The sequence below is a fragment of the Gracilinanus agilis genome, chromosome 5 (genome assembly GCF_016433145.1).
Source record: "Gracilinanus agilis isolate LMUSP501 chromosome 5, AgileGrace, whole genome shotgun sequence".
NCBI classification, from domain to species: domain Eukaryota; kingdom Metazoa; phylum Chordata; class Mammalia; order Didelphimorphia; family Didelphidae; genus Gracilinanus; species Gracilinanus agilis.
The window spans coordinates 109,458,497-109,530,585 of NC_058134.1; the positions used below are offsets into that span (position 1 = coordinate 109,458,497).

The window sequence follows — 72,089 nt, forward strand, 5'->3', positions numbered from 1 at the left end:
GCAGGGACCATTCCTTTAGTATCCATTGTGTAAGCAGTCCCTTTCCCTTACACCCTAGCCTCTAGCTATGATCCCTTTCTCTAGCTTGATTGTATCCCCTCAGTATAATGTCAATCATCTCTACTAGCCTGGATCTTCCCAAATGGTATATAAGTTCCCCAATTTCCTTTGTCCCTAGGAGTGGTCATCTAGCTCAGTGTCACTCCCAGGGGGATCTGGGAGCAGAGCGAAGCAGTGTTCATTTCTTAGACTCTGCACAAGGCGCAGCTCTGCATAAGAGGCCAAGTAGCCCTCATGCCCCTTTCCCTTGATTAAAGAGTGGTTTTATGACTATTTAATAGTCCCGCGTTTTTTCTAAGTTAACAACCGTATTCAAAAAGTGTATGTTAGGGAGGTAAGTGGCACAGTGGATAGAGAGCAAAGCCTAGAGTTGAGAAGTCCTGGGTTCAGATGTGACCTCTGACACTTCCTAGCTTTGTGACTCTGAGCAAGTTACTTAACCTCAATTGCCTAGTCCTTATAGTTCTTCTGTTTTAGAATTCTAAGATAAGGGTTTTTAAAAAAGGGTATGTCTCATTCTGTGCTCTGAGTCCATTATCACCACTCTGTCAGAAGGTTGGTAGTGTTCTCCATCAGTGGTCCAGTTTTTCAGTTCAGGTCTCTAGAGTCAGTGTTTACTAGAGCAAACTGCTGCCCCCAGTCATAAGGTCAAAAAAATTCTACTAAGCAGAGCCAGGATTAGAAGGGTTAATAAGCTTAGCTCTTGGAGGCCTTCAGTTGGTCCTAGCAGCCAGGAAAGGTTACTCTAAGGGTAGTAATTGCTGAAACAGCTGCAAGGAAGGCTCTGCTGCCTTTTAAGCTAAAGTAGCTCAAACCTACCTTCACAACACTGCTCTAAGCCCAGCCAGTCGTTCTGGATTTAAAGGATCCTTTTTAGTCTCTTACTAAACTCACAGCATTATTCTATTCCAATGAAATTCTCCTGGCTATTTCTACCCTGCATTCCTACTACGGAGTCACACTAAGATAGTCCCTGTTTATTATTAACAGCTTAAGCACCTGTTACTCTCTCTGGGGTAGAGGTGAGAGCTGGAGAGCTGGTGTAAAGAGCATATGTTTCTCTTTAGCTCAAGGGTCAATACTTTCTTAATCCAAGTCCTACTAAAGGAGCTGTCGACATGGAATCTAGAGTTCCCAAACTTGTAGCTTAGTGAGGTATGATGAACCCCAAGTTTAGAAATAGTTTGTAGGTTGGAGACCCCCAAAGCTTGTGCTTGTTCCCTGTTCCCGTGAGAATCCACCCTGAAGGGAATCTCAGGCTAGCAGTTGCAGACTGAATAATGGACCCCAGGGTAAATGCTAAATACCCTTTTGTCCTAGGTAGTCTTCCCCATTGTATCAAAGACCCTTCCCAGGAAGACTACCTGGGCAGGGACCATTCCTTTAGTATCCATTGTGTAAGCAGTCCCTTTCCCTTACACCCTAGCCTCTAGCTATGATCCCTTTCTCTAGCTTGATTGTATCCCCTCAGTATAATGTCAATCATCTCTCCTAGCCCCTGGATCTTCCCAAATGGTATATAAGTTCCCCAATTTCCTTTGTTCCTAGGAGTGGTCATCTAGCTCAGTGTCACTCCCAGGGGGATCAGGGAGCAGAGCGAAGCAGTGTTCATTTCTTAGACTCTGCACAAGGCGCAGCTCTGCATAAGAGGCCAAGTAGCCCTCATGCCCCTTTCCCTTGATTAAAGAGTGGTTTTATGACTATTTAATAGTCCCGCGTTTTTTCTAAGTTAACAGAGCTAACCCACGAAATTCCCTTCCCAAGGACAATCCTTTTAGCAGAGGAAGTCTCTGTCCTCAGAAGTGAAACAATTTTTTTTGGATGATAACCAACAAATATAGCACCCACTGTGTGCCAGGCACTATGCTAAAAGCCAAGGATACAAAGACAAAAATGAATCAGTCTTTGCACTCAGAAAGCTTCTATTCTATGGAAGACAAGATAAGACAACCATTCTATGGAGACAATATATACATGAATAAGGGCATATACAAAATAAATGCAAGATAATTTTGAGAGGAGGAAGGGAAGGGAGCCACTAGAAACTGGGAGGGGGGAAATGGAGGAAAGCAGGGGAAGGAAATGTTTCATGTAGTGGGTATTGGATGACCAATTTTGAAGAAAAAAGTAGGAGTGCATTCCAGGCATGGGAGGCAGTCAGTGCAAAGGTGAGGAGATAGGAGATGGAGCCTCCTTAATAGCAGAAGGCCTGTTTGGCCAGAGGGTAGAGTGAGGAAAAGAAAGGTAAGAAATAGAGGTTGAGGACAGAGATGTTTATAAGTGGTCCTAGAGGCAAAACCAAGTCACTTAAAGGGCAGCTGTGTGGTACTGTGGACCAGCAGGGACCTGGAGTTAGAAATTCAAATCGAGTCTCAGATGCTTCCCAGCCAAGAAAGTTTATTAACCTCTCTCAGCCTCAGCTTCCTCTGGAAAATGGAGATAATAACATGATGTTATAGATAATAGTAATCTATAAAATGAGGAAAATATTAGCACCTACCTCCCATGGTTGTTGTAAGGATAAAATGAGATAATATTTGTAAAACCTTAAAATACTATATAAATGCTCTCTATTATTATTATGAGTCAGAAGTGACACTGGTCAAATCTGCCAATTACGATAGCTTAAAACTGCACTAAGGCTTTTGGGATACACTGTGGTATATAGATGTGTGTGCAAATCTACATATATGTATATGTGAGTGTATGTATATAAATATATATATATTAGAGATTGATAATGAGTTGAAGAGGGAGAGAAGATTTTTGTCTTGTTTGTTTGCAAGGTCAATAATTTTACTTTATGATTTCTCTTCATCATAAATTAGTCTCAACCCTCAATTCGAAAATCTTCAACGGAAAAACAAAACCACAAATTTTCAATGGCTTCCTGTTCTCTCTAGGATTCAAAATCTTCAGTCTGGTATTTAAAATCCTCTATAGCTTAGCTCCCACATGCCTGTTCAGGCCTCTCTCCTATCACCTTTTTAAATTTTTACTTTAAAAAATGTTTTATTCCAAATTTTACAAAACCAAATGAAACAAGCATTTCCATATACAAAGAAAAAGATGTTACACAAATGGAATCACAAATCCCCTATATGTTTAGTTTCTTTCCTTCATATCTATATGACAAATCCTATCCACTAGTATCCTAGTCCCTCCCCTCTTCCTGGTATCACGAAAGATATTCTCAAAGTGGTCAAGATGTACATAATTTAGTCTTTCATAAATCACCTTTCTGTTCACTTTCTGGAGTTAACATTCAGTTTATTCTTCTAGGATTGATCCTGAGGCTGTATATTATGTCCTCATGGCTCTACTCATTTCATTGTTCATTATCGTGTGTAATTCTATCTGATTAAAAAAAACAGTCTGGCTATAAATATTTTTGTACAAGTATTTTTCCTTATTATCTCTTTGGGGTACAAACCCAGCAGTGGTATTGCTGGATCAAAAGGCAGACAGTCTTTTAAAGTCCTTTGGGCATAATTCCAAATTGCCCTCCAGAATGGTTTGATTAATTCACAACTCCACTAGCAGTGTATTAGTGTCCCAATTTTGCCGTATCCCCTCCAACATTTGTCACTTTGCCTTTTGTCTCCTTTTACTGTTCTTCCTGAAATTTCTTTTTCCAGTCAAACTAGTTCCCTAGACCACATTCCAACTCCTGTCTCTTGTGAAAGTGGGTCTAGACCAGTGATGGTGAACCTTTTAGAACTTTTTAGGGACTCCATGCCTGTGTCCCACCCTCCCAGACTGCATGCATTGCCTGCCCTGCTGTGTTGGAGGTGGGGGAAGCCAGGGTCCCAGCTGGCTTATGCTGAGGGGAAGCTGCCTCATGCAGCCATGGAGACCCAAGCCCCTATACCCAGGCACCCCTGAGGGGCAGGCAGAGCAAGGGAGCTCCTGCCCAAGTCTGGTGGGGAAGGTGGGAGAAGCCTTGGCGGGGAGGTGGCTCAGAGACCCAATGCCCCTCCCCCTACATTCAGGGGACAGGGACAGGACCAGGGTCAGGCATGGGTGCCCACAGAGAGGTCTCTGCATGCTGTCTTTGGCATATGTGCCATAGGTTCATCATCATGAGTCCAGACTATGTCTAAAACACATTCTTCTTCCCCTCCCCATCTCTGACCTCTCTGAGTACAATTCAGGTAAACTTCCTCTTAGATGCTTTTACTGATTTCCCCAATGAACACTCACTCTCTTGAAACTTCTTTAAAATTTATTATTCTTTTTATTTCAGAAGCATTTATGTTCTCTCTGCCTTCTCTCCTGTCCTCCTATGAGAAAGGAAACAAAAAACAACTAGTAACTAGTTGTAACTAGTACTGTATTACAAATCAAACAAAACAAATTCCCACATTGGTTGCATCCAAAAATGTCTAATTTTTCATCTGGAATCCTTCATCACCTTTCAGTCAGAAAGTGTCCTCCTCTTGAAATTATCTGGTATGTACTTTGCATTTATTTTCTTAAGGACATGATGTTACCCTCCAACAAAGCATAAGCTTCTTTAGGGCATGGCTTGTTAATTTTTTTAATTTGAACCTCCCAGCTCCTAATACATGAATGCTTTGCACATAAATACTTGTTAAATTAAATCCAATCTTTCCCAGTTGTAAGATTTAACCAAAGAAAGAAGCCAACAAACTGTTTAGAAATCTTATTTTTTAATTTAACCTGAGAATTCTTAGAATCCCTGGCTTCCTATAAATCAAGCTCCTTTTTATTTTCTACTTGAAGCCTTTCCTGGTCCTTCCCAACTTCCTTCTCCCTCAACACACACAAAAATTATCTGGTAACTATTTGGGATAGAGTGATAAATGTGCAAGTTATTTCCTTAATAGATTATAAGCTCTTCAAGGACAAGAAGTTTTTTTACTCTTGTCTTTGGCTAGCTCCCAACACAGTTCCTGGTATGTCAATACTTGTAGATGGATTGATGAATTGATGTTTTCTCAGCATGTTTTTTTTTTTTTAATAGGGAGTTTAGCAGTTTCCCAGTTTAGCTGGGCAAGCTTCACAAAAGGGACCCTTAAATCAACTTCTGAGACAAAATTTGTTGCTTTGAGAGTAAGGTTGAAGGTGATTGAGCCAGAGACTCCAATCACTATGCAGTGCAGCTAGCCACATAAGGAAAAGTCCTATTTTAAGCAGTTATTCTTGCCACCTTGGTGCTAAAGGAATGAAAGTGCCATTAGCAAATCTAGATTCCATTGCCCCAGATAAAGGTTCTGATTTTCTGTAGTGTCTTTTGCAGCTTTTAATACATACAATCTGACTATAATGACTATATGACTATATATTTCCTTTGAAAAGCATATTGGCTGAAGTGGGAGAGAATTGGTCCACAAATGATGGTGACTGTTAACCCTCCACCGCTTTTGTTAACCTTACTTTTGTAGCATTAGAATTCTACTATTCCCCTAAAGTAGCTCTAATTACATAGGAGTGGGTCCTGTTCCCACTTCTATAATGGACATAGTTCCATTCTCCATATGTTTTAACTGTAGATAGACAATTAAGAGACAGAATGTGAGTGATTGATATCTCATTAGTTCTCTCAGTTCACTTCAGTAACACTGTATTAAGCACCTACAATGCAGAAGGATTTGTGGAGGTATTCAGAACCTCCTCCCTCCCCCACAAAAAAGAGTTCCCAAATAGTAAGAAGTTTATATTTTATTAGATGTGTCATATGTCTACATCTATCTACATGGATATGAAATGGTAACCTAAATGTGGATGTGATAAATATGCATGTGGGTATAAATATATTGTCTCAATGGGTTTGATTGTAAGTATTTCTCCTTTAATTTTCACTTTTCTGCTAATTTCAAGATTATTTGTTGGGTGTCTAACATTTAAAAATGTATATTCAGTTCATTATTTTCCTAATTTTCCATTTGGCTAATGCATGATTTTAGGGAATCATTTTTCCTTTGAGGTTGTGTTATTTGAATTCCAGAAATTTTGATATTCTGTTTCATTATTATTAACTTTCATGTTTGTTTTTATGATTTGTTCTTTGATCCACTCATTATTTAGGTTTTCATTTTTGTCAGCATTTAGGTCTGTTTTTTGTTTAAGCTCTTTGATTTGATTACTATTTTAATTGAAATATGGTCTATAAACCAAATATATTTAGTATTTCTCCCATTTTATATTTACTTGCACTTTCTTTGTGCCCAATACATGGTTAACATTTGGTAAAGTGCCTTAGAGTTCTGTAATATATGTATATTCTTTAGTGGTCCCACTTAAAAAGTACTATTAGCCTTTTAAGTCATGTTATTTTTAGATCCTGATCATCTCATTCTCCAGAAGATGGAAATGAGAATGTTGAATTAGCATCTCATTATCCACAAGGAGAAGTGAGAAGTTTCAACTTAATTTTAAAATAAAAACTTTAATATTTAAAAATGTTTAAAAATTTAAAATTTAAAAATAAAAAAAATCCCTAATTTAAAAATTATAGACTCATTTTTTTCTTATACTCCTGCAGTGCTAAGGAAGGTGACTTTGATCTAATTAGAAGATCCCCTTTGGCTTCTCCCCTCATTCTTGATGAGCACAGATAGGTATCACCCAACTTGCTCCTGAAAAGCATCTATTTTATATCCCAGATATCTGATTATCCTCTGTAAGGGGTAAAATATTAAAGGATGGGCTAAATTTATGAGGAATGTGGTCACCGTAATTATTACTCAAGTCAGAATGACTTTTTAGCAATTTATTTATAAAATAGAGGGAAAGAATGAAAGTAGAGAAATGAGAAAGAGGGCAGAGTAAGAAATTTAGCTTAATGAGCTAGCTAGACTATTTTCTCAGGCCATGGCTTTACCCTAGCAGGGCTTAAAAAACCCCAGCAGGAGGGTCTAGGGGTCAGTTAAATAAGGGTTTTAGCCATGAGGCCTCCTCTAAAACAAGGGGCCTCTCCAGAGGCTAGTACCTCTCAGAAAAACAAGGAAAGGGAGTAAGTCTTTTTCACTCACCCATGTGGTAATTCTAAGGGAAAAATCCCAGAGCAGTCTGAGGTCCCAAGCCAGAGCTCCTTCAAATTCAAGTTGAAGGTGAAAAGACCTGGTCACAGGAAGTTCTTGTCACTTTTAAAGAGCCTTCCTTTTGTCACTTCCTATGCCTTTCTTCCACTCTACGTGGACCAATTATAGCTTTTGGCTTTGCTTAGGACTGTCCAGGGGGCAGTCAGTCGATTCTGATTCATCACCCACTATCTGATACCTGGGTCACAGATCTCCCAATACTTAAGGATAAGTGGGGTATATAAGCTTCTGGTGATTAAATCTAAAAATGGGCAGGGGAAAATTAATCCCATCTTCATACCTCTAAACTGAACAGTTCACCCCCTTTTGATTTTGAGGCATAGATATAATCATGACCCAGATTGGAATTTTGAGGCATAGGATATAAATGTTAACTTTGAAAAAACACAGAACTATTAAATAGTCATAAAGCCACTCTTTAATCAAGGGAAAGGGGGAACAGGGCTGATTAGGCCTCTTAGGCAGAGCTTTGCCTTATGCAGAGTGAACTCTGCTTTGTTCCCTGACCCCCTGGGAGTGACATGGAGGTAGATGACAACTCCAAGGAACAAAGGAAATTGGGGAACTTATATACCATTTGGGAAGATCCAGGGGCTAGGAAAGATGATTGACATTATACTGGTAAGGATGGGATTTACAATCCAGCTTGGGAAAAGAATCATAGCCAGAGGCTAGAGTGTAAGGGAGGGGGCTACTTACAATGGATACTAAAGGATAGTCCCTGCCCAGGTGTGCCTTCCTGAGGAAGGGTCTGATATGATGGGGAAGACTATCAAAGACAGAAGGGTATTTGGCATTTACCTGGGGTCCATTATTCAGTCTGCAACTGCTAGCCTGAGATTCCCTTCAGGGTGGATTGGTGGATTCTCATGGGAACAAGGAAGCACAAGCTTTGGGGATCTCCAGTCCTACAAGCTATTTCTAAAACTTGGGGTTTATCAGACCTCACTAAGCCACAAGTTTGGGGTCTCTAGAATCCACATTGACATAAACATGACCCAGCTTGGGTTCCAGAGATCCAGTAGCATGTCATCATCCCTATCTCTAGTTTTATAGGCCCTGTCATCAAAAGGGTATATAAAGGCCAGAACACATCTCTTCTAGGAGACAGCATTCCACCCACTCTGTGTAGCAATCCAGGTATACATTAATTGTGATATTATTTTAAGAATGCTCAAAAAACTGACTCTTGTATTGCTTATGATTGATTTCTGTAAGCAGTTGTTTTTCTTCTGTGTTTCTCCTCCCACAGTTCTTCCTCTGAATGTGGCTAGTTTTCTTTCTTATAAGTCCCTCAGCCTTGCTCTGGAATTGATCCTCTTATTTAAAAAGGTTCCTAGGATTGTTCACCCTTTTGGTGAAGTTAGGTAAGGGTTCAGATGGTAGGTTCCCATTTCTCAGGCTTAGTCCCAAAAAATTACTGTTATGTACCTCTGGAAAAGTGGAGGTTTGTGTAAATCCAACCAATTATTATAATTAGTATCCCTTTCACTTTCTTAAAGGAAAATACTCAAATATAATGACACGAATGTTACTTGGATCACAAGTTTGTCAACTGGGTTTTTGGGAACCCCACATTTGCCCCTGTCCCCTGAGAACTCACCCCAAGGGAAGTCCCAGACTCATCCATTTCAGACTGAACAATAGACCTTAAAATACTTAATGATCCCAGCTTAGGTGGGACTAGTAGATATAATCAAATGTTAAATACCTTTTTAGTCTTAGAAGTTTTCCCCATTGTATCAGAGATCTGGGCCCAAGAAGACCAACACCTGTGCAGGAACCATCCTTTTAGTATCTATTTTGTATTAGACAACTCCCTGATACCCCAGCCTCTGGCTGCAGCCTCTTTCCCAAGCCTGCTTACAACCTGTCATTGTATGTTTGATGTGCATAATTTCCCAAAGAGTATATAAGATTCCTGTGTGCTATTATTCTTTGGAGAATCATCTCTCAAGGTGATCCTTTCAGAGATACTGTTCCCAGAGTCCCAGAGCCCTAGGCTCTGTGTGGTTTTTAGGCATTTGATTGTGTGGCAGTCAAATATTGAGTACTATCTCTTTCTTGTTAAAAGACTCAGTTTTACTGACTACTTTAGTGGTTCTGTATTTCTTCTGGTTGACAAGTTCTATATTCTCAGCTTTTGGGGAATCAACAGTGAGTATCATTTCAAACATTAGTGGCTAACATTTAAACTGCAAGCACTTAACATCATGATAGAGAAATCTTCATCTAAGAAATACATTAGAAATAGGATGAAGACAAAACTCAAAACTTAAGTTTTAAGCTTTTATAAGAAGCTTTAAAAAAATTTATAACCATTATCACAAAAACAGTTCAGTTATAGCATTTCATACCATAAGGAACTTTCCTCCATTTAATTGGTCCAAAGCAGTTACCCAAACTTAGATTAAACATGTTGGGGTTTAATAACCTAGAATATAATACTGCAGGCTCAACAGATGCCAGTTTGGCAAAAAAGTGTTTAGGGTAAAATTAGGTAACTTTTGCCAGTTAATTATCTCAACACCTACAGGTGGTCTGGTTCATAACATATATCCAACAGCAGTGCCTTCCTCAGGACTAGCTGGGACAAACACATCTCTGTGATCCCATTGTTGAACAAACTCCTATTTAAAGGTAGTTCAGTTTCTCAAATACATGAATTTGTTGTTGAGAGTTTCACTCACCTAGCCAACTTGCCAAATTGAGACCAGACTGGAACTCAATAGATTCTTATGGCTATCACACATCTAGGATCACTTTAGCAGGTGGCTCAGACAGCAACAATTTGTAATCTCAGTGGGACTTCCAAACATGTCAATCTAGAAAAACACAAAACCACCAAAGCAGTTACGAAAGAACAGGTCTTTAATTTGGACAAAAGAGACAATGCTCTTATGGCAACCACATAGGCATACACACAAGCAAAACTACTGAGAGCTAATCTCCAAGACTTTGGGAAGGGTCCTTAATGGGTGCTTGATGGCCTATTGTTTAGTCTGAAAGGCAAGGGATTTTATAAACAAAGTTGTCAGTCTCTAAGAGTATATTTGAAAATCAAGGTAAACTGAGAAACAATAGCATGAGCAATTTATTAGTTAGGCTACCAGTACCAATAAATTGAGTCAGTGGCCTCTCTCAGTGATCAAAGACCCTGAGTGAGAGCTGACAAAATCTTCTAAATCTAAGTGTGTCTTCCTTCTAATTGGCCTGACATAAGAAAAGGTAAGATTGCCTGTAGACATTTTAATAATAAGTGAGTTAAGAGGCATCTCAGTCCCCATTACTTCCTAGTTGGGAAAGAGGAGTAAACCTCAGCTTATAGGTTTAGTCTTCAGACGTGGGTGTAGTCTGTAATGGTTTTAATTGAATCAATTTGAGATGATAATACCTAGGTGGAGATGCCAACTAAAATAACTGGAATTGAGGCTCAAATGAGAATTTATTTTGAATTAAGGGTGGAGGTAATTAGAAGACAAAAGCTTGACCTTTAGGCAAGTTTCTTTTGAGTGTAGATGAATGGTAAAATGACAAGGTAAGTAGTTTAAATTAACCCAGTATTGAAAGAAATGCCAGCATGACTAAGTCTTAAAATGGAATTAAACTCAATTTTCAATTTTACATTAGAAATTTGTTATGTTCTAGGGTGCAAACGGTGAACCCCTGGGTTTGGGAAGGAAACCATTCTCAAGAATGAGAGGACTCCATACTTAGCTTAAAAGTAAAAAAGAAAGATTTATTAGTAAGATAGGATTAATGGCCAGCAAGACAGCATGAGTGGAACAGCCATGGGAGGCTGCCCCTGAATCCCTCAGTCCTGAGGATTATATACAATTGTGGGGACGTGATGCTGTCTCATGATGAGGATGTGATTCTAGAGTGGTAAACACTCAGGTATTCAGTGGGGGGGGGGAGGGTTGGTATGGATGTTTGAGATATATTATGGAGGAGGTGTATTTCTTTATCTTAACTTAAAGGAATTCCAAGGACAATGGTCTTTGCCTAGGGAGTCACTAGGGCAGGAAGGGGGAAGGGAATTTCCCTGTTCATAGCCTGAGTTAAGGGGTACAGGGTCCCTGCCATCTCTGCACAATGCCCATGTCAGTTCTACCAATATTTTCCCTTTTGTTTCTGTTTCTGTTAGATTTGTTCAGCTCTGAGAAAGAAATACTAAAGTTCCCTACCATTATTGTATTACTATATGTCTTTCTGTAATTTAGTTAATTTTTCCTTTATGAATTTAGATGTTCTGCCATTTGGAGCATAAAAATTTTATATTATATTGGCTTGTTGCCTGTGGTCTCTTTAGATCTATATAATTTCCTTGTCAATCTATGTATGAATTTTTGTCTTGCTTTTTTCGTATAGCATAATGGAAACTTCTGCTCTTTTAGATATACTTGATACATAACAAATTTTGTTGTAACATTTAATTTTTATTCTGTGTATATCTAGGTTTCTAGATGTGTTCCTAGTAAATAATAGACATGGGGGCAGCTGGGTAGCTCAGTGGATTGAGAGTCAGGCCTAGAGATGGGAGGTCCTAGGTTCAAATCTGGCCTCAGATACTTCCCAGCTATGTGACCCTGGGCAAGTCACTTGACCCCCATTGCCTACCCTTACCACTCTTCTGCCTTGGAGCCAATACACAGTATTGACTCCAAGACGGAAGGTAAGGGTTTAAAAAATAATAATAATAAAAAAATAATAGACAGGTCTCTAGAATTGTGTTTTCTTCCCTAGATTAAGGTTTTTGTTTGTTTGTTTGTTTGTTTTTGTTCCTTTCAGTGGGTTCAATATTAGAGGTCTGCATCCTCTTAACTTCTGTTATTCCCAGTTACTTTGAAGCTCCATGGCATTATCAGAGAAGATATTTTAATTCTATTTCTTTTCCTGTTCTGTCTGCATTGACTTCCTTACCCATAACTAGTTATTCCCCACTTTGCTCTCTATATCTGGTCAAGTCTGGCTTCTTCCCAAAATTTCAGGTATTGGTTTGAAAACAATCTTTTAATGAAATCTAAGCTTAGAAAAGGTTCTGATGTCAATGATAATATTTGGGAAGGGTCTGCTGATGAGGCTATAGTTGGAAGAACATCCAGAGAGGGTGAAGAGTATAATTTCCCCACAAAGAGAAAAGAATAGACAAAGATAACTGGTTTTCCTGCCACTGGACCTTCTGTCCTTGCCCTAGTTCCTGAGAGATAAAGTACAAGGCTTAGCTTCAGTCTGTTCCATCAACTCTATTCCTAAACTTGGCATTTCTCCTGGGTCCTCCTTTCTCCAACAGAGCTAAAGAATTGATTGCCAACCTTCTTCAAACACGACCCTAAAAAATTAATTCAAATTCATGAAGGGATTGCTTTTCAGGTCAGAGTTAATGATAGTATATTCACTAGTCACTGATGGAATAAGAAAAGGTGCTATTTTTTAAAATTAAATTTTATTTTTTAAGTATGAAGCAATTATTTTCTTAATTATTTCTCAATTCTCGAGCAATTTTTTGCTCAAATAAGATATTTGTATAGGACTTAGCACAGTGCCTGGCACATAATAGGCATTATATAAATGCTAGCTATCAGTATTATAATCATTATTATTATAGTCCTTCTACCTCTCTCTTACTGAAATAAAAAAAAAGAAAAAAAAACCCACATATTTTGTAATAAATATACATGGACAAGCAAAACGAATTCCCACATTGGTTCTTTCTAAAAATGTATTTCTCTTTCTGCATATTAAGTCCATTACCTCTCTACTAGAATATGGGTAATATTCTTCATTCCTAGTATTCTGAAATCATGGTTGATTATTGTCCTGATCACATATCTTTTTGTGATCATCTTTTTGTCATTTGTTATGGCATAATAATATTCCATTACAGCCAGTCATATCATAATTGCTACCCTTGCTTTTTTTAACTTTGACCAAAGTATAATATTCTATTCTAGCCCTTTACCTTTACTCCTTGTGGTGTGTGTCTCCCTGCTTTAAATATATTTCTTGTAGACGAAATATTGTAAGATTCTGGCTTTTAATCTTCTCTACTTTCCTCTTTTGTTTTATGGGTGAACTCACCCTGTTCACTTTTACAGTTATGATTCCTCAGTGTTTCCCTCCATCTTATTTTCCCCTGTTTGTCCTTTTATTCCTCTCATTTCAGCCTTTTCCTGTAGATACTTAAGAAGTTTATTACTATTAGGGCAATGAATAGGAGCATATATAGACACAGAATAGGAAGTAAGTTAAATATGATGGGACGATATCCAAAAAAACTCCCCTAAAACAAAGCAAAATAAAATCAAGGAATGAGAAAGAGGAATGCATTGGAAAAAAGAGAAAAGGAGAGAAAAATGGGGGCAAATTATGTTACGTGAGGAGGCATGTAAAAATCAGTACAATAGAGGGGAAGATTGGGGGGTAGCAGGCAATGCTTGAACCTTACTCTCATTGTAGTTGGCACAAAGTAGGAATAACATCCTCATGCAGTTACCTCTAGAAACCCATCTTATTAGAGGGAAATAAGAAGGGGAGGGGAAATAAGAAGGGGAGGGGAAAAATAAAAGGGGAGGCAGACAAAAGGGAGGGTGAACTTGGGGAGGTGGTAGTCATCTTGAATCTTTCAAAGCTTTTCAACTTTACAACATTGTGGTTATTATATAAATAGTCCCTTTTTGTTCTTCTCCCTTAAGATGACAGCAATTCATACTATTCGTTGTTTCTTATGACTCCGTTATTCATTAAGTTCAAATACCATCATTTGTTGAACTATTCCCCAATTGATGGGCAAACTTGAATTTCTAATTCTTTGCTACCACAGAGAGATATACTTAAATGAATATGCACATATGGGACTTCTTGACAAGGTTTGTGCCTTGCTAAGAGGAAAGATATGACCCATATGTGCAGATTATGAAGGACTTTAGACAACAGGACTTTGTATTTTATCCTTGATGTAATAGGCATCCAATGGAGTGAGTGATACAGTCAGGTCTCACTTTGGCAACTGCGTGGAGGATATCCTGGAAAGAGTAGAGAAGGTATGCAGGGATAACAATCCAAGGGAGAAGAACCTTGTGAATGGATAAAAGGAGATGATTATGAGAACTGCTATGGAGATAGAAGAAGACCAGGAGGAGGAGGAGGAGGAGCTTTGGGGTATATCCATAGTTAGGGGGTAGATGTTGATCCACAGGGATGATTGTCAAGCAAAAGAAATTGAGAAGATGCCAAAAAGGTAGAAGGAAAAACAAGAAAGAGTAATAGTCACTTGAATTCAGAGAAGACATTATTTAGGAAGGGAGCATGGTTAATAATATCAAATGCTATAGAAAGGTCAAAAAAGATGAGAACTAAGACAAAGACATTGATTGATGGACAATGTACCAAAATTTCTGAAACATGGTTAAAATAGCCTTCAGAGGAATAATTATATTCCTAAAAACATTCATTTACAAAGTAGAAAATGAGTATTAATGAATTGAACATAGCAATTAGAAAAATAGAAAGTCAACAAATAAACAAACTCCAAATAAATTCAAAAGAGGAAGCCTTGAAAATTGGAGATATAATAGAAACCAAGAAATATTTACAATTAATAAGTAAAACTAAAAAGTAGCTCCTTTTAAAATGACTAATAAGATCAATAAACTTTAGGCCAATCTGATTAAAAAGAGGGAGAAAAATCTAACAAAATAAAAAATAAGATGAAATCACAACTCAGAAGAAATAAAGCAATGAACATAACTTAATACACAGTCATATGCCCAATAAAACTAAGAATTCAAAAGAGAGCATTAGTAATGAAATGATAAAACACTCAATTTAACAAATGTTGAGTTCTTAAATAATTCCAATATTAGAAAAAGTAATTGAATTAGTTGTAAACAGATAATCAAAATAGGAAAATTCTATAAAACTTTAAAAAAAACAGTTAAAATCTATCCTATTCCAGGGGCAGCTGGGTAGCTCAGTGGATTGAGAGCCAGGCCTAGAGACGGGAAGTCCTAGGTTCAAATCTGGCCTCAGACACTTCCCAGCTGTGTGATCCTGGGCAAGTCACTTGACCCCCATTGCTTACCCTTACCACTCTTCCACCTATAAGTCAATACACAGAAGTTAAGGGTTTAAAATAAAAAAAAAAATTAAAATTAAAAAAAAAATCTATCCTATACCAATCATTTTCCAAAAATAAGAAAGGGACCACTCTACTAAACTCTTTCTATGAGACATAATTTTAATGCCTAAACTGGGAATAGATGATGAATATCAATGCAAAAAGTTTAAATAAAATCCAGGCAGAATTATATTCATTTATTTTTTAAATCATCATAAGAATTTGTTTTGTATGACTATTTGTAATGGTTTTTATTTTTCTTAACTCCTCAGAGGGTGGGGATAAGGGTGAGGGAAAAAATTTGAAATTTAAAATAAAATGGAATTAAAAAAATAAACTCAAAAATTAATTTTTAAAAATGTATCATGATCAGGTTGGACTTATAAGAAGGATAAGGATGCTTCAATATTAGAAAAACAACACAATCATTAAAAACAAAAATATTCTGGAAACACATGATTATCTCAAAAGATAGAGGAAAAAGTCTTTGACCAAGTACAATTATTTATGCTTGATAGAAAAAAAAATTTAAGCCCTATAAAGGTACAGAAAAAAATTTAAATATAATGAAAACATCTAAAATCACAAACTAGCATTATATGCAACAGGGAAATAGTAAAAATGTTCACAATAAATATAGGTCCAAAACAAGAATGTTCCCTTACCTTCTTGTTACTGGGCATAGTTCTAGAAATGCCACTGTAAAAGATGAAAGTTCCAAGAGAGGGTAGATTTGAATTTAATTTATCATTTCTTTAAGATTCCTATAAATGTTACCTAAAATTATCTTAGGGAAGATATTCATAGCAAAGCTTATGGGAGAGTATGCCAGTTTGAACATATTTTTCTCTTTCTAAGCTAGAAATTGCTTGGATAAATAATGTTATATATTAAATAAAGCTGTTTTTGACAGACTGGTACTTAAATGTGGAATACAGTATTAGTACTAATTTTTTTTCTTCAATAAGCCTATCATCTCTCTTTCACGAGGTGGTAGCACCTATAATATGGATTCTCTGGAATAGTTTTGGGTCATTGTAATGATCAGCGTTATTAAGTCTTTCAAATATTTTCTTTACACCCATGATTTTATTGTATCAATTGCCCTCTTGCTCCTGCTTGCTTTTTCCTACATCCTTTTATACACATCTTTCTAGGTTTCTCTAAAATGGTTTTGCTGTTTCTTACCCATGCCTTTCCACATGCCTATCCTTGAAATGTTCTCCCATCCTTAATAAAATCCTACCCTTCCTACCCAATAGAGGAGATAGGATGGTATGGGAAAAGAATCCTAGCTCTGGTACTTAAACATTTGTATGATCTTAATCAAGTTACTTGGTCAAGGTCACTTAACCTTCCTGGGGCCCAGTTTCCTTGTCTCTAAAAGGAAGTGTTTGGAAGGATAGACTCTAAAGTCTTCCATTTCTGAATCTATGACCTTCTGACCCACCTTTCAACTATATTCAAATGTCAACACTGCTCTGCTTGTTTGTGTACTCTTTGATTTTCTTCTGTTCTCAATGATCTCTTAAATATTAGATCTGATGCTTTTTGAATTTATTATACTTCTTGACTTCTCTGCACTATGGACTATTTTCTCTTCTTAGTTGCTCTCTCCAATCTGGGGTTTTTAAGACTTTTGGTTCTCCTATCTATTCAACCACTCCTCAATTTATTTTGCTGGATGACTCTGGTCTTTGAAGTCTTCTTTTCTTCTCTCTTTATACTTCCAAATACCTCATCAACTCTTATGATAAATTCCTATGTCCATGTTGATAATTCTTGGGCCTCAATGGCTATCTTTAAGGTCCCTCCTGAGATCTGTTGTGAACTGTTTGGGGCATTTATAACTGGTTGTCCCATAAGCATATCAAAAGCAACATTTATAAAACAGATTCATTATCTTTCCCTAAGTCACTTCCCTTCCAAGCTTCCTTATTTCTGTAGAGGGCACCACTATACTTTTAGTTATTCAGGTTTAAAACATCTGTATTATCCTATACTTCTCACTTTCCCTTATTCCATATGTCCACTTTTTAAATCTTGTTTATTACCTCACAACATCTCTTGCATCCCTCCCTTTCCCTCTTTTTACATAGTTAGTCTAGCTTAGGTCCTCTTGCTTGGACTATTGCAATTGTTTTCCATTTCTTCTCTTTGCCTCCAGTCTCTCCCTTCAAGGTGTGGGCCTGACTCTGGTAGCACTGTTAAAGGTGTTAAACTGGAAAAAACACAGAACTATTAAATAGTCAGAAAAACCACTCTTTAATTAAGAAAAGAATTTCAGTGCTTTTCTCAAGGCCTCCACACAGCTGCCTGCTACAAACCCACACCATCCCAAGGCTTTGATTGCTCTGGCCACAGAGCCCAGGATGAGGGACAAAAAGGGCACTTAACACCTGAAATAAGATTACAACGATGCCTTCAGAACTCATTAAATGTTTAACAAAAGAAGGTTCACTTAACCCTAACATAGTAAGGATATTCAGGGACCCCATAGTGGATAGAACACACTGCCTGGAGGCCTGTTCAAAAATGGCTTCGGGGGCAGATGGGTGGCTAGATCTAGAGGTGGGAGGTCATAGGTTCAAATCTTACCTCAGATACTTCCTAGCTGTGTGACCCTGGGCAAGTCACTCGATCCCCATTCCCTAGCCCTTACCACTCTTCTGCCTTGGAGCCAATACACAGTATTGACTCCAAGAGAGAAGGTAAGAGTTTTAAAAAAAATGGCTTCAGATACTTCCAGCTGAGTGACCCTGGGCAAGTCACTTAATCCCAAATGCCTAGCCCTTTCTGTTTTTCTGCCCTAGAATCAATACTAAGTATCAGTTCTAAGACAGAAAGTAAAGGTTTAAAAAAAAAAAGAAAGAATATTCAACAAGGATACAGTTGCACTTAGCTTATATAGAAACTAATCTGGTCATGGGGCAGGGTGTGAGGTCTTAGGATGGTAATGGGCAACCTTTTGAGCGTGATGTGTCAAAATTCACCAAAAAACTGAGCATAACTCAGGTGGTGTGTCACTTTGAGAAAAACCCCATAATTTTGTAATATTTATAGTTTAAATAACAAAAATGAATAATTGTAATATATAACTATTTAATAAACCAAAATAGGTAAATGAATATAAGTAGAATTGTCATCTATAGTGCACAGAGTGTTTACACTACACTACAGCAAATGCTTCATCCTTGGCATATGGCCCCATACTTCTCTGTATGCGGCCGCATGTGGCCGTGTGTCATGGAAAATGGCTACATGTGTCAGCTTGTCATGGGTTTGCCATCACCATCTTAGGACATCCACGGAGCCTGGAGGGTATAGATCCCACCTAGGTGGACCTTTTAATGACCTTAGGTGACCAGGAAGCCATGAAGTTTCTAGCAAGCTGAGTCAAAGAAGGTATAGCTTGAACCTTGCCCTATCTCAGGGGTCGGCAACATATGGCTCTTGAGCCATATCTGGCTCTTTTGAGGGCCAGAATTGGCTCTTTCTGCAGGAGCTATAAAATCAATTTTTTTCAGGGGCTGTTACAGGACTGTGAGCGCTGTACGGCTCTCATGAAATTACATTTTTAAAAAATGTGACGTTTATGGCTCTCATAGCCAAAAAGGTTGCTGACCCCTGCCCTATCTCCTCTGGCCAATCAAGTCCAGCTTTGTTGTCTTTAAAGGAAAATCTTGCCTGAACTGGAACACTTGCTTTTCCCCAAAGGGAACTCTGGTAGATGCTGGATTTATGTGCTTCCTTTATTCATCCTCAATGGGGGACAAAAATTATTTTCCTAAAAGTGTAGTTCTGACAAAGTAATTCTATTTGGTGAGCTACAGTGACTCCCTATTGTCCCTATGATCAAAAATAAAATATTCTATTCCTTTGCAACTAGGCCCCACTCTACCCTTTCCTGCCTTTCTACACATTAGTTCCCTTCTCCCATATTATATGGAAGTAATTCCTTAACAGCCAAAATCATTGTTTCCCACATCATCTCCATACTTTTGAACTAGCTTTTTCCCATGACTGGCATACACTCTCTCCTCACCTCCACCTAGTACAATAACTAGCTTCCCACAAGGTGCAAACACCACATGGAAGCCTTTCCTGATTCTCCACACGGCTACTAGTGCCTTTCTGACAATATTATATTTGCAATATTCAGTTCTGTATATACCTACTTATGTACACATCTCCCATAGACATATTGCAAGTTCCTTAAAGTCAGGGAAAGCTTTGCTATTGTCTTTCTATCTTTAGTGTCTAGCACAGTACCTGACACATAATAGACAATGCTCATTGATTGATCAACTTGCATGTTGATACAATCTAGGACAGGGGTCCAGTTTTGTGTCATGGATCCCTTTGGCTGACTGGTAAAGCCTACAGAATTCTTCTCAGAATCATATTTAGTTTTTGTTTTTTAATTTATACTCGAAATTATAGCTAGAGGTTAATGAAAATAAAATTGTAATTTTTTTCCATTCAATTTCATCAATCCCTGAATTCCCCTCCCCCCAATCCCTTGGGAGTTCAGGAATCCCATGTTAATAGCCTTTGATTCAGGGTAAGTTTCCTTAAATGAAGCTAATTCCTTCTGCACAATGATACAAAATAACCAGGTTTTTATTATAACTACATAGCCAAGATAATCTTGTTGCCTTGTTATTGTAATGTTATTGTCTCAATCTTGTAATATTGTTTTCTTTAGTGAATTGCTTATACCTAGTCTGGAAACTCTGCGTAGGGACCATTATAATTTGTAACACACTTTGATTAACTGACCATTGAATTTTCCTTCTGGTTTCCTTCTAATTGTTTCAGATTACTTCCATCTTCTCTCCTTAGCTAAACCATAAACTAAAGTATGATTGCAATGGGAGAGTATGCCAGTTTGAACATATTTTTCTCTTTCTAAGCTAGAAATTGCTTGGATAAATAATGTTCTACCATAGATTCTTAAGGCTGGAAGGGGCTATAGAGATCACATAGTTCAACCTCCCTTATCTTAGAAAGAAGTAAGCTGAGGATGTGAGGTTGGAAGGTCTCTAAGATCCTATCTAGCTTTAACGTTTTATTATTCTCTGAAGATTGAGAATTCAGGGAGTCTAAATATGACTTTACAGCAATTATGGAGGACATTCATAGGTTGACCAGAAGTGCTGGGAATACAAAGAAACAAAAACACTCCTGTATTCAAGAAGCTTAGGTTTCAAATAAAGAAGAGCGCATATTACACAGCAATTTGAAAAGGTGGGGTAGTGAGGGTAGCAGGATGAGTATACCTTTTGAAGAGGCATAGTAGGAAAAGTCTGGAATGCAACTGTGAAACTAGCCTGGGTGTTCTCCTTAAATGGAGGTTCTGGGAGAAGCTATCCAATCTGAGGGAATGGCCACAGGGATGGAGGGTTTTTCAAAAGTTTTAATTCCAGGGCTGGAGTGAGGGATTCAGGATGAAGATCTGGGTTGTGGTAGAGGAAGTCCAGAGTGTAGCCTGGAGAGGAAAATCAGAAAGGTTTTAAAGCTCAGCCCACAGCATTCTATCTCATGTGAGGGAATTAACATTTTTCATCCAGTCCTTCAGTCATTTTACAATATTGTAGAATTCTGACCTTAAAGATTAGAATAATCTAAACCTTTACGGACAAGAAATGGAAGATTGGAAGATTGGGTAGAAGCTTTAATTACAGGGAATAGATAGATTACAGGTATACCTTAGTCCCAATAAAATGGATTTTTCTGAAAAGTAGAATATAAGTAGATTCCCATTTACTCATTAACATCCATTCCTTTTTCAGAAATGTTTTATCTAAATTTGTTTGATTTCAAATATGAGGGGCTTTATTATAAGTATTATTATAATTAATTGTTATTATACCATATATTCTACATTATTTAATTTATATTACTATTATATATTATACAGTATGCTACATACATTATATTATCTATATTGTTATATAACATGTAACAATGTAATCATTTCTATAACATATTGATATTTAATGTTATATAAATTAACATACATTTGTTATAATTGGCTTTTTATTTACATAATTATCTAATAGTCCTATTCATTGTTAAATAATTATACAATTGTTCCTTGTACTTCTGTAATTTCATGTCTCCTTAGCTAAATATCTAATCTTCTACAAGCCTTTCCCAGTTCCCCAATACTAATGCCTTTCCTCTGCTGATTATTCCTAATTTATCCTGTACATGCCTTATTTGTATATAGTTGTTTGAATATTACTTCCCCCACTGGACTGTAAAATCCTTGAAAACAGATCGTCTTTTGCTTTTCTTTGAAATCCCAGTGCCTGGTAATTGAATGATTAAAGACATAGCTCCACTAATTTGGGCCAAAGCTTTCGTCAATCGCAGAGCCTTTGGGTAATGAAACATTATGTATATGTTTACATATCTACTATATACATACCCATTCGACTAGTCAGTCGCCGAATAAGCATTTGATAAGCTCTTACTAAGTATCGGGGACAGCTAGGTGGCGCAGTGGGTAAAGTGATCTGGAGAGGTTCAAATCTGACCTCAGACTTAAGAAAACCCCAAAAGAGGTCTGAGTCAGACATGACTAAAAACAGCAATGCAGTAGGCCCCGGGCAAAAAGAAAAAAAAAAGAAAGACACAAGACAGTGCCTGCCTTCAAAGGGTTTACAGTCTAACAGAGAAGACTACATGCAAAATAGAGATAATTAATGGAGAAGGCATTCAAATTTTCAATTGTCAGGATTGGAGATGGAGCACACCTGTACAAGGCACCAGTTACTAGCCCCTCCTTTTTGCCGGTAGAAATTGCGCTCCACCAATCAGAGAGTAAGCTAGAGGAGCCGTGTGGGCGGGCAGAGGGAGCTCCAAGGCCGGGTTCCTCCCACTTTGTTCAGCGCAGACCGCAGGATGGGGGGATGGGGAGGGGTGGCGCGACGCGGTTTGGAGAGGCAGTGAGGAGGAGGAAAAGGCGAGCCTTGTTTCTCCTCCCTTTTCTCTTCCCTCCTCCCCCGCCGCCTGACCGGAAGTATGTGATCCCGGAAGTTCCGGTGCCATTGCTGTGTGGGATAAACAGTAATGGCGGAGGCTGCAGCTCCCGGAACAACAGCCACAACATCAGGAGCGGCAGCGGCGGCGGCGGTGGCAGCGGCCTCCCCCACCCTCACCCCCACAGTCGCTTCCCAGTCCCCAGCGGCGGGAGGAGGAGGGGGAGGCAGCGGCGGTGGCTGGACCAAACAGGTCACCTGCAGGTAAAGCGGCTAAGAGGCTGAGGGAAGATGGAGGGGGGGCGGGGAGGAGAGAAAGCCGGCGTTTCCATGACCCCCGCCCGGGGGCGCCGCTGCCCCCACACCCTGCGGCCTCCTCTTCCTCAATTGGGGCGCCCCCAAACCTGAGACTCCCTCTGTCTTACCCTGTTTCATTTCTGGGTGTCCTTGCGGGGACCCCCAGTCCAGTCTCACCCCCCCTTCTTTTTTTTTTAAGTCATCGCAGGCCATTAATTGGGGGGAAAGCGCCATTCCAAGAGGAAGGAGTGAGGTGATCGTCCCTCTTCCCTTGGCTGTGTCATGCGCGAATTTGTCCCCCAAATCCCACCTCCCGGGTTTCCTTGGGAGGAAGTGGGGGTTGGGGGGTGTCGTTCTTCCTTTGACTCTCAAGGTCTTTTCTTGGGGCCTTGGAGTTCCTGCAGAGGGCCCCAGCAAGATTGCCCTGTTTCTCCAGCCTTCTCTCCTCTGGGCTACCCGGCTGCAACCGGTTACAAAGGCTGTTATTTATCTCCCCTGCTGTGAGAAGTCGCTTTTGTATTTTTCCTCTCCCTATTTAATCCGACTTGGCGATTCTGGGCTTTGTCTAGAACCAAATCCGAGGCCCAGAAAGCTATCTTACCCTAACTTATCTCGAGGACGCAACTCACCTTCCCGGTTTGGAATCTACCTCTCCACTTCTGGAAGCAACAAAATCTTGGTGTTCAGATGATTGCTGCACTCCCCATAAATCAGCCTTGCTCTGGTATAAACAGGGATTTCTGCTTTGTCTTAGCCCACTTAGATATTGTACGTAGTGAACTAAAGGATCATTTTCAGAGAAAAAATACTCTTATTTGCATCATGGGTTTTAGTCATTTTAAAATAGAGTCAGCATTTTTCTTTTTAATATTGCTGATTTTTATTTTACGATTGTCCAATGGGTATTAGATTAGAAAAGAGACTCTAGTTGGGAAGTAACATAATGTAAAGACATTTATCTGGTTGTGGGTTTTTTTTTAAACATGCTGTGCATTTTTTTATGTTGTAGGCATGAAGTTTATAATTTTTTAGTATTTCAGATCCTTTTTTCCCCTCTCTAAATGCAAGTATTTTATTTAAGTAGTTGTAGACATACAAAATTTCATTCAGTAGTAAACCTTCCCTTCAATAAAGGGACTTGAGCAATAAAGAAATAAGCATGAAAGCCATAACTAAAAAACATAACTGGACATTTATAAGGAATTTCGAAATTCCTTTTCACGAAAACAGTTTTGTATATGTGGTTTTCGTTTATTTTTGTCATAGTTATCACTGTGGACAACTTAGAATTTTAGGTGATATTTGAGTCTCTTTTAGATGTTAAATACTTTATTCTTGGAGTATTTTATTACCCTTCTGAAAATACCAGTCTTTTATTCTCCAATAGTCTTCCCTATACAATTGCTTGAAATAAAATTCTTGGAATAGTTTAATAATTTTAGACTTTTGCCCAAGATTTCATAATTACTACTGATAGCTACATCCCTGGACTAAAGAGTCACAGCTGCTTATTACCTGTGTGACTCTGGGCAATTACACTTAAGTTCTTTTAGCCTCAGTTTTCTCATCTTTAAAATAGGGATGATAACCCACTTCACAGCTAAGAGTCAAATAAGAGAATATGTAAAAATACTTTGCAAAATTGTAGTATATTCATGTTTTGGCAATAATACATAATTATGTAGCTAATCCTAATTTAATCTGTCAGAACTCACCATCAGCGTGCTCTTTTCAAACATCTATTTTTGTTACCTTCCTTCCTTTGACTCCCTTCTATTCTTGGCCAGTCTTTCTATCCCTTATCAAAATTGCTCTAGAGAAAAGAGAATCGGGTTTTACTCTCAATTTATTATGTGAACTTGGACAAGTCACTCTAGTTATCTTTATCCCAGGAGTCTAATCTTCAAAATAAATCTCCAGTCTTCTGACCCCTTCCAGCTCTAATATCCTTTAAAAAGATATATGTGATTACTCATGCAGAGAACCTTATTTCCTTCTCTCTTCCAATTTGGGTGCAACATTACCCATGCAAAATACAACTTTTCTCTTAAGCTTTACTGATTTCCCCTCATAGTCATTTCATGAATTCTTGATTTTCCTTCAGCAACATAATGTATCAGAATCAGTTTATAAATCAATAAAGTAATAGTTTAGAGGTTTGTTACTAATCCATTGTGGGAATCCTTTTGTGTCATGGACAGTGAAGAATTTTTATAGTTCAGAACCTTAGTACACCTGATCTGTACAGTGTTTTGTAAAAGATTATGCTGCTCTAATCCTAGTATTTAGTTCTTATGTAAATCAGTGAGAGACAGTTTCAGTGGGTAAATAGAGAGTTAGCCTTGGAATACTGAAAGACCTAAGTTCAAGTCCCACTTCTGGCAAATACTGATGTTGTGACTTTGGTCACTTATCTTCAAGGCGCAGCAGACAACTCTGAAGCTACAAGGTCCAGAACGGTTGGTTGTTGATGTACATTTGTGGCTGGAATTTCCTCATCAGAACTTTACTACACCAGTGAAAACAAGAGTCTCACCTCAGTATATATTTACAACTTTGGGCTTAGGTGGATTATAGTACCTAATAAGAATTATAATTAATTTGCCATACTAATGGGAGTTTTCTTCAGAATAGAATCATGTCTATTCATTTTCAATAGACTCCATTTTCAGCTGCAACTACCATCTGTATGTAGTGATCATTCTTAGTTTCCTTGAATAGAGGAATAAGAAACCTAAAAGAAGAGACTATCAGACTTGTTAAAATTACTTTTATTTTTTTAAAAACAAAAAAGAAACTAGGGAGTTGGAGGGCAGGGAAATGAACAGGGATGACTAGGCATCTTAATAAAAATCATGTTTCTTGGAATTAAACCAGAGTCTCTCAGTAATGTGGTTCATGATGTAGGATGACTTTATAGGTAATACTAAGTTATAAATAGCTTCTTCCAGTACTCCTTGTAACTAAACCCTTTTGGAAAGAGTCCAAGGTGGTCCTGTGTTATACAGTTGGTGTTACAATGAGGCTGCAGTGTACATGTTTCTTTACCACATATCATCCACAGATCTAGGCATTTGTCCAAAACTGCCTTTCTCACAAAAGGTATAATGCCTTCTAGAAGCTGGCTAAAGCTATTTCTCTCCATCTAAAAAGCAAAACTTATTCAGTTCTTTTATTGGAGGGTACCTATTTTCATTGATTATATCCAACTTTGTATTGTTATTTCTTTTGATGTTTTTCTTCTGCTATTTAATGTTAAAACATTTCATGGTTCTCTATCAATGCAGCCCTCCATACCCCCAAACTGTTAATATTCCCATACCTTTTGTTTAAGGACCTGGATGTGACCTGAGGATTTTGCCCTAAGGAAAAAATGGGTGAGAAATAAAAGGAAATGGCTAGGTGTTACTGTGGATTGAGTATTTGACCTGGGGTGGAGAATGGGGCCTAGTCAGAAAGACTCTTCTTCCTGAGTTCAAATTTGGCCACAGACTCTAGTCCCTTAACCCATTTTGCCATCATTTCCTTGAGTATAAATTGAGCTGGAGAAGGGAATGGTTAACCTCTTAATATCTTTGCCAAGAAAATCCCCAAATGGGATCAGGAAGAGTTGGACACAAGTGAAATGAATAAACTTAACATACAAAACAATTAAAGGCTTAATAATAACTCACATTTATATGGTATTTAAAATGCATCCCTCAGAAGTCCCAAAGGAAATTGAAGTCATTCAGCAAGCATTTATCAAGCACCTATGTTCCAAGGCATTGTGCTAATTACTGAGTTTGCAGAAAACAGTCAATGCTCTCAAGGAATAGTTTATGGTGGAAACAGAATGCAAACAACTACTTACAAAGAGATAAGCAACAGGAAAAAGGTACTAGCTTTAAAGGGGATTGAGGAAAGCTTTTAGGAGAGATTTTAGCTGGAACTTGAAGGAAGCCAGGGAGACCAGGAGGTGGAGATGAAAAGGGAGACATGGTGGGGGATAGCCAGAGAAAATGTCCAGAATTGAGAGATGAAGTGTCTCCTGTCAGGAACTGCAAGGGAGCCTTTGTCCCTGGATCATAAGAGCATGTATGGAGAGGAGAAAGTATATATAAGATTGGAGTGGTAGAAGGACTCTAGGTTATGAAGAACTTTGGGCACTAGGTGTTGGGGAGCCACTGGAGTTTATTGAATAAGGGAGTGACATACTCAGACCTGTACTTTAGGAAGGTAGGTAGTTTTGACAGCTAAGTGGAGGACGGAGTAAGGAGAGGCTTGAGTCAGAGAAACCAACCTGAAGGCTGTTGGAGTAGACCAAGTATGAAGTGATGAGAGCAGAATGGTAGAGAGGAAAAGGGGGTTATTTAGGAGATATGTTATGAAGATCAAAAAAATGACAGGACTTTGGTAACTGATCTGGGAGGGGTGGGAGTTTGAGAAATTCAAGGGGCTTTCTCAAGGCAAGATATAATATTCTGCAAATTGGAATTTCCATTAGTAGTGTGATATCTGCAGTATTCAGGTAAGTGTTCTGCCGAATATTTACAAGTCAAATCTTTTTTCTTCATCAACCTAATTAGAGAATCATAATTTTACTCTCTCATTAGAAACTTCTTAGAAATAGCTGTCATAATATTAAATTTTTGGTTTCATTAAAGTTGTTAATTTAGAAATGGTCCATAAATAATTGCTGTATATTTATAATGTTTGGATTTCATGCAGGCACTCTTATATTATTGAGTAGTTTCATTAAGAATACCTTGCTACAGAATCTCCATTAAAAATAAAGCTGCTAAGATGGAAAAGTTTTTCTGGAAATGGTGTTCATGTACTTTGATTTGTTACTCAGTTTTTAACTTGAAAACTATTTGGTATTGCCTTTGTGTGTAAAAAAAAAACCCACCAATAAAATTTGTTATTAATAAAATAAATTGATCCTATGAAATCAATTAAGTATTAACTAATATAAAAGCAAATATTTGAGTATCTGCAAGGTACAATGGGGAATTCCAAGAAATAGAACAAGCATGCACCTTGTTGCAAAGAGTGTTATACCAACAAGAAGAATTAAATTACAATATAAAATATTTCATGATTAAACATCAGATTAATCAGCAAATAAGAACATATTCCTAAATCTCTAGGGAATTGTAATTAATACATATTAACATACTGACTGGATCCAAAAAATTTTCACCAGCTCCCAGTGGGTTCTATCTGATAAGTTATCAAAAGATTCAATTCAAATATTAAGTACCCTCTCTGTACAAAGTGCTAGGGATACACACATGAAATAAGGAATGGGTTTGGAATTAGTATGGTTAAGATGGGGTGGTTGAATGAGTACAAGAAGAATATTGTGAATTAGGCTGGACAGGCATATATATATATATATATATATATATATATATATATAATTTTTTTTAAACCCTTACCTTCTGTCTTGGAGTCAATACTGTGTACTGGCTCCAAGGCAGAAGAGTGGTAAGGGCTAGGCAATGGGGGGTCTAGTGACTTGCCTGGGGTCACACAGCTGGGAAGTGTCTGAGGCCAGATTTGAACCTAGGACCTCCCATCTCTAGTCCTGGCTCTCAATCCACTGAACTACCCAGCTGCTCCCAGGTATATAGTTCTTGACCAGGGAAGTGCCATGATTAGAGTTCTGGAATTTGAAAGTTAAACCACTGTTTGATGATGAACTTTGAGCAGCGAGGTTATGGAAGAGATTATTACAGTAGTCTAGGAGAAATATTGAAAGTCTAAGCTAGAATAATGGGAATGAAAAGGAGAAAAATTTAAGAAATGTTGAGTTAGATTGTACAGAGCGAGTTTGGCAATTGAGTGATTATAGGGGAAGAAGAAAAGCAAATATACTTAAATTTTTCTACCTGAATGACTAAGGGAAATGCTGGTACTATAACTGGAAAAATTGGTGTTAGGGAGATGGACAGATCTTTGGAAGGGACAATAAATTCTGCTTTGGGCACAATTGAATTTTATCCAGAAGATGGAACAACAGGCAGTTGGAAATGTGAACCTGGTGTTTAGGGGAGAAATTGGTCCTAGAGATAAGATTAGAGTTATATGAATACAGGTAATTATTAAAGATGAGATAATCAAGAAAAAGTATCTAGAGAAAGTCAAGGATTCAGCATAAAGTTACTATGTTTCCAAAAATCCAGAGCTTCTTATGGGGATTTTGAAGGCAATATATAATCCACCAAGTGCAAGAATAACTTCTCTATTTCTTCCTTGACTTCTCTTAATTTTTTGTCTCCCCCTCTTCCTCCTCCAGTCCCCAACAAAGGGATTTTATTAAAATCAACAAAGGGATTCATTAAAGTCTTATTTGTAAGACCTTAGTCTTACAAATAGTCTGCTAGGTGCAGGGCATACAAAGATAAAAATGAAACTATTCCTACCCTTGAGTTTACAATCTATTTGAGGGATACAAAATGTACAAATGTATATAAGTAGAAAATACATATAAAGTCATTCCAAGAGGGAGACAGTAGGAATATCTGGAGGAATTAAGGAAGGCTACTTATAAAAGGTGGCATCTAAGCTGTGCTTCGAACAAGGTTAAGATGAAGGAAGAATATATTAAAACAAAGAGTTCCCACTTGGGTATGAAATGGAGATAGGAGATAGATCCCTACATCTAGTTAGGGACTGACTAACTTACCTGTTCTTCCTCCAGAATATCCCCCCAACAAATGGTACCATCCTACCATAGGTCCTCATTACCTCTTACGTACCTGAAATGATCTTCCTAACACAGATCCCTCCTCTAATTCAATTCAACACAGTACTGCCCCCATAAAACTTAACACAATGCCCTAACCTTGAGTTATGCCCAAAAGTGTTCACTGACTTCTCATTGCCTGTGGAATAGAGTACAGGCCTGACATTCAAGGCCTTCCATAATTTGCTCCAACTCATGTTTAAAGAAGCAACATGGAGTGGTGGAAAGAGGACTGAACTTGGAGTCAGGAACCTGGGTTAAAATCCTCTCTCACTGTGTAACTCTGGGTAAGTCACTTAATCTTTATACCTATTTCATCACTTGTAAAATGAAGGGGTTGGACTCAGATCTTTTCCAGCTGCCTCTAAATGTGTGATCCTGGGACTCTTTTTGCTCTGATGCTCAGTATTTTCTCTTTCATGTAGTCTCTGCCTCCCAGACCTGGCCTATATTTTCCCTCATGTTATTTTGTGGAATGTCCTTCCCATCTTTCCTAATTTAAATCCTATCCATCCTTTGAGGCTCCGCTTAAATGTTAATTCCATGAAGCTTTCTTGATCTTCCCCAGGTACAATTAATCTCTCTTCTCATCTTAACCCTTACTTAGTTCTTCTTAGACATTTAGGTTCTCTTTTACATTATAGTTTACATTAGGTTTTCTTTTATATTATATATAATAGTTGCTTTATTTCACAGACCTTCATGTCTTTCAAAGCAGTTTATATGTATTCTCAATTGATCCCTGCAACAACTCTGTGAAATAGATAACATAACTTAAGTATTTCAAAAGGAGGAAACTGAGAGTCCTAGAGGTCATGACTTTTCCTAGGATATATACAACAACTAAGTGGCAGATCTAGAATCTGAACACAAGGCTTTTGTTTCTAGGCCTGTATTTTCTTAGGTGTTATTTGATTACCACATCTCTTTTGCTAGGATATAAATTCCTTGAGCTAGGCACCACAGCTTAGCTTTTTAAAATCTCTTTTTAGCCCCTAATGATGATTTATACATAGGTACTTAACATTTAAAAATTTGAATCCTGGTCACATGATTATCCAGCTTCTTCAAAAGACAATTCCAAGTTGAACTCACTATTGTTTAAAAGTTATTTTGTTTCAGCTGTGTGACCCTGGGCAAGTCACTTGACCCCCATTGCCTACCCTTACCAGTCTTCTGCCTTGGAGCCAATACACAGTATTGACTCCAAGACAAAGGTAAGGGTTTAAAAAAAAAAAGTTATTTTGTTAAGTCAGCATCTGTCCTTTTGTAATTTTATGCTGATTTTCCCTCATTTTGCCTTCTAGCGCAATAGAAAAAGGAGACTCCTGCTCTATTATGACTGCCCTTCAGATATTTGATGTAACTGTTAATGTCTCTGGTAGTCTTTTTCTGGACTCACCTTTAAATTTCACACCTACAATAAAGTTTCTAGTCTGCCGGTCTGTGTAGTGGTACTTATTCTCTGAACATATTCTATAGTTTTTAAGTGGCTGTATTAAGACGTGGCACTCAGAAATGAACACAGTACTCCACTGTGTAGTCTGAGTAGCACAGACTACAGTGGGACTATTACTTTCCAAGATCTGGGTACTATATTTTTTTAATGCTGACTAAGGTTATGTTAGTTTTAGCAGCCCAGTTATACTGTTGACTCATTTACCCTGCAGCCAACTAAAACTCCCACAAGCCTTTTTTCTGTGTGTGTATTCTCTCTTTCTCACTCTCTCTCCCTCTCTTTCTCCCTCCTTTCTTCCCTCCCTCCAGTGGCTTCAAGAAACCAGAGAAATGTAAATGCCATTTCTGTAAACTTTTTAAAAGCAATAACTAAACTATAATGCTTGCTCACCTGCTGTGGAGCTATGCACAGTCCTAAAATTGGAATATTGAATGTCTTTAATAGGGATAGATCTCCTAGCCTCAAACTGCTATTACTCTTTAGCCAAGATGGACATATAGACCCCCCCCAAAAAGGGGAGGGGGGATATTTGACAGGCAGAGAGTGTTATATCCAGATAGAGTGGGTGCTTCCTTGGACTTGCTTTCTTTTGAAGAGGAGAGCTAATCTATCAACCTAGGTTCCTTTGCTTTGGGCCCCAATGACTGGTATACATTTTTCCTCTGATGCTTCTTTCTTTTTCTCTTCCCTTTCAAGGTGCAAGCACTTCAGGTATTTTCTTGGCACAACATGGGGGAAGGAGCAAGTAGAGTAGTGTTAAATATACGTCATCTATTTTTGAAAAGCAAACTCCCCAGTCTTTTACTGTGATTTTATTAGACCTATCTAATTTAGACCTATTTAGATATACCTAATCTTTTACTTATTCAAGTGCTTTTTATCTTAATGTGGAGTTTTAAAAATTATTTAGCTAGAACATTTTTTCTTATTTTGATTGATAATTTTTTTTTGTATCTTATTTACTTTTAAAAAAAATCATCCTTCCCAGTCTAGCAAAATATCCTCTATAACAAAGAGATGGGGACAAAGTTGAGCAAAACTAACCAACAAATAAACAGTCTGACATGCAATCAACCTCTACCTTTGCAGTGAAGGGAAAAAGTCACATTTTTCCAGGTCCTGTTCTGCCCAAGTTTGGCTGTTATGACAACAACTAATAGAGAGCTTAGCACTTACCCTTGTGAAATGACATTTTTTTAAAACCCTTACTTTCTGTCTTAGAAGTATCTGTTCTAAGGCAGAAGAGTCATAAGAGCTAGACAATTTGGTTGAAATGACTTGCCCAGGGTCAACAGCTAGGAAGTATCAGAGGCCAGATTTGAACTGAGGATGTTTCCGGACCTCTATTCACTGAGCCACCCAGCTGCCCTGTGAAATGTCATCTTGATGTAACCACAGTGGTTTTTTAAAATTTCCCCCCTTTTCTCATTTTGGTTACCATTGGATTGATACAATTTTATTTTACTGTTACCCCCGATCATACTTCTATCATGAGCAACATTTTTTTTTTTAAATTTTAAACCCCTAACTTCTGTGTATTGACTTATAGGTGGAAGATTGGTAAGGGTAGGCAATGGGGGTCAAGTGATTTGCCCAGGGTCACACAGCTGGGAAGTGTCTGAGGCCAGATTTGAACCTAGGACCTCCTGTCTCTAGGCCTGGCTCTCAATCCACTGAGCTACCCAGCTGCCCCCTGTGAGCAACATTTTTTCAGCTTAAGATCCTGTTGAATCTCAGTTCTGTCATCTTGTATATTAGCCCAATTTTCAGTAATCTAAAAATTTGATAAATGTATTTCTATTTCAGTGTCACTGACTGTTGCATTCTATTTGCCTATCAAACCAGTAACCTTATTAGAAAAGGAAAAGTAGGCAATTAGTAAATGTATGATTATCTTCTCCTGTGAACCCATGTTGACCATTAGTGATCACTGATTTGATTTCTAAATGCTTAGAAACTGTTCCCTGAATGATCTATTTAAAAATTTTTTGACAAAAAGGCAAAAGTGACATGTTGGAGGGGATGTGGGAAAATAGAGACATTGATGCACTGTTGGTGGAACTATGAACTGATCGAATCATTTTGGAGAGCAATATGAAATTATACTTGGAGAGTTATAAAACTGTATACCCTTAGACCCAGTAATATTGTTACTGGATCTATTTCCCCAGGAGATTAGGGAAAGAGGAAAAGAACCAATATGTTCCAAATTATTTATAGCAGTTCTCTTTGAGGTGGCAAGGAATTGGAAACAGGGAGAATGGCTGAACAAATTGTGGTATGTGATTCTGATGGAATTCTCCTGTACCATAAATGATGAACAAACTGATTTTTTTTTAAACCTGAAAAGAACTACACACAATGAACCAGTGAAATGAGTAGAACCTGGAGAACATTACACACAGCCACAGAACTAATACTGGAAGAATAAATTGAGAATATTGTCTTCAAAAAGTGAGCAGAAAGATAAAACACGAAAGACTTAATTTAAATAGACATATTGGCCTCTCCTTTGTGATGTGGGGTGGTTGGGGAGCGGTTAGGACACTTGTAGACACTTGTAGATGGGATCTGTTATGTAGATATGTAAGTTAAACATGTAGGAGAGTTGTGATTTCATTTATGTACGGGAATACTTGTTTCATATTTGTAAACATTTGGAATAATAATTTTTTAAAAAGAAAAAATAATCACAATTGATCAACACATTGAAATCTTCCAAAAATGTGCAATATGCAATACCTCTGGGTTTCCCAAGTTTATGAAGATGTGAGATGAGGATATCCCTTCATATCACTTAGAGTAATTTTTAATCTTATAATTTTGCTGCTTTAACTTTTTTTTTTTGCCTGTGGTTCTTTCCATTAATATTGTAATAGTCATGTAAAAAAAAATTAGAGATGATTGTCAAACTGACCTGTAGTTTCTGGGATTTCCCTCTCCCCTATTTTTAGCTTTAAGTTCAAATTATTCTAATCTGTCACTTTATAATTCCTTGAGATTATTTCTGCAAGTTATTTTTTTAAAAAAGGAATATAAAAGGACTTGAAGACTTGAACACATTTAAAACAACTAGATATTCTTTTCTTTTTTCCCTTACCTATCTCAAGATGTAACTTTGTTTATATTGTTTGTTCCCTACTTTCCATTATGAAGGCTAGGCTTGTTAAAGATGAAATTAGGAGTTGAGAAGTTATATTTTCACAATCTTCTGGTTAACAGTTTCATCCCTAATCAGTGGTGCTATCACCTTCGTTTCTTTGTTCTGATTACAGTGTTTTTTAATTAATAAATTTATTTTTAATTCAGTCTTAAAATAATTTTTTGTAAGCCTCAGCTTAGGCTTTTTGGTTTTTTTTTCAGATTTATATATATATATTGTATTTGTTACATGCTCCCATCTTTTTACATGCCCTTTTATAATTGTGATCTCACAAGTCAAACAACAAATATTTATTAATGCTTCCTATGTATCAGGGTAGCTAGATAGTGCAGTAGACATAATGCTGGAATTAGGAAGACATCCTCCTGAGGTTTATATGTGACCTCAGATTCGTGTGACTGGACAAGTCCCTTAATGCTGTTTCCTCATTTGTAAAATCAACTGGTAAAGGAAATGGCAAACCTTTCCAAGTATTCATGCCAAGAAACCCCCAAATGTAGGGTCATGAAGAATTGGACAACTAAAGTGAGTGAATAGCAACAACCGCGGTATTTCAGGCACTGTGCTAGGTGCCTAAGATACAAATACAACCTGCATTGCTTCTGCTAACGAGAACCTTATATTAGGTGAATATAACATTTTTACAATTAAGTAAATACAACATATAAAAAATGCACAGTAGTTAGAGGGAGGAGTACTGGGAGAGGCCTCTTCAGGGTGACCTACGGGGCTCCAAGAACTAAGCATTCCAGGCATGAAGGATAGCTCTGTGGCAAAGAAACAGAAAGGAGTGGCACCGTGGGGTTCAAGGAAACAGTAGACAAGCCAGTTTGGTTGAACCATTGGGTGACCGGCATGTAGGTAATCAGCCTGGAATAACAAATTCTGGAGCCAAGATTGTGAAGGGCTTTAAATTCCAGGCAAAAGTTTGTATTTGATACCAAAGGGATCTATTGAAGTCTCATGAGCAGAAGAATTATATAATCAGGCTTGTATTTTTAAGATATGTGCAAGATACATTGTAGAGGGGAGAACCTAAGTGCAAGGAAACTAAGCATTTAGGTGTCACAGTGGAGAGGGAGCTGAATTTAAAGTCAGGAAGATTTAAGTTCAAATACAGCTTCAAACACTAGGTATCTGATTAGCTGGGCAAGTCACTTAAACTATCTACCTTAGTTTCCTCAAGTATAAAATGGCATTAATAATACTTTGCAGGCATATTGTGAGTATAAAATGAGATAATATTTACAAAACACTTTGCAAGCCATAAAATGCTATTAATATGGGACAAGAACTGAATCTCTTGCAATGATCTGTATGTGCTGCCTATCTCAGAATGAAGAGGATAGCTGGGAAAGATGATGTGGATTTGGAATTGATAGGTATTGGAAATTGATTGGTTAAGGAAAGCGAAAGAGTGAAAAGTTGAGGATGACTTATAAGTGACCTCAACAGACAATTGAGACAGCTTGGTGTAGTAGATTTGAGGCTCTGTTTTGGGAGTTCAGGAAACCTGATTGAAGTCATGACTTTGACACATATTAGCTGTGTGATCACAGGCAAGTAAGTCAGTGACTTTGTGTCCCTAAGCAATTTGCTAATATTTAAGTTACAGAAAGTTCTTGATACTTCAGTTAATGAGTTTGACTATATTCTTAGAGAGAGTTTTTATATTAGGGAATTTTCTACAAAGAAACTACCCATCCTGCCTCCCCACCCCAAATGCCTTTAAAATGTGTTAGTTAATTATTTCTTTCAATATTTACTAGCATGGACACCTGACTTCACATTTTGAGACCTAAATTGTGTTCATATATCATAAATAGCATTCCTCATAATAGAAGTACCTTATTTTTAACTGATATTTTTCTAAGTTTTCTACATGACAGTAAAGTCAACAAACATCTATTAAGTCTTTAGCTATTAAGTCTTTAGCATAGTGCGTGGCATGTAATAGGTACTTAATACATGCTTACTAAAGGGCAACCAGGTGGCTCAGTGGGTTGAGAGCAAGGCCTAGAGATGAGGTCTGCTTTAAATCTGATTTCAGACACATTCTACTTGTGACCTTGAGCAAGTCACTTAACCCTCATTGCCTAGCCCTTGCCACTCTTCTGCCTTGGAACCAACATATAATATTGATTCTAAAATGGAAGGTAAGGATGATTAAATAAATACAAGTTTGACTAAGTGACTAGTATATACCAGGCACTGTGCTAAGGGCTTGGATACAAATACCAAAAATAAGATAGACCTTACCTTCAAACAGCATACAGTCTAATGGGTGAAGATACAGTAATTCATAAAAGCCTGAAAAGGAGGAAGAAGTAGGAAGGGGGCACATAGTGAGAAGTCAGGGAAATTCCAGAGTGGTGAAGCCAGTAAGAAAACAGGGCAATAACTCCTATTAGAATATTTGAGATGGGACACTTTTATATGAGGTGTTCATTCTTTTACCTGTGAAAAGAGGTTTTTAATAGAGATCTTTTATATCTCCAACTTGGTTTTCTTGTCTTATCTCCTGAGGTAAAGAAACTGCATTTTAGCCAAATTTAGTTCACTTTCCCCAGATTATGCCTTGCTATGTTTTATCTTTATTCTCCATGCCAGAAATGTTCTCTCCCACCTAACTACTGCTTATCAAAAACCTTGTCCATTTGTAGACATCTAGCTCAAATGCCACTTCCTTTATAGCAGAAAGAATACTTCCAACCAGAAATCTTTTCCGGTGAATTTAGTATATATAGCATTTTGGTTGTTCTGCTTTTATGACACTTTGTGTTTATTCCCTTGTAGTTACTTGTGTAGTTTTGAGACAAACATAATTATACATATGTTTTGCTTTCATAGAGTTCACAATCTTATAGATAGTATCCATTTAATAGCTATTTTTGAAGGGATGAAATACCACCAGTATAGAGAATGTTATTGCTCTGATATATTTCTGTTCTGGGGAGATGCTCTTTCTTAGAGTCTAAGACAGGATCCTTTAATGGTATATCATAGATTTCTTAACCTGGGATTTGATAACCCTCATTTTCTGACCTCATGATTGACATTGCCATGTGGTTATAACACTGCCATTCCTAGAATCATGCAGAATAAGTTGCTTCTTCTCTATAAATAAGGATGTCTCTGTAAGTTCCTATTAGCAATCACTAGCTTTATAACTAGTTGAAAAGAATCCAAAAGAGCTAGTCTTAACTTTTTACCCAATATAGACCCTTCTAAATCAGTCACAATAGTTGCTCATCTGTATCTCAGCCAGATTACTCCCAGTGTTGAAGGACAGCAGTTTGGCCTATTGTGAGGTAGCTCTAGTTGTTCCTCATGATGATTAAATTTTTCATCTTAGTGATGTAAGTTCTGTCCCCTGTTACAATTTAGACTTGGAACAAATCTACTTGCACTTGGACAAAGCAACAATATTTGTCAGTGTATCTTGACTCTTGCTAACCAACATTCTGAACCAGCATGTTTGTCCACTCTTCCCTTTAACCTAATCTACATGGGACATTTTCCTTGCTTAGGTACTAGATTTTGTCTACTTTTCTCTTGAACTTTTTCTTCTTTTCACTAACATCTATATCTTCTCCTTAGCCTTCTTCGTGAATCCCCACCAACACTATTTCTGCTACCTCAATCTAAAATAACCTTTCCATTTTTCATAATTGTCATCGCATTTTGTGATGTTTATGCATTTATGTTGATTTGTACCATATATTTTTAGAGAGGCAGTCAACCCGGATGTTAGTAATAGGATTCATTTTCACAGTTCTTTAGGGCAGTGGTTCTCAAATGCTGGCCTTGGGACCCCATTACAGACTTAAAAATTATTGACCTCCTCACTCTCTTGTTTATATCTCTAGATTAGAAATTAAAACGACTTAGTATTATGAAAAAAATTTTGATTTCCAGACTCCTGGAAAGGTCAGAGATCCCAAGAACCACTACTATATAGTATGGAATGATTCTCCTTCAGGGCATTTAGAATTCCTCCAGAGGAAGAACTTAATTATTTGTTGCATAGGGCCCAGGCCTCCTACTTGAACATGAGTTTTCCTTCCAAAATTAGTCCTTAGATCCTTAATACTTTTAAATAAGTGACATATAAAGAAGCACTCACCAAAGAAGTGGCATTGTGGGGAAAAAAGAGGTGCTTTCTCCCAGCCCCCCCCCCCCCAAAAAAAAAAAAGAAATAAAAGGCAAAGTAGAATAAGCTAGGTTTCTACAGTTTGGAAAAGTCATTTAACCTCTAACCTCCAGGTCTCAGTTTCTTCATGTTTAAAACGTGGGCTTGGGGGTTGGACAAAATGACCTTTTAGAAGATCTGTTGTGCTGATATGTTGTGTAGTTCTCCGTATTCTTAGCACTTACTAGGGATCACCATTCTATTTCAGTTTTTTAAAATGTTAGATTTCTAGAACGAGACAATGTAAAAATAAAGCACTTTATAAAGCTTCAAGTGTATAAATGAAAGCCACCAGCCCGGCCTCTTTTTTCCTCTCAGGAAAAAAAAAAATGAGAAAGATTAAGAGACTTGTCCAGACATACATAGCTGGTAAGGATCTGTTGGTAAGATATGAACTAATTTGAACTCAAATCCAGAACTCTTGACTACTTGTTGAGATTTTGAGAAAGAGCCATGAAAAAATCCCTACAAAGAACCCACAATCCCTACTTTGCCAGTCAAACAGGAAAGAGGATGGAGGAGGTAGGATATAGCTGGGGAAAGAGAGAGAGAGACTGTCAATATATCATCCATCATTAGGCAACATCGGACACTACTATCTTTACCTCTTTATGGGTATTTTGGGGAGGGGAAGTAGGACAGGATAGGTGAGCTGGTAACCTTTAGGCTCCATGATTATATATTTTTAATTTTTTTTACCAATTAAATGTAGTAATAATTTTCCACATAAGTTTTCTGAAGTTTTATGATCCAAATTGTCTCCCTCTTTCCCATCTCTCCCCCCTCCCAATAAGCACTTTGAATTGGGTTATACATGTATTATCATGCAAAACCCATTTCCATATTGTTCTTTTTTTTCTAGGAGAATAATCATATAAAACCAGAACCCCAAAATAAACTAAAGTGAAAAATAGTGTGCTTTGATCTGCATTCCAACTCCAACAGTTCTTTCTCTGGAGGTGTTTAGCATTCTTTGTCATAAGTCCTTCAAAATTGCCCTGGATCATTTGTATTGCTGAGAGTAGCTAAGTCTTTCACAGTTCATCATTCCACACCATATTTCTGTTCCCCCAAATTGCCTCATACTTTATTGTTTGTGTAGTAAAGTGAATCTGAAGGACTGTCCTAGAGAGCAGTGCTAACAAATGTGATAATGTGCATTTTACTTTTGTTTCTACCCATACTTTCTGTACAACATTACAGTGAACCTATTTCTATTTGCATTTTTTACTTTCTTTTAAATCCTTTTAAAAAGCATACAATACCACACCAATGCAACTACCAACAATTTGGAAATTGGTCTTGATCAAGGACACATGACAAAACTAGTGGAAATGCGCATGGGTAGGGGGGGTGCGGGGGGGGGGTTGAAGGGGAAAGGAGGAGCATGAATCATGTAACCATGTTAAAAATGAATATTAATAAATGTAAAAAAAAAAAAAAAGCATACAGTGTTCTCCCAGTTCTGTTTATTTCACTTTGCATCAGTTCACATAGGTCTTTTCAGCTCTCTCAGAAATTATCCTGTTAATTTCTCGCAGCATAATAATATTCCATCACCCTTATGTACCACACAACTTGTTCAGTCATTCCCCAGTTGATAAACATAGCCTTAATTTCCAATTCTTTGACACCTCAAAAAGCTGCTATATTTTTGTGCAAGTAGGTCCTCTCCCCACTTATTAAAAAATCTCTTTGGGATATAAAACCAGAAGTAGTATTACTAGATCAAAGGGTATGCACTGTTTTATGGCTTTTGGGGCAGAGTTCCAAATAGCAGACATCATTTGAAACTAGAAACAAGGCCTTTGACTCCAAATCCAGGAGCCAGCTGGATTCTCTTAGCTGCCTCAATTTTCATCTTTCTTTCTTCTTTAGCTTTTATGTTGCCCTTAACTACAGATTCACACTTCAGCTCTCAGCCCTTTGTTCTTTTTTTTGTCCTCTCCTTCATCGTTTAGAATCTTGGATCATCTTTGTGCAGGTGAATAAAAATCTTTATCTTAGGTTTTTACTTTTTACATTTGTTTCATTTTTATACTAGACACTTCCACTTGACCTTTATTCTTCTGTTCTTAACTATTTCTTCCTACTCAGTACATTGAAAATAAAATTTGTTACCTTGCTTCTTCTCCCAACCTTTTTTTTTTTTTTTTTTTTTTTTAAATTTAGAATATTTTCCCATGGTTACGTGATTCATGATTCTCCTCCCCCCCTCCCCCTTTCCTGGAGCTGACAAACAATTCCACTGGGTTATAAATGTATCATTGTTCAAAGCCTATTTCCATGTTATTCATAATTTGCAGTAAATATTTTAGCATCAAAACCTTAATTACATCCCCTTCGAACCATGCGATCAATCATGTTTTTCTTCTGTGTTTCTGCTCCCACAATTCTTTCTCTGGATGTGGATAGTGTTCCTTCTCCTAAGTTCCTCTGGGTTGTCCTAGGTCATTGCTTTGATGCTAGTAGAAAAGTCAATTACATTCGATTATGCCACAGTATATCAGTCTTTATGTACCATGTTCTCTTGGTTCTCCTCCTTTCACTCTGCATCACTTTCTGGGGGTTGTTCCAGTTCATTATTCCTTTCGTCACCATCAGATACCACAATTTGTTCAGCCATTCCCCAATTGATGGGCACCCCCTCAATTTCCAGGCTATAAATATTTTTATACACGTATTTTTCCTTATTATGTCTCCCAACTTTTTTATATCTGCCAGTGACACCATAGTCAAAACCTTAGAGTCAGCTTTGTCTATTCTCTTACTTTTACCCTTCACATCAGTCAACTATAGAATCATAGAATTTTTGTGCTAAAAGTCATTAGTGTGGCCGTTAGGTATTTCAGTGGATAGAGAGCCAGGCCTGGAGATGGGAGGTCCTGGGATCAAGTGTGGCCTCTGGCACTTCCTAGCTATGTGACCCTGGGCAAGTTACTTGCCCCCCACTGCCTAACCCTTACCACTGCTTCTGTATTGGAAGATACTTAATATTGATTCTAAAACAGATGGTAAGGATTAAAAAAAAGTCATTAATGTTCATGTAAGAAGATCTAATCCTATCCTATCTCCTACATTGAAAATTTGTAGCTTTCCCACCCATTTCCTTTCCAAACAAATTCCTGTTGAGCTGATTTAGATCTCTATCTTTATTAGCATCTTAGATTTCTTTGCCTCCAGCTTCTTCCATTCACTTTCTTATCAGATTAATCTAGAAATATAATTTTCAGCTTTTTGCCAGATAGTTCAAAAGCCTTCTGATTCTTCACTGTTCCCAGGATAAATTCAATTCTACAAACATTTATTAAGGACCTGTCATGATTGGAATGTGTTTACTGGCTAAATAGTGAAAGAGATACGAAGCCTGTTAACTACTTCAGACTGGTAGTCCTTTACTAACCTACTAGTATAATTAGTAATAATGATATGATTGTGAAGCATATTGGACTTAGATGACTTTTAAAAAAATTTTCCTATACCATGACTTTTAACTGTCAACTAAAAGTAAAATTTACTGATATGGCAAAGTGAATTGATACTCTAAAATCTACCAATTGTTTTCTAACTTGGTTAAGTTCAGTCTTCTTTAAACCTGCATCAGAAAATAAGCACACCATTTTGGTGTAAAAATTATATAACCACATTTTTATTTGACTCAGTAGCATTGTATGCACATTGAAGGAAATGATAAGAAGTCAAGCAAGATTTTGCCAGAAGTGGAGAGAGAAACCATAATTGTCACAGCAAGCTTTTCTTTTTTGACTGTTTCTTCAGTGTCCCAGATATTGAGAGAGCCAGTGAAGTTAGCTATGCAATTGTCCCCTGTTCTCTAAAGCCATTGGCCTTACCTGTCTTCCCTTGAAGACCTCATGAGGATCTAGGTTCCTAGAGTTTTTCAAAAAATTAAAATAAAATTTTTTTTTACCAATTACATTAATTTAATTCCTTACAAATAATAAATTTCCACTTAAGTTTTCTGAAGTTATGTGATCTTAATTGTCTCCTCTCAGGGGGCAGCTGGGTGGCTCAGTGGATTGATAACCAGGCCTAGAGACAGGAGGTCCTAGGTTCAAATCTGGCCCAGACACTTCCTAGCTGTGTGACCCTGGGCAAGTCACTTGACCCCCATTACCTAACCCTTACCACTCTTCTGCCTTGGGATCAATACATAGTATCTATTCCAAGATGGCAGGTAAGGGTTTTAAAAAAAGAAAAAACAAATTGTCTCCTCCAGGAGCTGTCAAGCTCTTCAATCTTGGTTATACATATATTGTTATATTTTTTTAAGTGACTAATCTTAGCCAAAATCCCAAAACATCATAAACAATAAACAAGTAATGAATCATATGCTTTGATCTGCATTCTGACTCAACAGTTCTTTCTCTAGAGGTGGATAGCATTCTTTGTCATAAGTCCTTTAGAATTATCCTGGATCATTATATTGCTGAGAGTAGCCAAGTCTGTCACAGTTGATCATTCCACAATATTGCTGTTACTGTGTACAATATTTTCCTGGTTCTTCTTATTTCACTCTGCATCAGTTCATGTAGGTCTTTCCAGCTCTTTCTGAATCATCCTGTTCCTCATTCCTTACAACACAATGGTATTTTATCACCATCATATACCACAGTTTGTTCAGCCATTCCCCTATCTAGGGACATAGTTTCCAATTCTTTGCCACCACAAAAAGAACAACTATAAATATTTTTGTATGAGTAGGTCCTTTCCCCTAGAATCCTGGAGTTTTATGGGTATTCACCTCTCTCCTAGCACTAGTGACTTTCCCCCCCTCCATTCCTTTTATTTGTGTCTTTTGTTTTCTTTCACATCAAGAGCATTTCTTGGCATACCCTCTTCTGCCTCCCAACTGAACCTTTTTTCCTTTTTGACCAGGAAAAGTAGTTTCAGTAAAACAAACTGAGGAAGCAACCAAGTTTTAACAATATAGACTACATTGATGCTAGTAGTTCCTTCTCACCATTAGGAGAGAAAAGTTTTATACTGTTTTCTAGAACTATCATTGTTAGTTGCAGTTAGTCCAAGTTCATCTGACTTAGTGTTGTAACCAGCTATTGTGTTTATTGTTCTTTGGTTCTGCTTTCATTCATAGGTAACATTTCAGAGCCATCTTCCTATATTTTCCTGAATTCCCTATTATTTCTTATGGTGGAATACTATTCCAATTCATTCATGTAGAGACAACTAAGTACTGACAGTTGTTGTGTAGAGTGTTGAAACTGATGTCAGGAAACCTTGAATTCAAATCCTGTCTTAGATACTTAGTGACTCAAAGGCAAATCATTTACTGTTGCCTCAGTTTTCTTATATAACAAATGAAAATAATAATAGCAACTATGTTCCAGGCCTATGGCTAGGATAAAATTGAGTAATATTTGTAAAATGTTTTACAAATCTTAAAGTGCTAAATAAATGTTGATTATTATAATTATTATACACCACAGTTTGTTTAGCTTTTTCTGAATTCATTTGGTACCCATTGAGTTTTTAGATTGTTTTGCTACCACATAGTACTTCCTTTACTTGATATTATTAAAAAATGGAACCTTTCTCTTATTGACTATCTTTAGGATGGGTGCTCATGAATATATTCATTGGGACTAAAGTATAAATATTTTAGCAACTTTTTTTACCTGGTTCCAAATTGTTTTCTAGAGAGGTTAGGTTGATTCAAAGTTCCACAAAATGTATATATTAGAATTCCTATCTTTCTACAACCCTACCCCCTGATTGTTTCTGATTTTTTTGCCATTTTTATCTACATGAATTAAATCTCAGAGTTGTTTTATTTTTTGTTTTGACTTTTATTAGTGATTTAGACCATTTAATTTCTTTTTTTTCTTTGTGCAATACACTTTTATTCTCCTTTTATCTTTGTAGTCATCTCTGAGTAATCATCATGTAACAGTGGAATGGAATGAAATTGCATTAAGTTGTATGCAAAACGCTGTAAAACATCTTAATAGTTATGATATCTAGGATTAGGTAGGAAAATCATGGAGTTCTCTCCTTGAGAATCCACTCTGAGTTTTGAAAAGACCATTTAATTTCTTCTGAAAGGTCTTTGTCCATATCCCTTTTACTGTATATGTGTTAGGAATGACTCTTGCTCTTGTATGTTTGTGTGAATTTCCTATATACCTTGGATATCAGACTTTGATCATATATTTGCCACAAAAATTTTCCCCCCAATTGACAGTTTTTCTTAACTGCATTAATTTTGTTCAGTTTTAAGTAGTCATTATTAATTTACATTAACTTTTAGATCTTATTTTGACTGGATGTTTTACCACATGTGTTTTTAATTCTCTTAAATTCTTTAAATTGAAGGATGGGACTTCAAAATCCACTTTGTCTGTGTTATGTCTTGGTTCTTTTCCCTCACTTTATAGAAACAATGTGGCTAATGTTGGTAACAGTGGAAAATAAGAAGTCAGCTCTCCAGATGTTCTGTGTTTTGTGTGGTTAGAAACTTTTACCTCTTACTACCATCTTCATTTTATTGGTGAAAATAGTTAATTCATCCAGCAAGATGGTGAGATTTTAGTGGTGAGATTGATAATTTGCATTGCAAAACCTAAATCTATTTGTTTTTTGATGATGGCTGCTATCAAAAGAGAAATGTTTCTATAATTTAAAAAGTTGAAATAATAATAGAAGTTTTTATTCAGTTCATCTGAACTTCTTTTCCAAGTGGTTTTGTATGTGTGTAGTATGTTTCATTAGCATTAATAGTATGTTGGGAAATCAATGAGTTGATTAAGCAAACTGGTTTTCATATCAGTATATTTACATATGAGTTCCATGTTTTTTGTCCATTTTACAGGTATTTCATGCATGGGGTTTGCAAGGAAGGAAACAACTGCCGCTATTCCCATGACCTCTCCACTAGTCAGTCTGCCATGGTGTGCAGATATTATCAGCGAGGGTGCTGTGCTTATGGAGACCGCTGCAGGTAAGGGCCTGCTATTCAGTTTTTACGTTTTTAATTTTAGGAGAAAGGAGAAGAAAATAAATTGATTTTGTAACTTTGCATTTAATAAATTAGAAATAACATGGGTTAGGGGATAGAAAACTGACCTCCCCACCACTGACACTTTGGCTTTGTGACCTTCAAGTGCTTTGGGCAACTCTGTGCCTGTAAAATGTGGACAAGGTGCCATTATGCTGTGATAGAGGAAATTCCTTAGCAAGAATTTCATATACCAGTGAAATCACTTGTCTAATCCCAATTTTTAATAAACACATTATCTAGATTTTTAAACATTCCTTTATAATATGATTCTATGACTGATCCAAGTTTCTTTGTGAGCATATATATACTTGCCTAGCTTGATCCAAAATAGAATGAAAATATTATCTGTAATTTAATTTTTGTCTTGAGAAGCCAACATAAGAATAAAGGAGTGTTACTGTAAACCAGGTAGTATTTTGTTTTCTTTTTGAAATTTATTAATATATGTTTTGTTCTGACCTAGTAGACAATTTACAATAAACATCCAAACTCCCCCCAAAATGCGTTTCTCCAAAAGTTTATTAATAGTTTTGTTTGTTTTTTTACCTCTTTAGGTTGTTTAGTTTTGTTTTTAACCCTTACCTTCTGTCTTGGAGTCAATACAGTGTATTGGTTCCAAGGCAGAAGAGTGCTAAGGGCTAGGCAATGGGGGTTAAGTGACTTGCCCAGGGTCACACAGCTAGGAAGTATCTGAGGCTAGATTTGAACCCAAGACTACATGTCTCTAAGCCTGGCTCTCAATCCACTGAGCCATCTAGCTGCCCTTTACTTTGTTAGTTTAAAAAAATATATTTTTTTAAACCCTTACCCTCTGCCTTAGAATCAGTACTGGGTATTGGTTCTAAGGCAGAAGAGTGGTAAGGGCTAGGAAATGGGGATTAAGTGACTCACCTAGGGTCACATAGCTAGGAAGTGTCTGAGGCTAGATTTGAACCCAGGACCTCCAGTTTCATTTTTCATTTCACCTAGCTGCCCCCACTTTGTTAGTTTTTAACAGAAAGAAGGAATATGTTTCCTTTTAACCTTTGTAGTATGGAACTTATAATTGTCATATTTGAACAGTTACCTTTCAGTGTTAATTTCATGTTATTGTGGCCAGTGTTTATTCTATTGATTCTGCTTTCTTTACACTGAGTCACTTCATAAAAAGCCTTCTGTGGTTCTTAGACTTCTTCCCATCTTCCATTCCTTGCCATGCAGTGATATTCTATTATGTTCTTTACCACAATTTAAACCATTTCCCATTTTGCAGGTGTATATTTTTGTGTCCTATTTTTTATTATAGAAAGTTCAATTTTTAAAAGATCTGTTGGGTTTTTTTTAAGAAATCATTTTATCTTTTCCATTCTTATAGGGACTTAAATTTTTTTTTTTAATTAAAACCCTTACCTTCTGTCTTGGAGTCAATACTGTGTATTGACTCCAAGGCAGAAGAGTGGTAAGGGTGGGCAATGGGGGTCAAGTGACTTGCCCAGGGTCACACAGCTGGGAAATGTCTGAGGCCAGATTTGAACCTAAGACCTCCTGTCTCTAAGTCTGGCTCTCAATCCACTGAGCTACCCAGCTGCCCTCAGGACTTAAATTGTTAAATTAAAAAAATTTTTTATTTGTTTTAAGTAAGTTCATAAAGTTCATTACCTTGAACTTCTAGAGAGAAGACAGTAACTTTGTTTAGAGTGTGTCAGCACAGGAAAATCATCAACTATAACTTTGACTTGCTCCTCTTCTAGTTAAGACACATGGTTCCCTCTGCATTCTTCCTGAGGCTTTAAACCTAGTCCAGGCAATTTTGTTGCATAATTGTCTTTAAACAGCAAAATCAATTATATACATTTGGCATTATTCATACTAGTAAAAAGATGAACTTTTATGTAAAGTTACTAAAACAGCTCAAGTCGATTCCTTTTGTGTTTCTGTTCTTTTGTCTGCTCTCCTTTAGTACATGATAATGTGTGTGTATTTTGTTTTTTCTTTTGAATTATTTCCTATAACTTTTTTCTTATAACTTATATTTTTCCCTTCTTTACAGTGCATTGTAAGAAGCTCTGTGGCTTAGTTGGTAAAGAGCTGTCCTCAGTCAGGAAGACTTGGAGTCAGGTCTTTGACTCTTCTGGCTATGTAATTCTGGACAAATCACTTAACCTCCCAGTGCTCCAGGCAACTCTAAGACTATAAGCCACTTTGTATCTGCATTGGTAGAGGGAATTTCCTCACTGAGAAGTACTGGACTTTGAATATTACCTCAGATAGTTACTACTTAATGTAACCTCTCTAAGACTGGAGATAATAATGTTTCCCTCACAGAGGTAGCTAGGTAGTACAGTGGATAGAGCACCAGGCTTGGATTCAGAAAGCCCTGAGTTCAGATCTATCCTTACTATTTGTGCAACCCTGGAAAAGTCACTTAATGTCACTTAAAGTCACTTTTTGCCTCATTTTCCTCAACTGTAAAATGAGCTGGAGAAGGAAATGGCAGACTGCTCCAGTATTTCTGGCAAGAAAACCCCAAATGGGATAACAAAGAGTCAGACACAACTGAAAGACTCAACAATACCACTTTATGGAGTTGTGAAGATTACATGGAATAATAAATGTAAAGCATTTTGCATACATAAAAATTTTAGCTGTTATGCCAGCAAAATTATAGGTGTGGTTTTGTGTGTGTATGTGTATGGGGGTGTGGAGAGGGTGAGGGTGAGAGAGAGAGAAAGCTCACTTTTAACATTTGTGGAAAGATATATTTCTTTGCACTGACACACCAGAGTTTGACTTTTACAAGGCAAGTTCCCCATACTCTATCATACACTTTGATACTTTTAACTAGAAACTGTATTTCCATTAACTTAAAAAGTCGGCATTGACTTTCTGTAGCAAAATCATTTGGATGTATGGGTGGATGTGTACATGTTTGGATGGATGGAGCAAATATTTATTAAATACCTAACATATGCCAGTGACTATATTAAACAATTTGCAAATATTATCTCATTTTATCCTCACAACAACCCTGGCAGATATTTGCCATTATTATACCCATTGTAGTGATTAAAAAAAAAAAAAAAAACAGAGGCAAATAGGTCAAATAACTTGTTTAGGTTTATACAGCTAAGGGCCTGATTTGAGCTTGGGTTTTCCTGAGTCATTAAAGTTGTCCTATTAGAGTCTTAATCGCTTCATTTCCCTTTAACAAATCAAATGTTTTTATAATTAACAAAAAATAAACATAGCAAAATCTTGTATTCGCTATACCTTTCAGGCAACCATGTACCTAAAGAAATCTCCTGTAAAATCTCATCATTTAAATAACAGTACTTTTAATTTATGTTCAGATTAATCTCAGAAAGATTTTAAAAATTCATTCTTACAAGTTTTCCTATGATCATTGGAATTCGTCACTTTCATTAGTTCTTACTATCAGTAATATTTCATTATATTCATAACTGACAAATGGTAAATTCAGAGAACTCTGAGAAACTTTGTATGAACTGATACAGAATATAAGACTTCAGGTCCTTGTTTTTTACTCTATTCCTTTAATTATTTGTTTTTTATAAATGAATCTTTATTGTATATTTTTCTAAATATGATAATCTCAACTGATTTCTAAACTAACTTAGAAGATAATAAAAAATGTTTTCACAACTTTCTTTACATGACTATAAAATCCACTTCAAATATTAAATGAGAAAGAAATTCATATATTGAGTGTTAATTTGGGAATTCATGATGTATATAGACTCATTTTTAAATCTTGAACATCTTGTACATGAAAACATTTTGCTGTAAAACAAATTTGAAAACAGATCTTGCTCTTAGGAACTTAAAACAAAATAAGAAAACATAGATACAAATGACTATGATAAAAAATGCGCAGGAGAGATCCAGACAAAATGTTAGGGAAAATTTGAGGCTTGAACATTTTCAAAAGGTGAGAGAGGTAATGTCAAAGACTTTCAGGGAGGAAGAGAAGTATTCTAGTGAGTTAAAAGTGTGAAGAGAAGCCACTGCAGGGATTAGGAGTGGTGTGGGCAAAAATATTGTAGAATAAGGTCATGTAACAGAAGAGTTCATAGTATATAAGATAAGGCTGGAAAGGTCGTTTTGCTAGAGATTGTGTAGAATTTTGATTCCCAGGTTCAAGAATTATACTTCTATCAAATAGATCAGTGGTTCCCAAACTTTTGGCCTACCGCCCCCTTTCCAGAAAAAATATTACTTAACCCCCTGGAAATTAATTTTTTTTTAATTTTAATAGCAATTAATAGGAAAGATAAATGCACCTGTGGCCATCACCACCCCCCCTGGATCGCTGCAGCACCCACCAGGGGCCCACTTTGGGAATCACTGAAATGGATAAATGGGTCAACAATTACTCGTAAGATTTAAAAGCTTAGATGACCATTAGTCTATAAACATCTATTAAGTGCCTAGTATGTGGCAGGTACTGTGTTAAGTGCTGGGAGGATGCTGATGTCTTCAGCAGGTATAAAGGAAATTTTTTTTAAGAAGGAAAAAAAACTCAGCAAAACCAAATTAATTAATTGAACAAATATAAAAATATAAGCAATTTTCCACATCCATGAACCTCCTTTTCTGCAGAGGAGTGCAGAGAGATTAGGTGTCTTTTCACATCTCAAAACCTTATTTATTATTATTTTCAATTCAGAAAAATTTCAGCATATTATTGAGAAGTGCTTTCTTGAATGTCCCAAAAACTAATATATTAAGAAGGCAACTAGGTAGCACAATGGATAAAGTGCCAGGCCTAGAGCCGGGAAGACCTGGATTCAGGCCTGGTCTTAGATATTTCCTAGCTGTGTGACCTTGGGCAAGTCACTTAACCCCAATTTCCTAGTCCTTACCACTTATTTGTCTTAAGGTGAGGGTTTTAAAAAAAAACCACCAGAAAACTAACATATTAGGGAAAAGAGAAAAAGTCTCACATAAAAAAAATATTTTGATAAGAATTACAACATTTTTATAGCCTTTCCTAGCTTTCTTGGCTGCCATATATATCACTCTGTTGATTCAGTGAACTAGTTCATTTAAATTTCCATTGTAAGATGGGATTGTACCCACTTTTTTTTTTGCTGCCCTAAAAAATTCAACTATGGATATTTGGGTACACATTGGACTTTTCTTCATCATAACACAACATTTAAAAATTGAAAGCAGATCGAGGATTATTCAGTAACATTTTCCCCTTTCCCCTAACTGCCCCAGCTTGTGATACACTGCCCACAGTGCCTGTGTAGTCTACCACTGACCAGGCTGTTTCCTGAGACTTCAGGTCCCCTTGCAACATATCTAGTACCATAATTGTATATATTTGGGTTTATAGATTGGCCTTTTAAAGTTTTTACTTCTTAACTTTAATTAGAGTGTCCTGCCACCAGATGGCAATAGTGCTTCAGCAATGGCCAAGTAATGATTAAACAGTAAGCTTTTTGCTTTCCATGTAGCTTGCTTAAGGTGAAGGTGAGTCTTTTTCTTCTGTTTTGCAAGCATAGAATTTTTATTAAAACAGTTGAATTCAAATGACTAAGCAGGGCTAAAGATACACAGGTAGTTCTTACTTTCAAAGAAAAAAGTTTAAGATAAAGATAACTTTAAAAGCTCCCAAATTCTCATCCCAATTTGTTTTAACACCCAGATCTTATCCCACTATTTAATTTGAATGATTTGGACTCTGATGAAATGCCTAGCTTGAAAGTTAGCAACCGTTCATTAATCTCCTATTTACAAACTGCTAGGGTAGGCAACAGGAGGAAATGTAAAGATGCATGAGAAAGGGGCCCTGGTTATGAGGCTTGAGGTGTGTATGATCCCATATGTATCACAGCTGTTAGCTTTGGTCTTTCTTTAATGAGCATTCTGTCTGTCCTAGTCCTTGCTTTGCCAGAAATTTCTTGGCACTGTTTAGAACCAAAGAATGTTAAAGCTAAGGTTGAAAGAAGACTTTAGATTTTATTATCTAAAGCTTCTCACTTAACAGATGAGATCACTATCTTCCCAGTCTCTTTTTCTTAAGTAGAATGAAGAAGATATTTCCGGGGCAGCAAAGAGCCCAATCTCTCTCCCTGTCTTTACACCCTTATTATTGCCATAATAGTTAGTTGCAAAATATACCTGGTTAGGAATCACAAAACTTTGACTTCCTCCATTCACAAGAAGATAATTTTTTCTTATTATTTGTATACCTCCAAAGCAGTTCTCTAACTTATAGCTTGGTATTTCTCAAAATTTACTGACTCACTTTTTTTTCTTTTTAATTTTTTGTTTTCCATGTAACTTCCATTTCCAAATATATCCTGCCTTCCATACCCAGGGGGCCATTCCTTGTATCAAAGAATAAAAAAGGGAGGATGGGAAAAGCAATTCTTCAATCACCTCATGAGCTGGGTATGATTGTATAGGAATTGTTTCAAACCTCCAAATCTGTTATACTTCCATTTCTGCAAATAAGAGATAGAAACATATTTTCTTCAACTCTTCTGAGGACAAGCTCAGACTTTTATAATTAGGTAATAGTCCATTTGAGGGTCATTGGGGTCCATTTAGGCATTGGGAGAAGGTTCCATTTATTACTCACTGCATCAGTTCGTGAGTCATCCCATGCTTGTCTTATTGTCAGCAACATTCTATTGCATTCACATATCTTCAGAATAAGCCATTTTATATTATTATTTACATGAAGAGGATCCTAATGGGGTTTTATGATCTGTTCTAAGGCAGTTGTTTTAAACTTAAATTTTATGTTTGCTTTTATGCTTGCACTCATCATTTCTCTAAAGAAAGGTGGAGACTTCCGCTTTAGCCCTACTGAACCACTACTATTTCAATTATTCCTCTTCAAAAGTTCTTAAGAATAAAGTTATATATTCCTCCAAACAAATAGTAGAGCAGGACAGTTTGAGATCCTTTCTGTCTTCTCAGCAGAAGGATAAAAAAAAAAAGGAAGTTAGGTTAGTAGTATGGCTTGAGATTGCCAGAAATAAAAGAAGGTAAAGTATTTTTTTAATACACAAATTGAAAACATGTGCTAGCTCTCTATTCTGGAAAGTTGTAACTCATAGGAACAGGCAAGATATTTCACATCAGCACTGTTAAATATGATAGCACTGTGTTATTTGAATCTATTTCACAGTCACATCCAGTGGGATGGTTTCATTATTCAAACTAATGGAAATTCCCTTCCCTTGATTATAGTTGAGTTTTGCCAGTAAGGAACTTTACCTCAAGTGTTTCTTACATAGCCCTATATATCTACATGTTGACTCCAATAAGATAATAATGAGCAACTTTAAAAAAATTTTTTTAGATATGAACATACCAAGCCATTGAAACGAGAAGAAGTGACTGCTGCCAATCTAGCTGCAAAACCTGACCCGCCAGCCTCTTCAAGCCTCCCAACACTGGTTGAAACACTTGCTGAAGCCAGTACTGGTGAAGCTGAAACAGAAAATTCAAATTTTGCAGCTGCAGGAGCAGGTGGGGAAGACTGGGTAAATGCCATTGAGTTTGTTCCTGGGCAACCCTACTGTGGACGTGGTGAGTATTTTGAAGGATAAAATTAAAGCTGTTGGCTACATAATAGTTTCAGCTATAGAAGTTCTGACATTACTTCTATAACTTGGAGTCTGCGCTAGTTTATAGACTAAATAGACAATATTTGGCCTAATCTAGTTTTTAGAAACTCAATTGAAAGTAACATGAAAATATAGAAGGAAATCATTAATCGGTGAAGAAGTTAACATGTGTTCAAGAATTAGAAATTTAACAATTTTGCCCTGCTTAGGAAACAGTATTTAGAAGTATGTTTTTAATTTATTTCTGAGGCGAGAAAAAAAAATGAGAAAAATTGCTTTGGGTTTTAAAGTAAAAGCTCTTTTATTTTCCTTTTCTTTAACCAAGAAGAAGTACTTTTTTTTAAAGTATTGTGTACCTCCAAGGCCCAGAATTTACAAGAGATAAACATGAACTCTAATTCTCTTAACCATTTCTTAAATATTTCCCAGCAGCCCCTTCTTGCACTGAAGCACCCCTGCAGGGCATGGTGATCGAGGAAGAATTAGAGAAACAGCAAACCAATGTGGAAATGAAGAAGCAGCTTTGCCCCTACGCCGCAGTAGGAGAATGCCGTTATGGGGAGAATTGTGTTTATCTCCATGGAGATGCCTGTGACATGTGTGGTTTGCAGGTCCTGCACCCAGTGGATGCTGCCCAGAGATCACAGCATATAAAAGTAAGTCAACAAAGAGACTTAATACATTAGTGAAACTCTCATTTTTAATCTGCTTCACAACATAATCATTTCTTTCTTTATCATTTTGTAAACCCATAATATTTTAACCTTTTAAATAAAATTATAGATATTTCTTTTGTCCTACCTACAGTTTTGATGTTAGGCTCATGTTTTACATCATTCTGAGAGATGTTGTCTTTCCTGTTCATGGAGTTTGAGGAACAAGGGGTACAGAGGAAGAATGGGGAAATTGGGAAGGTTCCAACTTCTCTGGAATCAAGTCTTCACAGTATAATACAGTTTTGTGTTTTTTTTTTTTGTCAGTTCTCAGAATATCAGTTTTATCTTTGTTCAAATGTGAAGAATAAAAACACATTTTTAAATACAAGCATAAGTGGTTTGGGCATTATTCTCACCATTACCCCCTCCCATTAGTGTGTATACCCAAAAATTAACTATAGTTGCTGATTTGTATGTGAAAATCTAACCCCCAGTTAGATCATAAACTCCTCAAGGAGAAAGACCATGTCCTACTTATTTTTGTATATCCCTAGTGCAGTGCTTTGCAAGATGGTTCATAAGTATTAGTCGAATGAATTGCTAGGTTTCGGTTTTCTCCCTTATCCTTTCTTCTAGTCTTGCATTGAGGCTCATGAGAAGGACATGGAACTCTCATTTGCTGTCCAGCGCAGTAAGGACATGGTGTGCGGGATCTGCATGGAGGTAGTCTATGAAAAAGCCAACCCTAGTGAGCGCCGCTTTGGGATTCTCTCCAACTGCAACCATACCTACTGTCTAAAGTGCATCCGCAAATGGAGAAGTGCTAAGCAGTTTGAGAGCAAGATTATAAAGTGAGGTTCTTTTCTCATCTGGACCAGGCGGGTGGTAGTAGGAAATGCATCTTGTGCCAACCTAAAACACAATCGACAAGACTGCGTTGAAATAAAACTTAGTGTAAAACTGGTAATATTCTCATAGAATTTTTTTCCCCTTGTATACCAACTGATGTCTTTGTTGGCAAAATATGTTGTTCCATATTTGGATATGGAAGCTTTGTGTAACATTCCTTATGGTATTTTGTACATTCAGAGTAGATTTTGTTTAACTGGTAGCTAGTTTAGGCAAAGTGAATCTGGTAGTTCCAGCCCTTGTATTTCTTAACATTTCCCCTTTAATGGTATGATCATATAACTAATAATTTATCACCTTTTAGATATTGTTTTCATTACTGAACAAAACTGCAGAACCCAAACAGTAAAGATAGAAGAAATAAATTCATTTAAGTGAAAGAAAAAGGATACTATTTTGAAATGCCCTTTTTTCTTAAGTTATTTCGAAATGCATTGGCTAGCCACAGAATAAAATTCCTAAAACATGTCTTGTCTGAAACAAAATGGTACGGCAAGAGTTTCCCAGGTGTCTTCCAGTGAAGCTTTCAATGTGCATATGGCCCACAGGATGTCTCCTCGGAGAAAGGATATATAATGAGGAATCCACATTGTAACCTGTTTCTTGTTTCCCAGGTCCTGCCCAGAATGCCGCATCACATCGAACTTTGTCATTCCAAGTGAGTACTGGGTGGAGGAAAAAGAAGAAAAGCAGAAACTCATTCAGAAGTATAAGGAAGCAATGAGGTAAGAGCCCTGGAGCCTTCTCTCTCATGGGCCCTTTGGCACTCTTGGACAGAACATGCCTTTTCATGTACTTACAATGCTTTACTCTCTCTCTATAGCTTTCCCCTCCAGTATATTTTTCTATCCCTAATTCCTGTCTGTCCAGCTATATTATAATGTAGAACTTAGGGTCCATATCATAGGATGATCCTCTGAATAGTATTGGTTTACTGAGCCATGCTATTGGGTTGGGGTTGGGGTGGGGTTTTTTGTTTGTTTGTTTTTGTGAAATTCATTTTTGTTGTTGTTGTTTTAAAAACCCTTAACTCCTGTCTTAAAATCGATACTAAGGCAGAAGAGCAGTGATAGCTAGGCATTTGGGGTTAAATGGCTTACCCAGGGTTACACAGCTAGGATTATCTGGGAGCAGATTTGAATTCAGGTCCTCCCAATTCCAAACCTGCTCTTTATCCTCTGAACCACCTAGTTATCCCAAAACTCCATTTGTTTTTAATAGATATGTATAGGAAGTGATGGTAAGAGGAGTCAGACTGTTGATCTCTGAGGTCTATTTCAGTTCTGACATCCTATGATGCAATAAGATTTTTTTTCTGTTCTGATTCTAAGAACCCCAAATCGCTAAATAATATAGTTTTTGTGTTCTTGTATTTCTAAAGCCCTTACCTTCTGCCTTAGAAGTATTGATTCTAAGACAGAAGAGAGGATTGGTTTAGGACAGTGATGGGCAAACTTTAAAGAGGGGGCCAAAGGAAAGGAAATGCTTATCTGTCAGTCTGTTTCTAAGGCAACTCTTGAAGTTTCATCGCATTGTATCCTACTCATTGTATTCATCAGATTAGGAATAATGTCCCTAAGTGGGAGATAGAACATTTTCAGGGGCCTCATCTGGCCCAGGGGCTATAGTTTGCCTATCACTGGGCTAGGCAATCAGGGTTAAGTGACTCACCCAGGGTCACATAGCTAAGGAAGTATCTTGAGATCAGATTTGAACCCAGGCCTTCTTAACTCCAGGCCTAGCACTCCATCCACTGTGCTACTTAGCTGCCCCTTAATAATGCAGTTTTGTAAAGAATGTCTATTTCTAGCATTTCTCTCCATATGGCATATATATAGAGAGAGGTTATATCATAGAAAGAATGGGGCAGTAAAGGTTATATAAAGAACCATATTCTTTTCATTGTTGTTTTAATAAATTAGATCACAGACTTAAAGATTGTGTTCTATTTCTGTGAGATAAGACATGCAATATGTTTTGTTTTTTCTAGCAACAAACCATGCAGGTATTTCGATGAAGGACGTGGGAGCTGCCCATTTGGAGGGAACTGTTTTTACAAGCATGCGTACCCTGATGGCCGTAGAGAGGAGCCTCAGAGACAAAAAGTGGGAACATCAAACCGATACCGGGTAAATCTTATTCTTTTTTAGGAGGGAAAATTTCAGAATTTATCATCAAAATTTTTTATGTTGGAAACAGGGAAGGAAAGAGAAAGATGATTACTATGTAGGAGCATAGGTAGGCCATGTATGCCCTATTAGAGAGAGGTACAAAAAACTGGAAGGGATGCAAAAAAGAACATAGTAATTCTTCCCTAGCATCCTAAGCAACAACAAGTAGCTAGAGGAGGGCAGTTACTATGAAAGCCCCATATGGGAAGTCTGCTTCCACATGCCCATTGGCATGTTGGGAACTTTACCTTACAAATAAATAGATTAGAGGACATTTATCAGCAGTGCTGTCCCTACCATGTCCACCATGTCTCTTACAGGCCCAAAGAAGGAACCGCTTCTGGGAGCTTATTGAGGAGAGGGAGAGCAGCAACCCCTTTGATAATGATGAAGATGAGGTTGTAACCTTTGAGCTGGGCGAGATGTTGCTTATGCTTTTGGCAGCAGGTGGGGACGACGACCTGACGGACTCTGAAGACGAGTGGGACTTGTTTCATGATGAGCTGGAAGATTATTACGACTTGGATCTATAGCACCTTTCATTGGAGTTTGGACTTGTCTGCTCAGCCTCAGACAGTAGCTATTTCCTGTGGTGTTGTGGCAGTGCCTGTGTTTCTCTCCTAGGCAGGCCTATCAATTCCAGGTGCTGTTGTAATAATTTTTACCCCCAGGGTCTGTCTCCCTTTCCTTCCCAACTCCCTGCCTTCTTCCCCCAGGAGTGTGTTGTTTTCTCTGTTAAAAAAAAATAACAAGAAATAAATCTTAAAGTTAGTTTTTGTAAAATGAATTTAACTGTCAGACAGTTAGCTTAGGGTTTGTTGTATCATCTCTGTTTTCAACGGGATTCACACAGTTCCAGGTTAGTGTTTACAGAACTTCCACACTCATTTTGAAGAGCCCAGATACAAACATGAGCAATGGCCATTCTGGGGGGTTTGGGGTGGGCAGGAATAGGGGCGGCGGGATAGGGGAAGGAATCTAAATTGGCCAAGTAGTCTTTTGTCGCTATCCGACTTAAGAGTGGTTACTTCAGATTTCTGGTCAGATCTCTACATTTGGCTGTTTTCAGCTCTGTTCCGCACCCTGTAATTCCACCACACGCACTTGTTCAATTGTGGTTTTGGTCTCTTGTTTACTTGCACATAACTTACTACTGGGTAACCAGAACCAGGTGCGAATGTGTTCAGGTTTTAGTGTGTTTAGCATGAAAGGAAAACTGTTTGTATGTGAAAGAAGTTTATTATCAAATAAATTGTAGAATTGGCTCTCAAGGGCTGGGAGACTTGGGTGGCTCTGGGTGTGGTGTGTGTGTGTGTGTGTGTGTGTGTGTGTGTGTGTGTGTGTGTGTGTGTGTGTGTGTGTGTGTGTGCGTGTGTGTGTGTTAGAGAGAAAGTTTTCATCCCTATATTGGTGTATTTCATCCTGGTATAGGTGCATGAAATCTAGCCTCCGGTCAGATGGGAAAATTGGTTTAGTGGTCTCAGCCCAGTCTGTGGCAGATACTGATCCTAAAGGACATAGAGGTAACTTGATATTTGGTAGTCACAAATATAGCAGTGCTCGCTCTCTCTGTCTATATAAATAGAGAAATGGGGTTAGCCATAGAGTGGCACCATCTGGTTATCCAGAATAACAGCACAGTTTGGGATTCAGTAACATGGCTCACTTTATTTAGTATTGTATACAATCTTGAGCCTCTCCAAATAAGGCACTTTGGGAAAAATCTTTGTTCTCGTTTGAGAGGTTTTGGGGTTTTTTTTCGTTGGCTTTTTTTTTTTTTTTTTTATGGTGGGTATTTGCCTTGTTCCACCCCACCCCTAAGCTGTGCAGGTAGCATAGTATAACTCAACATCAGTTTGCAGTACTAAGCCTTCATTAAGGGGACTGATCCATGAGAAGAGCTCAAGTAAGTTGTTATCAGATTCCTTAAGGAGGAATTTTAGCTTTGTAATTTGTTGCTCTTTTTCTTGAAGTAATTCATGGAGGCCCCATGATCTGTCCACCTACTGCTCTGGTTCCTTGGACCCACCCATCCTTTCACTTTAAGATAAAACAAGTAATTGTTGCAGAGGTCTCTGTATTTTGCAGCTGCCTTTTTGTAAGAAGCACTTTTCCCAAATAAACAACGGAAAAAAATAAACAAGTAGTCTGTTTTTTCTTTAATGAATTAGTTTGAAGTGTACAAATTTCAGTGTATATCCATTTGTTTCCTTATTGCCATTGAATCTTTGATCCCTCATCAATTAATCATTTTCTCAATGATATGGTTTCATTGAGAAAAATGCCACCTTTCACAAATTATTTGGCCTTCTGAGGAAAGTGTATGAAATATAAATAGAGAGAACGAAAACACTTTTAAGAATCCTGCCAGCTGAGACCACCAAACTATTCCAGGTTGAAAAGAGTTGCAAGATGATCACTGTGTAAGTAGAGGCCGTGTCCCTTTGTAAAACAAAGACCAGGCCACAGCGTCTCCTTGCCAGAGGGTATTACCCATCTTACACTAGCGTGTGCTTGTGGCATGAGCATGGTTCACGTCCTTAACTAACCTTCAGGTGGGTCACCAACCACATGCTGTACTTTCATAATGTATTTTCTGGTAGATCACCCCTATTGCTTTATGCTCCTCTGTATATGCATATATTCTATTTTAATAAAATAAACTCCATTCCCGTGTTCCTTCAGTCATACGGAAGGAATTCAGGTAACTTTTTTAATTGCATGTTTGTGAAAATGTAACTCAGCTTTAACATGTATAGACAATTTTATGCTGTTAAAACTGTCCCCCGATCTAGCAAATGTGTTTGTTGTGGTGGCCATATTAATAGTTCATTCTTGCCCAGCCATTCAGCATTCTTGCTGACTTGTTATGTGGCCAGAATTTATTCCCCTTCTTGGCAGCTACTAAAATCTGGCATCACATCATGCTGGGACTCCTATCCCACTTCTGCAGTGAGGGGAAGAGCTAAGGCAATCCGATTGACAGGATGACGCGGTCCAATCTCTACTACTTTCTGTAAGGTCTTCATGTTTACATTGTGCTTTTAAGGTTTACAGAGCACTTTCTTCATTTGATAGGAAATCAGATGACCATTGTGACGGATGAAGCTAAGCAACTTGCCCTTGGTCAATTGGCTATTAAATGGTAGAGGTAGGATTTGAATGTGGGCCTTCTGACTCCCAAGTCCAGTACTCTTTCTGCTACACCACACTGCTTCCTCTTGGCAACCAAAGAAAGGTGCTGTAGGATAGAAGGAGCTGGCTAGTTAGGTCTAGAAAAAAGCCCATTAGCAGTCACTTGGGCATGTCTGGGTTTATGTGGGAAATGAGACCGTTAGGGAAGTTGAAGTGGGCAATTCTGTTTTCTGGTTTAAAATTCAATGGATTCAGATTCCAAAAGCTACTCTTTTGTGGTCATTCTGATTTCTACCGACTGCAATGAAAGTGAGTTTTTCCTTCTCCAAAGCCATCTACCACAGCTTGGCAGCTACTGTTGTTATGACTAATAATAATAATAAAAATAAAAATAGCATGTGGCGCTTTAATGTTTGCAAAGCGCATTACAAACATCTCATTGTATCCTCAAAACAACCCTGGAAAGTAGGTACTATTAATGTCCCCATCTTAGAGAGTGAAAAAGAGGCAGTGTTAAGTGATTTGTTCAAGGTCACACAGCTAACTAATAAGGCTCTAAGGCTGGATTTGACCCTCCTACACGTTCCACTGTAACAACTAGCTGCCTAGTGAAGGATGTAGGAGGTAAACGGGTATCCCAGCTAAGGCAAAGACCAATTCTATACATAGGAAATGGACATAAGCCTCAACCCACCCTTTGGCTTAACTGACTTCAGATGAGAAGTGATCCATCCACCCATTCTCCATTAGGTTGGATAAGTTTTGACTCATTATACCGGTGTCACAGCAATCCCTTTTTAGGAAGTCAACCCCACTGGATGTATGCATCTGTCATTGTAGAATTTACTCTTTTTCTTTCCCCAAAACCTTACCTTCTGTCTTAGAATTGATACCAGGTATTGGCTCCAAGGCAGAGAGTGGTAAGGACTAGGCAATTGTGGGTCCAGGGTCACACAGCTAGGTAGTGTCTTGAGGCCAAATTTGAACCCAGGACCTTCTGTCTTCAGGCCTGGCTCCTTATCCACTGTGTTATGTAGCTGCCTCTAAAATTTAGTTTTAGAAATATAGATGAGAATTATTTCTACAGTCTAGAGCCTGAGCATAAGAAGTGATGGAAGACCCCTTTTCTATCTATCCATTTCAGCCTACTTAAGATACCCAGTTCAAAATTTTGCCTCCTTTATCCTTGCCAAATTGTATTTGTCCTCCTGAACTTTTAGAACATGTCTGTATGACTTGAGGCAATCACATTCTTCCTGTGGTTATTTATGGGCATCATATGATAGGTAAAAACCAAATGCAGCATGTTCCTAGTGATGACTACACACAAGAAGTCCAAAAACACATGTATTGCCAGCAAGTGATAAGAACTGGTTTTGTAGGGAGAAAGAAACAACAAATGGACAGCCCAAGTGATTTGTTGTCACCTCCCCTCCATGATGATAAAAGAAACTTTGGTCCTGTGGAGGCTTTATAGACAAAAGTAGCACAGAATAAGAGGGCAGAGAGAGCTCCAACTCTTGTGTGTCATGCAGTTCTGCCCTCTGCATCCAGTCCCCCGTTGCTGCAATCAGATTCCTATAGCCATTGCTCAGAAACTCCTGTTTTCCCCTGAACAACCCCCTATCAAACATCACAGGATAGTGATGTCAACTGAATATAAAGTGTATAACGAAATAGAAATCGGCCTTCACTCAGGTCATCCATTCTCTAAACTTCAAACTGATTACAGAGAATGAAGGTTCCACTTGAGTGCCACCAGGTTCTGATTCTACCTACAGTAGGTGAAATTTGCCAAGAATACAAAGCTGTAGACTTGCCACTGCAATTTAGGTGAAGGCAAAGAGGCGGTAGGGGTTAGCCACGGATCCAACCCAGTAGTCTCAGCATCTGAAAGGCTTTGCCCTGGGTCAGCAAAACTGAAGTCTTGAAAATGTTTTGCGGAATTGAAGCTGAGATTGTCAGGACAGCAGCCTTTGCACATTAGTGCTGAAGACAAAGCCTGTAAATGGTGGTTTTAGCATCTGGTCTAACACTCCCAACCTGTTGAAATTTAATTTGGGGATGAAATGAGGTACTCAAATCATTTTATTCAGTTTAATCAGCCCCAACACAGCAAGGACATATAACAAGGATACAGCCACACCCAAGTTCTTTAGATTCAATTCCTATAGGCACATTTCTGTGTAGAAGACAAGGCATGGTAACTCATGTAGTATTCAGACGTCCATCAAGTTAGCTCCACGTGAGTGGGACTTTTTATGCACTTGGGTCACCAGGAGGCTACATCAAAGAAGGCAGGGGTCCATAGGTTCCTGGGACAACTTTGTTGTCTTTTAGGGAAAAGTAATCCCTGTTGAGGGAAATGAAGAAAGAGGGATGATAGGTAAGCCCTGATCCCTCTCACTGATAGTAGTAGGTCATGATGTGAACATCATCCTGGCTCTGGATCTGTTTTGGCCTCTCATCAGGAATGCTGCCTAGCCCATTCAACTAGATTCTGCTGGGGCAGCAACACCTGTTGTGTGTTGGTAGAAGATGTAGTTCCCAAGGTTCTTGCCTCCCATATCCCTCCCATCTCCCCCAAATTAAAAAAAGATCCCCCCAAATTATACTGGCTATAGAAGTGCAACTGAAAAATGCACCCTGAACATTCACCAGTATGTAGCATAATAATAGGCAGTTCTAAGAAATAGTAGACATGTAGGGGGCCTAATATTTCTCCACATTAAGATTGCGTGCTACCAAAAGAGCACAAGTAGAAATGACGTATAGGAGGGAAGGAATATTTATCAAGTACCTATTCTATGGCAGGTTCTGTGCTAACCATTTTACAAATATTTGACCCTGATCACAACCCTGAGGAGTAGGGAGTATTTTACAGATAAGGAAACCAAGGCAGGTTAAATGGACTTGTCCAGGGTTATCCAGCAATAAGTGCCTGACACTGAGTGTGAACTCATCTTCCTGACTCAAGGTCCAGTGCTCTATCCACTGTGTCACTTAGCTGCAAGGTGTGGAGACTAACCAAATACACATAACTCATGTGCAGAATACAACAGAGTATGCCAAAGTGGCATACAGGGTGGCAGGTCATATTAGAATCATTGCACATGACATCCATATTAAAGGTGCATATAGTAAAATAAATACCTGGTTTATGGGTTGTATGCCATGTCAGAGGGTGAGGATATATAACAAATGGCCCTAAGATGCATTTCTAGCGATGGCAATCTCTTTCCTTTCTTCTTATCCCAAACTTTGTTAAGGCAGCCTGGTTTTTGCCATTGTGGTCCTGGCGCTTCCAGTGTTACCTTCCATACCTTGGTGTTGCCAACCTCATTGGTCTTTAGCCCAAGTCCTGAGCTTGGATAGCCCAGACTAGTCAGTTTCTAGATTCAGCCTAGGCCTCTGTCTGGACAGACCTTTCTTAGGTCTCTTGGCTACCCTGAACCTTAGAAGGGTATCAGTATTCCTTTCTCCTTCATCAGAATCTCAGTCTAGGTTATTCACACTTGAGCCATTATCCAATTCTAGCAGTCTATCGATAGTGGGTTAATGGAATGGGCAAGATCTTTAAGATTATGAATGCTGAAGAGGAGCCTTTCTGGGAAGGAAAATGCTAGCCAGTTCTGTCCTCACACTGGTAAGAGCTTGTAGACCTAATTTAGTCTGATTGGTTTTAGGAGAAATGTAAAGTTTAGGACTGTGTGTGGTGCTCATAGCCTCCCATTTCTTCCTTTGCCTCTAATTAGCCCCTCAAAGAACACCTTATTTCTCTTAAACTCATATTCACAAAAGATCAACTTTTCGCTCTGCTGAGCTGGAAGAACCTGCAAAATTAGCCCGAGTCAGTTAAATTGTTGGAGTTTGATGAACAATGATAAGAACTTACCTCGGAGGATAAATAGTACCTTATCTAAGAGTATACCTCTGAGGTATCATTAGTAATATAGTGGTAAATGTATAACAACTTGTTTGTTGTTTGTGGGGGGGTTGGGAAGGGTAGAAAGGGAGACCTACTTTTAAGTTTAATCCGTGTTTATATTTTCTCCTTCATTTTCAATAGTCTAGACCAGAGGTGTCAAGCACATGGCCTGCAGGCTTCGTACAGCTATTAGTACTCTCAAATGTAGCCTAAACCTGATTAAAATGTAATTGGGAAATATTTAACAAAATAAGAAAGCATGGAAATAAACTATAGATAACATTACATTTTAAAACTAAATCAATATGCTGCCCAAAGGGATCTTTTGTGTATGGATTAGTGGCCCTGTTCCTGTTTGAGTCTGACACCACTGGTCTAGACAATCAATAAAACAATAAATCAAGCCCTAATTTGCCCATTTCCAAGGTCTAAATGCTTACACTGAAAATTTAACAATTTGTTCAGAGGCCCCAAGGCACACCTGGGTCCATTTTATCTCTATTATCAAGGGCAAGAAGATAGCACCCTCTTTTTACAGGGATGGGGACTGAACCAATGATTTTATTAACTGGGGGCAATTCCCAAATGAGTAAGCTCCCTCTCCCAATGTATATCAGTACCTTCCCTGCAATTTATATAGTCTTACAGAGTTTATTAAGGCATCAAGAGGTCATGTGCTTTATTGGGTTACAGAGTCAGAATGCCAGAGGTAGCCCTTGAACCAGGCCTTCTTGACTGAGATCAGCTCTATTCACTTTGCCTCAATATTTCTCTATAGTGGTATCCCCCTCTTATTGTGGAGAGAACACGAGGAAATGACAAAATGGAAAAAGAGTTGGATTTAGACTCATGATTAATGTTCAAAAACCAAGCTGGGTCACTTATATCCTGTGATTTTAGGCAAATCACTAAACCTCCTTCAGACCTGAATTTCCTCATGTAGAAAATGAAAAGTCTGGACTAGGTGGCTTCAGAGCCTCCCCACCCCCTTAAGTTCAAAATCTATCCTGTGATCCTGGCTCATTCAGGATTGGGTTTATTTGTAGGCTTCCAACCTTCTTATGCCAAGTATTAATACCTGAGGGCTTTAAGTCAATGATTAACAGATAGACATATGCTAGCCTACAACTTTCTTATAACAGGCATTCACACTCAAGAGTTTGATAAATGATTAACAGACTGCTTTATCAGTCTCTGCCTCCTCGGGTCTCTGATTTCCTGAGAACACAGCGATAGGGCGATAGGGCATGTCTCCCTTGTGTCCCCTTTTTTATGCCATTACCTTTTTAACGCAATGAATCAGAGGGATACTCAGATTTACTCAAAGGATCAGTGGAAAAGGAATTCTCAGGCACTGGGAGTAGATTTCTCCCAAGTACAAAGTCTTGTACAAGTGTCTCAGCTCTGGAATAACTGGGTCGTTATTCTGCAAAATCTAAATTGATTCCAAATATCAGCGAGTTCTTGTCATGGTCAATGTGTGTCTAAGTCAGAGATGGAGGAAGAGGTAGCAATTGATGGCACAATGACTCTAGCTGCATTGAACTTTCTCTTGGACTCTCTCCTCTATAGTAGCTGGTTCCATGGGCTGTATTGGGCAAGACTTTCCTTCCTGCCGGGTGCCCATGCTCCATTGTCAGCTGTGATGAATTCAAGCAGCTGACATATTCCTGACACCAAGTAGATGCCAATGTAACAAGGTCCCTCTAGGCTTCCACTCCTGTCACCAAAGTCCAGTTCAGTGGTAGCCTGTGTGTTCAAAGCAGCTCTTGGCTCTTAGCAGCCATTTAATAAATGCTTGTAGAATTGGATTATATTAAATAACCTCAGTTTTTTAGGAGAAAAAAAAATCCCTTACTTGCAATTAAGATTTTAGGACCTGATCAACCAGTCTTTTGCTTTTACCAAGACCAGCTAAGCATGAAGAGGAAGCTTATAGCATCTTAATGTGCATCCTACTCGGTCAGTTTGAAGGGGTAACTTGAGAGTTTTTTGTATGAGGTACAGCAAGAGATCAGTCTGATTGGACTACAGTGTGAAAGGAGGGAAACCTATACTCCAATCCATGCTCCACTCCTAGTTACAAAACCTACACATACATTGTGTATCCTTGAGGCTTCTGACTTGCACATATTGGCCAGGAGCCTCTAAAATTCTTTAAATTCCTGTGGAAAAAGTCAGATATCCCAGAGTTCATTTTAAAACACAATATACTAGGTAACATTTAGATCGTCATTTAAAGTTTGCAAAGAGCTCAACATATGTGATCTTTTTTGATCCCTACATCCCCAGCAATCCTACATGGTATATTATTTCTCCTATTTTACAGATAAGGAAAGTGAGGCTGAGGAAAATGAAATAACTTGCCCAGGTTCACAGAGCTATTTTGTGCCTGAGCTCGGGCACTAAACTCAGGTCTTGATGACGTTCTCTCTCTCTACATTGTCATACGGTGTTCATGTAAATCCTAGTTGATGTGATGGCTATAACTGGTTTTACAGAGCTTGTCCCTGTTTACCATTCTGCTTCATAGACATACAAAGAATGGCCTGAAGTCTTTGCTCAGTAATAAGGATAACAACATTTAGCTACCTCTTTAAGGTTTGCAAAATATTCTACACACAGTGTCTCATTTGAGCTTCAAAACAATCCAGTAAAGTAGGCAAGGAAAATATCTCCATTTTCCAGATGAGGAGATGGAGACTTGGGTTCAGTGACTTGCCCAGAAAGGATTTGAATTTAGCTCTTCCTCAATCTAAATTCAGTTTTCTATCTACCCTACCGTACTGTCTGTTTTCATTCATTCATCTGTTCATTTGTTTATTCACCCACCCATCCATCCATTTATTTATTTATTTGTTTGTTCGTTCATTTATTTTTCCGGTCATCTATTGATCCTATTATTTATTAAGACTCAGTCTCCCCATTTCACCCAGGCTATAGTGGAAGAGCTACTCATGACCGTCATTGAGCTTAAAGACCTACTTTGTTTCCCACTTAGATAAGTTCTCCCCTCCTCAGACGATCTAGTTCCCACCTATCCCCACAAAGACTCATCATATTGATCCTGATCTCAGTGTAGACACCTAGTAGGCATAGCCTAATATTGCTCAGATCTCTGGAGTATAAGAGATCCATTTGCCTCAGCCTCTCCAGGAGCAGGAACTATAAGCATGTGCCACCACACCTGACCATACCACCTCTTTTTTTAATAATTTTTTTTTAAACCCTTAACTTCTGTGTATTGACTTATAGGTGGAAGAGTGGTAAGGGTAGGCAATGGGGGTCAAGTGACTTGCCCAGGGTCACACAGCTGGGAAGTGTCTGAGGCCGGATTTGAACCTAGGACCTCTCATCTCTAGGCCTGGCTCTCAATCCACTGAGCTACCAAGCTGCCCCCCATACCACCTCTTTTTAAAAAAATATTCAATGTTCCAGGCCTAGTACAAAGGTGAGAGTGCAGCTAGAACTGGGGAAATAGGAAATAACCCGGTTTAGTCAAAACAAAGAGTAAGTGAAAGGATGTGAAATGAGCTGTCCAACTGTAAATAAATCAGAACTACTAACAGAGCACACAGATTACAATCAGGGGAGGCACCCAGAACCACAGTCCTGGGACTTCTAATGGACTTCACAAAGTGAGGAACTTATATACAAAGTAATGGCATTACTGGTATAACCTATATCAACATATTGGAAGGGAAGCAGGGAGAAAAGGAGAGAATCTGAATTTTAAAATAATAGAAAACAATTGTCAACATGTTATTGAAAAAAAAATTTAATGAAAAATGTAAAAAATTATCCAAGTACTTTGAGCTTGCCTTGCTTCAGCTAAAAAATATAGGCCACAAACCTGATGTAGATGCATTGTCTAATCCCTAGAGCCCTTTCTACTCTCCTTTTCCCCTTGAGTCTATTTTTCTCCAACTAAAGCTATCAGGGACACAGATTTGTTTTACAGAATAACCTGAGTGAGTACCTGTCTCACCAAGAGTATAGATCCTTCATATTTTTGAAACTTTCATTTAATATTTATATCACATTCATTTCCAAATACGTCCCTCTCCTCCCCCATTCCTACCCAGAGAACCATGCCTTTTGCCTTGGAAGTCTGGTACTCTACACAACAGTTGCTTTGTCTATAGCTTCATGGTTGCTTAACTAGGATCCTATTATTTGAAGTATTTTTTCAAAGCATCCATAAATATTTCTTTGTTCTTCTCACATGAGGACATCCTATTTTATCTTAGTGTATAAGAGCTATCTTGATATCTTAATGCCATCCTTTCACAGGCAAAGCAACTTTGTACTGAACTGCTATGAGATAGTCAGGATTCCAAGCTCTCCACTTGTGGCACAGAGGAAATAGCAATGGCTTTGAAATCAGGAGATGATTTTAAATCCTACCTCTGAAGCTTACTATATAGAAGACATTGGGCAAATATTGACCTCTCTGGGCCTTAGTTTATTCATATGTTAAATGGGAGAGAGACTACTATATAACTTCAAAGTTTACTCCAGTTCTAAATCTCTGATCCTATAATCCTTGATCATAGGATTAAGTGTCCTTCCTCTCCCAACTGTCCTTATGCTGCTGCCAAATTAATTTCTCTTATTAATCAGAAATATGATTTTGACTCTCCTTGGCTTAAGATTTTAGGGTTTCTATAGATCCTGATAAAATAGTTCAAGAGACTGATAGTAATAGCAGGGAAGGGCTATGGCAATGCAGCATTGACTCCAGCTGCTGAACTGGAAGGAGTTCAAGTGTAGCCCCTGCAATGATTTGATGTCTTTTGTCTGAGGACCAGCCTAGCAAAGTTCAGAAAGATTCATCAAAGAAGATTGACCATCAGGACAGTGAATTGTGGTGATCACAAAGATCAGCTCCTCAGGAAAGGAGGAGTTGCAGTCTTTTAGTGAAGGGAATAGCTGCAGTAGTTATTGAATGGATATCTATTTAGGTATTGCCTAAAGTATCTTGTCAATTCAAATAATGCAAATTACCTTAGAGTCATGGGACTAAAATATCCCTTCTGCACACCATTCTGAGGATTTTCTATTTCAATTTTGTTGTTCATTTGGAGGTGGTGTAATAAGAGGAAGAGATTATGCATGTAAAAATAAGTGCATGAAAAAATATGTTCACTTAAGTATTAGTGTCCCCACTTTTCTACATCCCCTCCAACATTTGTCATTTTGCTTAACATGATGGATGTGAGATGATACCTCAAAATTGTTTTGGTTTGTATTTCCCTGATCAGTAATGATTCAGAGCATTTTTTTCATGCAGCTATATGTGACTGATTTCTTCATCTGAAAACTGTCTTTTCATATCTTTTGCCTTTTATCAATTGGGGGATGGCTTTTATTCCTATTGACAAAGTTCTCTTTCCAAGAGACTGGCCTATGAAAAATTTTCCCCCAATTTTCAGCTTTCTGTCTAATCTTGGCAACATTGGTTTTATTTGTACAAAAACTTCAGTTTAATATACTCAAAATTATCCATTCTACATCTCACAATGCTCTCCATCTCTTGTTTACTCATAAATTCCTCTCCTATATATAAATCTGCTAGGTAATATTTTCCCTTTTCTTCTAATTTGCTTTTGATATCTCCCTTCATATCTACATCTATTTTGAGCTTATCTTAGTGAATGGTGTAAGATATTGGTCTATACCTAGTTTTTGCCAAAGCACTTTGCAGTTGTCCCATTAATTTTTACCAAATAGTGATTTCTTACCCCAATAGCCTAGATCTATATTTTTGTCAAATACAAAGTTATTATAATCTTTTACTACTGTTTGTTCTATGTGTCTTCTGTTCCACTGATCTACTTTTCTATTTCTTAGCCAGTACCAGATAGTTTTGATAATTACTGCTTCATAATATAGTTTAAAATCTCATACTGCTAGACTTCCTTCCTTTACTTCCCCCCCCCCATTAATTCTTTTTTTTTTTTTAAACCCTTAACTTTCGGTGTATTGTCTCATAGGTGGAAGAGTGGTAAGGGTAGGCAATGGGGGTCAAGTGACTTGCCCAGGGTCACACAGCTGGGAAGTGGCTGAGGCCGGGTTTGAACCTAGGACCGCCTGTCTCTAGGCCTGACTCTCACTCCACTGAGCTACCCAGCTGCCCCTCCCCCAATAATTCTTTTGCTATTCTTGATCTTTTGTTTTTCCAAATGAATGTTAAAATTATTTTTCTACCTCAATAAGATAATTTTTAAAAATTTGATTGCAGTGGCATTGCTTAGTTTGGATAGGGGTCCACTTTAATTATATTAGCTCTGCCCATCCATGAACACTTGATATTTCTCCAATTATTTAAAAGTGACTTTCTTTGTGTAAAAAGAGCTTTGTAATTATGTTTGTATAGTTCCTGGGTTTATTTTTTTGCAGGCATACTCCCAGGCATTTTATTCTGTCTGCAGTTATTTTAAATGGAGTATCTCATTCTATCTCTTCTTGCAGAACTTTGTTAGTAGTATATAAAAACATTGTTTCATATGGGTTTGTTTTATATCTTGCTACTTTACTAAAATTGTTGCTAGTTTTAACTAACTTTTTAGTTGAATCTCTAGGATTTTTTATGTATGCCATCATATTTTCTGCAAAAAGAGATCGTTTTTTATTATCAGCAAAATCTAAATTGTCTATCTTGGACTACATCTGCCTTATTAAAATAGCCTCAGTAGAGCAGCTTTCCGCAGTTAATGGAGCAGAGATCAGGATCCTCAGAGAATAAAAGTGGAGGTATGAGGATCTAGATGCAGGGAGAAAGGGAAGCCCATTTTGTTTTGCTTTATTTTTATTTAAGGTCTAGTTTATAGTTAGTTTTATAGTTTACTTTTAGGAAAAAGGACATTGAAAGGGGATATGGAAAGACAGGCACATTGATGTCCTGTTAGTGGACTTGCAAAATGGTCTTCCCATTATAGATTTCAATTTGGAATCATACAAATGTAATAGGGAGACTGCTCCATGTGGACAGAATCTTGGAAGCATGTGTTTTAGGTTAGACCACTTCTGAAAATTTACAATGGCATGACAAAAGGGGCTTTTCTTCATTTTATTTTTGCCAAAGAAGTTGAGAGGAGACTGAAGCCAATGAGCTCTCCTCCCAAAGAACTGACTTGACTTGGCTGAAACTGCTTCTTCCTGGCTTATCATTTTGTCACTCCTTTGTCTCCCTCTTGATTTTGGGATTTGCTTGCTACACAATGTCTCTCTCCAGTTCATAAAATGACTTTTACAATTTAGTCTAAAATATTTGATTGATAAAGACATATTCTCAACTGGCTAAGATATCAGTGTATCTTATTACTTACTTTAAGTGGATTGAGGAATAATTGATTCAACAACCCTTACCCTTACCCAAGAAAAGTGGGTATAGAATATCATTATATTCTTGAAACTAGAAATCACATGAGTAACCATGTACCCCAAGAAAGTCAAAGCCAGAAACAAAGATCCAAAATATTCAGATCAGCCTTCTTTTTGGTAGATAGCAAAGAACTAGAAACAAACCCATCAATTAGGGAATGACTAGAAGAACAATGGTATATAAATGCAATGGAATATTATTCAGCAAAAAATAATAATGGATATGGGGAATTCAGAAAAAAATGAAAAGAACTGTATGAACCACTTGCTGAAGTAAAATAAGCAAAACTATGAGAAGCAATGGACTCAATGATTATAATAAGGTAAATGAAGAGATCACTTAAAGAATACTGAATACTGAATAATTGAAAAACCAGTGAAGGTCCTGGGGAAGATATAACGAAACATACTTTATCTTTCATGACAGAGAGGCTGAGATGACTGGGACAAACTATTGTAATTGTTTTTGCTTAATTGTTTTTCCTTTGTTGCGGGGTGAGGTGAGTTTTGATCTGAAATTAGAAGTGATAGGAAATGACTGATGTAAAGACAAGAAGTATCAATAAAACATTTTTTTTAAAAGAAGGCTCTTGGGTTGTTAAAATTTTCCAGAGGTAAAAAAATTTGCTGTGGATAAGTGTCAATCTCTGGACTATGTAAATGAAGCCTTTGTTTCTGATTTTCTTAGGCACTTTGGTTTTTGCATCATAGTTATTTGTGTAGGTCTCATGGTACATAGTACAGAGATACTGTGGTACACAAAACTACACAGTAAGCACTTAAGAAATTGAATAGAATAAGTTTGAACCAAAATTAGAAAATGGTCACCAGAGAGGATTGCCTTGGTGTGAGAAGTTTCTGGAATAGTAAGAGGAGTCATAGTGCAATTTTGATAGACAGCTCTTTCCTGGAATGATAGTATTGACTTAATTACTGCTTCTAGAGTTATTGCTGTTCCCTGAATTGAGGGGGATAGGGAATGATGTAATGACCAGTATAGAGAAAAGCCTTTTTTAATTCTCCTCAGTGCCTTCTGTTTAAGATTATCTCCAATTTATCCTGTATATATCTTGTTTGTACAAGTTGTTTTCATGATATCTACCCATATAGACTGTTAGCTCATTGGTTTATTTTTATTTTTAACTTTTTTTAATCTTTAAATTTTTCCCCAAGGTTACATGATTCATGTTTTCTCCTTCC

The 72,089-nt window shown here is 37.6% G+C and overlaps 1 protein-coding gene across 3 annotated transcripts; it reads left to right on the plus strand.

Annotated features, from left to right (window-relative positions):
- Positions 1 to 22,321: 22,321 nt before the first annotated feature.
- MKRN1 (makorin ring finger protein 1) lies at positions 22,322 to 57,215 on the plus strand. 3 transcript variants are annotated; one of them, XM_044677827.1, is made up of 8 exons: positions 22,322 to 22,499; positions 44,927 to 45,055; positions 52,437 to 52,666; positions 53,134 to 53,360; positions 53,997 to 54,211; positions 54,884 to 54,994; positions 56,260 to 56,398; positions 56,761 to 57,215. In XM_044677827.1, the coding sequence occupies exons 1-8, from the start codon at positions 22,327 to 22,329 to the stop codon at positions 56,971 to 56,973; spliced, it is 1,437 nt and encodes a 478-aa protein (XP_044533762.1). In that variant the 5' UTR covers positions 22,322 to 22,326; the 3' UTR covers positions 56,974 to 57,215. The 3 variants fall into 3 exon arrangements, with proteins under 3 accessions (XP_044533762.1, XP_044533764.1, XP_044533763.1); XM_044677829.1 differs by having other exon boundaries at positions 56,888 to 57,215; XM_044677828.1 differs by having other exon boundaries at positions 53,137 to 53,360.
- The last annotated feature ends 14,874 nt before the right edge of the window (positions 57,216 to 72,089 follow it).

What these genes read in the sequence shown, in the direction of transcription:
- MKRN1 (XM_044677827.1), top strand. Translation starts at nt 22,327, where the DNA reads ATGGCGGAGGCTGCAGCTCCCGGAACAACAGCCACAACATCAGGAGCG. An exon ending in ACCAAACAGGTCACCTGCAG is followed by an intron (nt 22,500 to 44,926) that starts GTAAAGCGGCTA and finishes TCCATTTTACAG; the next exon opens with GTATTTCATGCATGGGGTTT. An exon ending in GCAACCCTACTGTGGACGTG is followed by an intron (nt 52,667 to 53,133) that starts GTGAGTATTTTG and finishes AATATTTCCCAG; the next exon opens with CAGCCCCTTCTTGCACTGAA.